Source organism: Juglans microcarpa x Juglans regia, chromosome 7D (assembly GCF_004785595.1).
Source record: "Juglans microcarpa x Juglans regia isolate MS1-56 chromosome 7D, Jm3101_v1.0, whole genome shotgun sequence".
NCBI classification, from domain to species: Eukaryota; Viridiplantae; Streptophyta; class Magnoliopsida; order Fagales; family Juglandaceae; genus Juglans; species Juglans microcarpa x Juglans regia.
In genome coordinates, this window is record NC_054606.1 from 26,469,943 (window position 1) to 26,531,669 (window position 61,727).

General features: G+C 37.5%; 5 protein-coding genes and 2 non-coding genes across 9 annotated transcripts in view; 3 read left to right on the forward strand and 4 right to left on the reverse strand.

The window, feature by feature from the left end:
• LOC121239263 (YTH domain-containing protein ECT4-like) overlaps positions 1 to 565 on the forward strand; it is a 5,145-nt gene extending 4,580 nt beyond the window's left edge. The window contains exons 9-10 of the mRNA XM_041136474.1: positions 1 to 104; positions 138 to 565. The exon at positions 1 to 104 is cut by the window's left edge and continues 203 nt beyond it. Of these exons, the coding sequence (XP_040992408.1) occupies positions 1 to 43 (43 nt within the window). The 3' untranslated portion in view covers positions 44 to 104; positions 138 to 565. The remainder of the gene's footprint in view (positions 105 to 137) is intronic.
• A 2,678-nt stretch (positions 566 to 3,243) lies between these two features.
• Positions 3,244 to 10,973, forward strand: LOC121239264 (2-oxoisovalerate dehydrogenase subunit beta 1, mitochondrial). Of its 2 annotated transcripts, XM_041136475.1 has the most exons (13): positions 3,244 to 3,436; positions 4,866 to 4,977; positions 5,283 to 5,318; positions 5,435 to 5,494; positions 5,568 to 5,625; positions 5,697 to 5,794; positions 8,874 to 8,963; positions 9,058 to 9,126; positions 9,235 to 9,321; positions 9,855 to 9,950; positions 10,035 to 10,112; positions 10,431 to 10,517; positions 10,621 to 10,973. In XM_041136475.1, exons 1-13 carry the CDS (start codon positions 3,270 to 3,272, stop codon positions 10,654 to 10,656), a joined length of 1,074 nt encoding a protein of 357 aa, XP_040992409.1. In that variant the 5' UTR covers positions 3,244 to 3,269; the 3' UTR covers positions 10,657 to 10,973. The 2 variants fall into 2 exon arrangements, 1 of the variants encoding a protein (XP_040992409.1); XR_005935267.1 differs by lacking the exon at positions 10,621 to 10,973 and having other exon boundaries at positions 10,040 to 10,112; positions 10,431 to 10,505.
• Positions 10,974 to 11,843: 870 nt separating this feature from the next.
• On the reverse strand, positions 11,844 to 22,195 carry LOC121239265 (TATA-box-binding protein). Its single transcript, XM_041136476.1, has 10 exons — positions 21,911 to 22,195; positions 21,256 to 21,355; positions 19,285 to 19,372; positions 18,845 to 18,916; positions 14,122 to 14,172; positions 13,699 to 13,743; positions 13,464 to 13,556; positions 12,886 to 12,987; positions 12,715 to 12,788; positions 11,844 to 12,057 (listed from the first exon to the last, which is right to left on the reverse strand). Coding segments are annotated over exons 2-10 (606 nt in total). The 5' UTR covers positions 21,336 to 21,355; positions 21,911 to 22,195; the 3' UTR covers positions 11,844 to 12,056.
• Positions 22,196 to 27,235: 5,040 nt separating this feature from the next.
• On the reverse strand, positions 27,236 to 27,330 carry LOC121240116. Its single transcript, XR_005935448.1, has one exon. It is a non-coding gene; the product is annotated as a small nucleolar RNA SNORD24 (small nucleolar RNA).
• Positions 27,331 to 27,457: 127 nt separating this feature from the next.
• Positions 27,458 to 27,536, reverse strand: LOC121240146. Its single transcript, XR_005935473.1, has one exon. It is a non-coding gene; the product is annotated as a small nucleolar RNA R12 (small nucleolar RNA).
• A 1,184-nt stretch (positions 27,537 to 28,720) lies between these two features.
• On the reverse strand, positions 28,721 to 32,736 carry LOC121239940. 2 transcript variants are annotated; one of them, XM_041137347.1, is made up of 7 exons: positions 32,269 to 32,736; positions 32,026 to 32,102; positions 31,818 to 31,952; positions 30,789 to 30,843; positions 30,509 to 30,596; positions 29,265 to 29,363; positions 28,721 to 29,160 (listed from the first exon to the last, which is right to left on the reverse strand). In XM_041137347.1, the coding sequence occupies exons 1-7, from the start codon at positions 32,631 to 32,633 to the stop codon at positions 29,023 to 29,025; spliced, it is 957 nt and encodes a 318-aa protein (XP_040993281.1). In that variant the 5' UTR covers positions 32,634 to 32,736; the 3' UTR covers positions 28,721 to 29,022. The 2 variants fall into 2 exon arrangements, with proteins under 2 accessions (XP_040993281.1, XP_040993280.1); XM_041137346.1 differs by having other exon boundaries at positions 30,500 to 30,596.
• Positions 32,737 to 52,207: 19,471 nt separating this feature from the next.
• On the forward strand, positions 52,208 to 60,535 carry LOC121238801 (glucosidase 2 subunit beta). Its single transcript, XM_041135833.1, has 16 exons — positions 52,208 to 52,482; positions 52,599 to 52,718; positions 53,197 to 53,292; positions 53,789 to 54,028; positions 54,384 to 54,616; positions 55,222 to 55,314; positions 55,482 to 55,535; positions 57,647 to 57,968; positions 58,079 to 58,183; positions 58,275 to 58,376; positions 58,488 to 58,545; positions 58,667 to 58,735; positions 59,278 to 59,365; positions 59,802 to 59,863; positions 59,945 to 59,996; positions 60,081 to 60,535. Exons 1-16 carry the CDS (start codon positions 52,350 to 52,352, stop codon positions 60,141 to 60,143), a joined length of 1,890 nt encoding a protein of 629 aa, XP_040991767.1. The 5' UTR covers positions 52,208 to 52,349; the 3' UTR covers positions 60,144 to 60,535.
• Positions 60,536 to 61,727: the final 1,192 nt, after the last annotated feature.

Here is a 61,727-nt window from a genome sequence, read left to right on the forward strand (position 1 = left end):
AGAGAATAGAATTCTAGCCAATGGTGTTGCAAATGGTTGCTAGCCTCTGCCTTGCACAACGGTGGTCCATGTGCACTGGGATTTCTAACAAGGAATTTTGCCGGAGGTTGTTGATTTTATGTGATGTTGAACTAGCTACTGGCTAATTCTACCTATCTGTTGGACCGCCGTGTTGGATGCGTCTTGCTCATGCTTGAAAGAGTATCTTCTGTCGACGGATGGAATGTCATCTTTAGATTTTTCAAGCATGGCAAAGGCAGGGTAGGTTTAATTTAATGGATGTGTGAACCCGGGTCTTTCTTTGGGTCTATTCTAAAAGTGGCTAGCTCCAAACAGGTTCTGATTCTCTAGGATTTTGGGTTTAGGGTTCCTTGTTTCAGTGGCTTTTATATTCATATTTTGGTGTTTTTTTTAATTTTATTTTTGTGTTTTCTTTTTTCTTCTTTGGCTATTTCCTGTCTTGTAAAATCTAGAGCTACTTTGCTGCAGAGCAACTTTGCTTTTGTATTTGTAAGAGAGCTAGAATCAAGGTGGGAAAATATTGCAATATATAGTTGGGAGTTCAAGAAGTTTTTTCGTTTTTGTTTTTAACTTCCAAGTGTAGTAGTAATTGTTGCTTTCTCTTTATCTGAAGAAAAATGAGAACCGCTTTGGGCCGGTGTCTCCTACAAGTGCTTTTTATCGGAGTCAAATGGGAACGTGCCACGTAAAAGGTTGATGAAAAATCCAAGTCTTGATCTCCCCCCCCCCCCCCCCCCCCCCCCCCCCCCCCCCCCCCCCCCCCCCCCCCCCCTCCCCTCCTCTCTCTCTCTACCTCTCCTTTACAAAATCCTTAACCCCTCTCTCTCTCTCTCTCTCTCTCTCTCTCCCCTTCAACTTCTGGGCTGCACTTAACTAAGTCACCATTCGTATTTGTCTCAATCGAACAATAAATCTATGCAAATGCTTTGTAGTGCTGTTATGGCTCTTCCCCTCTTCATTTTCTTGCAAATGAACAAATGTAAAACCAAATAATTTTTTTCTTCATAGCCGCCATTGATGGATCTAGAAGAGGTCATAGAGCTCTTTGATTTTTACTGGCCTCTAAATCTTCGAGAAACAACTTTCAAATGTACAGAAATTTGTCGGACTTCAAAGCAAACATAGATCATCAAATTCAAGAAAACTCACAAAAATTAGATATTTCTCGCATCCACAATTAGGAGACGAAAAACAAACGAAATGAAAGAGGGGAAATATCTGGTTTGCCTCTATTCATTTGCAGAAAAATCTGGTTTTACCTCTGTTAATTGTTGATGTGTGGGGACCCTTAAGTTCAATCTTAATCCTGTTTGGTTGCTGAGAAAACCTGGAAACATTTCGTGATTTTTCTTCCGAATGTTTTTGGTAAACATTCAAGATATAGAAATGAAAAAACATAAAGGGCATTCAAGGGTCTAAAATAACAAATGTAAGTGTATAGGAATATTTTGATGAGAAATTGAAATTAAATCTTCAAAGTTAACGGCGAATCAATGGTGGGAGTAAGAGACCAACGATAAATCAATGGTTAAAGGTAAAAACTGTTTCAGAGAGGGAGAGAGGAATAGGTGATTTCGGGTTTAGGAATTTTGTGAAGGAGAGAGAAGGAGAGGGAAGGAAGGAGAGAGAGAGAGAGGGGGGTTGGGAGGGGGGTTATGCTCTGAAATGGGGAGAATTGGATTTTTCATCGACCCCTTATGTGACACGTTTCTATTTGTATTCGATAAAAAGTACTTGTAAAAGACACCGGCTATAAGTTATTCTCAAGAAAAATTCTATTCGTCATCTCTACACATCACATATTTTGTAATTTTTTTTAATTTTTTTTTTTACCAAATGTGTGGTATATGGATAATGATAACAATAATTTAATTAGTTAAAGAAAAAAATCAAAAGCAATTTAAAAAAAAAAAAGAAGTGTGATGTGTAGAGTTGATGAATAACAAAACTCTTCTATAGTGATGAACCATCGCATAAGGAAAATAATATCTATATTTTCAATTAAGGGTATTTTCTTGTTTCCGAAATCCTGAAACTAGAAATTCATTATTCATTACTATGGTAAACTATAAAGACTGACCTTATATTTATCTATTTTTTCAATAAACTATCTGACGTGGACATTTTATCCAGCTAAAAAAAAATAGATAATCTGAAACTATAAATACATTTTAAAAAATAAACAAATCAAAAGTATTGAACATAAAAAACTAAGCAACCTAGGTAGATGAAGAGGCTTGGTTGCGTGAATATCTTTCTAATGTTAGATGGTTTGTTATGATATATTATATCTATTTTACAGTAAAAATAATTTTATAATCTAACGTATTGCATTAAATTACGTTAACTTATGAGTTTATTTTTATAAAAAAAAATTTATAGTTAAAACATTTCTTTTTAAATTTTAGATAAAGATTAACACCATTCATCTCTATCGTCGACAGTACAACATTTTTAGGGTTGGATTTGGATAGTGAGTTGAGATAAGATAAGTTAAGATGCAAGTTAAATAAAATATTATTAGAATATTATTATTATTTTATGATTTGAAAAAATTGAATTGTTTATTATATTTTATATGAAAATTTATAAAAATTATAATAATAAAATGAGATAGATTGATAATATTTCTCAATCATAACGGAACCAACATATAGATTGTTTTTAAGATAACATTTGTTGGTGAAATACACAATAATATAATATAAATTACAATTAAAATAAAATTAAAACAAAGCCAGTTTGGATTGAAGCACGGAAATATTACTCTCTTTAAAAAGATTCAAGCCCTCTACGATATACAAAGTCTCAAATTAATCGGTACAACAGAACTTTTTTTGACTTGACTCTTCTAAGATACAACAGTCTAATTGATCGTCGTATAATCCGAACCAACTCTGCACAAATGGTTCCACTCAAAACTTCACCAAAAGAATACTTTTTTTTTTTAATCTAAAAATACTTTAAAAAATATATACTCACTAAACTTATTTTTCTTATCTCACTTATTTTAAAATATATTCCTCAATTGTATTTAACCGCAAGACTACACACTTTTCTCTTTCCAAAATGCTAACTTCGAACGTACCGAAAAGAAAGGGTACTACCCTTGAATTACAACCACACACTGAATGCCAACCTCCATTCAATTTAAAACAATTCAAATACACTCGGTAACTATTGTGCAATGAATAAAAGAACACATTAATGAAAGTTGACGTTTTTCTCTTCGGGAAACGTAGATAGACATGGCAGCCACCTTTCTCAGCAGATTTGGAAGGTCCCTTTCTTGTATTTCTAGGAGGGGCTTTTCGACTTCTTGCGATGACAAGCTTCTCCTGCCAAACGGTAAATCCATGAACCTCTACTCTGCGATCAACCAAGCGCTTCACACCGCCTTGGAAACCGATCCTCGGTGAGCTCTCTCTTTCTTTTTCTGGTTTCTTAGGATTCAACTGTCGGTTATGATGAATCTCCGCTTTTTTTTAGCCTGTCATAGAAGGCATAAAAAATTAAAAAAAAAAAAAAGATAGCTTGTTTCTTATTAAACCTATAGCTGTTGCCGGTATATTATTTTTTTTAAGCAAAAATTTAGGCGATAAATTCACAAAATTCCCAAATTTAAAGTTTGTGTCATCATTCATGCGTTTAGTAACCGAAAACTGAGAGGTTTATAAGCATCCCACGAATCGCAGCAGTGCGGAAGATGGCTCCCTTTTACCTATTGTGGTGCACTTGTAAGTAAATGAATGTTCGGAATTATGAAGATGTAGAAAGGACAATGGATGAACTTACTCGCCTCTTCTTAGTCCTTTGTTCCTCTGGACACTAGCTATAGGTTCCAATGGACTAAGCTTGTATGATTTTCTTGCATCTACTTCTATTTCTTTTACTCGGATACTTTGGGCTACGCCTAATCTTTATTATAAGTAAAATCTTCAAATAACTATATAATATAGTATATATATATATATATATATATATAGAGAGAGAGAGAGAGAGAGAGAATGTGTTTCTTTCTGGCAATGTCTATAGTATGGTGTTGAAATTCTTAATACTTACACAATTTTTAAGATGCACAGAACGCTATTATTATTCATGAGGAGTAGCTTTAGTTATTGCTCAGGGCATGAAGTTTATTAATTACTGGCAATGTCCTAGTAACAACTTCAAAACTATAGCATTTAATTATTTAGCCTAATGGCATTTTTTTTCTTTTATATTATTGTTACCTAATAATATCAATAAGATCGCCCTATGGTTTCAAAATATTTGTTTACTTCCGTGATAGCTCAATTCTTATTTCGAAATGATTGAATTAAAATTTTGTCAGTTTTTTAACTCCACAAACTTCTGTATATTGTCTTTTTGTCTAGTGGCTATTCTACAGAGTGGTAATGTATGAGGAATTGATTTCTAACTGAACTATCTTTGATGACTTTCCTTCTTCATGACATTAGTTGGTGTCAATTTTAATTACTCATTCGTGTTAAGGAGGAGATATAAAAGTTTACGGTGGCAATCTGCTAGTCTTGCTTTAGTGGAGGATTTTGACTTTGAAATATTAGTTCATGCTACCTTTACTCAAAGAAATTCTTCTTTTTGAATTGGATTAATTCATGAGCTCTGAAGAACATGGCAGACATTGCTCACTTCTGTGGTTGTCTGAAATCATTTGTTGTAGCTCACTAGATTATTGGATCTTTATGCGAAGATATAAACTCTTTCTGATCATATCTAATTAATGGTTGTTTTTCTTTTTTCTAATATAACTTACCTCATTGTGCTTATGTTTTTAAATATAATCATGTATATTTCCCCTCATTAGTTGCATTTCTTTTTAGTGCATTTGTATTTGGTGAAGATGTGAGCTTTGGTGGCGTCTTCCGTTGCACAACAGGTTTAGCTGATCGATTTGGTAAAAGTAGGGTTTTCAATACCCCTCTGTGTGAACAGGTAGTTTTGTTTTCAGACTTTTACTACACTGCCCTTGTTATTCTATCTATATACCTGATGGTGGTATGTGAACAAGAGTATGTCTTCTTGAGACGAAATTACTGCTTTTTTATATCAAGGCCCCAACAAAATTAGTATTATAGAAAGCTGTACCCGACCATTTGACGATGCATGATACATTTTTTTCATGTTTTTATTCCATTTCTATTATTAGGTTCTATTTCTTTTCGTTATTTAATATATAATTAATATGTTTGAATTAAGGTGCATTTGATGGTGTTATTCTAACACTGCCTTATAATCAGGGCATCGTTGGGTTTGCTATTGGCCTAGCTGCGATGGTGAGTTTGAATTTAGGGTATTTCTGGCTGAGATTAAAAATCAAAACCTCATTACAATTTGCTTTTATTTGGTTGCATCCTAGAGCGGTAAATTTTTGTTTCATCTGACATGATAGGGCAATCGAGCCATAGCAGAAATCCAATTTGCAGACTATATTTTTCCTGCCTTTGATCAGGCATGCCTCCTGCCCACTGAAGTGTTTAATAATTGACTCGCAAATGACTCGAGTAACAGAAAGTTTCTTGTAGATTGTCAATGAAGCTGCAAAGTTCAGATACCGGAGTGGGAATCAGTTCAATTGTGGAGGTAATTTCTCGCTATCATTTTCCTCTCTCTTTTTCTTTCCCCACATATTGAGCTTCAGCATTTCTCCCTAGGTTTAACAATAAGAGCCCCTTATGGAGCTGTAGGCCACGGTGGACATTATCACTCGCAGTCCCCTGAAGCTTTCTTCTGTCATGTTCCTGGTATCAAAGTATGTTTTTAATTCTTCTTAGGCACCTGGTCTGTTTTCAAGGATTTCTTTTTATTTTTCAATTAGTCCTTTTCTTAAAGGATCAGTGGCGCACTTACTAACTGTATGGGATTATTCTGAAGAAACACTTCCATTGTAAGGCTGTCCAATCTGTTAAGAATCGTATGAAGTATCCCCCTGCATGGTATGTGCATTTCAGTGATGTGGTCTTCGTGAAAAGGGAGCTCCATTGGTAGACCATATCTAAAGCAAATGTCAACCACACCAACAGTGAAAACTTGTTTATAAAGTTCTTTTATTTTGAAATTTTGTCTTCACTTTTGTCTTTTCCAGTGGAAAAATGAGAAACCATTTATATCCACAACCATCACATCAGACAATTATGATATTCACGGTAACTTGTAGGACTCTTCTATTCAAATTTGGATTGTCGGATATCTGAAGACATGCATTTTTCTGCTGATGTCCAATACTCACTTTGAGACTTGGACCTGTCCAGAATTTTAGTGATGTTCTGTTTTCTGTCAAATAGCTAAAAAAAAAAAAAAAAAAAAAAAACCTTTAGAAGTGTTTTATTATCTGTATATTAGCTTGCAAATTTTTAAAGCTTAAACATTTATTTGTTGACTTATAAAAGAAAAAAAATTATTAGCTTGCAAATTAATGCTTAAAACTTGTGTGTGCATGTGTCTATCTATCATTATAATTTCAAAAACAGTTATACATTGTCTGCAAGGTTGTTGCTACTACACTGCAAGGTAGCAAGGACCTTATGCAATGATTTCTTTGATAGAGTGGGTTTGGAATGGGTGATGCCTAAAAGGTTGGTTGACATTCTAGCTATCTTGAGGGGCTTACAAGACAATCTACAAATTGCTTCATTATGGAAGATGGCTTCCATTTGCCTATTGCGGTGCATTTGAAGGGTAACAAACGGTAGAAATGTTGTAAGATTGGTGCTCTTGTATATGTCCCGTGTACTTGGCTTTGCCTATATTAATAAATTCTTATTTACTGATAAAAAAAAATTGTAAGATCATGAGCGGGTATTGGACGAACTTAAAGCCTTCTTTTTTAGTATTTTGTTCCCCTGGGAAATTGCAATAGATTTTAATGGACCAAGTTTTCACGATTTTCTTGTATCAGTGGTTAATCCTGCTTTGTTGTGGCTTCTCTATATGTATTGTGTACATGGGCTATGCCTAATGCTTTTATTAATAAAGTTCTCGATTACTTATAGAAATAAAGTATATCGCTTGGTATTGCAGTATTTTTGCTAATTGGTTTCTCTTAAGTCCATTGTCTTCAAAATGCACCATTCATGTCCAAAATGTGCACATAAAAGAAATGTCCAAAGTGTTGCCTCATGGATTTTGAAGCTCCAACAAGATATTTTGTGGAGTGGGCTAGGCGAGGAGTTAAAGCTTCATTTAGTTGGTTGGCATGACATGCTGTAACACCCCAATGGAAGGCCCAAGCCACATGGCTTGTACTCCAAAAGGACTAGTCGATGATACAATTGGAGTTCCATTGAAACCTTATAAAGAGAAAGAACTTCTCTCTCCCAAGCAATCTAGGATCTCATACACCACCTACCCTTATCCTTATCATATGGGGTATCACAATCTCCGCCCCTTAAATTCCAGCGTCCTCGTCGGGCAGTCCATCATAAGTGGTATGACTCAAGTTTCACATTTCTGGTTGGGATGAGCTCTGATACCATTTGTAACGCCCCAATGGAAGGCCCAAGTTACATGACCTATAATCCAAAAGGGCTAGTCAATGATACAATTGGAGCCCCATTGAAACCTTATAAAGAGCAAGAACTTCTCATTCCCAAGCAATATGGGATCCCATACACCACCTACCCTTATCCTTATCATATGGGGTATCACACGTGTACTTTCCAATGAGGGGTGGTGGGTTGGGGGTTCGTAATTTGAGGGTCTTCAACAAGGCCTTCTTAGGGAAATGGATGTGGAGATATAATTATGAGAGGGAAGCATTATTGAAGGTGGTGATCGATACCACGTATGGGAGTACTGCAGGGTGTTGGTGTTTTGACGAAATTAGGGGGGCATATGGAGTGGGGTTATGGAAAAATATCCAGAAAGGTTGGGGGTCCTTCTCTAGACACACTATATTGATGATGGGGGATGGTAATAGAATTAGTTTTTGGCATGATGTTTGTGTTGGAGAAACGGCTCTTAAGGATGCTTATCCCTTTATTTTCAGAATTGCATGGGAACGTGATGCTTTGGTGGCTGATTTGAGGGAAATTACTAATGGCTCACACCAGTGGAATGTCAGCTTCAGCTGGTGTCTTTTGCTGAATTTTCTAACTTGCTGGTATTGGTGATACAGTGGTGGATAAGTTTGTTTGGACTCCTAGCAAAGGAAACTTTTCTGAACGTTCGTTCTATGAGGTCCTTTCTACTCAGGCTAGTAATCACTTTCCTTGGAAGAGCATTTGGAGGAGTAAAGCGCCTTTTAAAGGCTGCTTTTTTTGTTTGGACTGCATCCTTAGGGAAGATCCTGACCATTGACAACCTAAGGAAACGTGGGTTTATCCTTATTGGCTGGTGTTGTATGTGCAAAAATAGTAGCGAAACAATGGATCATTTACTTCTACATTGTGAGTTTGCTAGGGCCTCATGGAATTACTTTTTCAGCAAAGTGGGATTAGCATAGGTTATGCTTGGGAGGGTGGTTGATCTACTAGCTAGTTGGAGAGGGATTCAGGGGATACCCCATATTGCAGCTGTGTGGAAGATGGCTCCCTTTGTCTACTTTGGTTCATTTGAAGGGAAAGGAATGACCAGAATTTTGAGGATCAGGAGCGCTCTTTGGAAGAATCTAAGAGTTTTTTCTTGAAGACTTATTTATGTGGGCCATTGTTATAAATTTTAATGGTCTCAACTTTCATGATTTCCTTGTATCCGTTTCTAGTTCCCAACTAGGTGTAATCTCTTATATACTTCCTGTGTGCTTAGGCTATGCCTATTTCAACATCAATAAAATATCTTCTTTCTTGTAAAAAAAAATTATTACATTTCTCACAAAGTAAGTTCTTATAAAGGTGGTCATCCCTCGAAGCCCACGGCAAGCAAAAGGGTTGTTGCTGTCCTGCATACGTGATCCAAACCCTGTCGTGTTTTTTGAACCAAAGGTATTGCATATTTCTGGTAACTTAATGTATCATTAGCCCATCATTATTTACATCACAATTTGACATTATTCACTGTAAATGTCTTGTGTTTCAGTGGCTTTACCGATTGGCGGTAGAAGAGGTTCCTGAGCATGATTTTATGTTGCCTCTATCAGAGGCAGAGGTATGTTGCTTCTTAATTCAACATTGCTGAATAATTCTAACATAATACTCACTATTAATGTATTTTGGGAACTTTGATAGTAAAGAAATTTGAAAATGTGATGCTAAGGTGATTCGAGAAGGCAGTGATATTACGCTTGTTGGGTGGGGATCTCAGTTATCTGTAATGGAACAGGCCTGTCTTGATGCTGAAAAGGCAAGTGATTCTTATTTCTGGAAAAGTATTCGTCAATGTTTCAAGAAAAAAAGTTCCCTTCAATGTTTCCTGACTGGTGCTATTTTCACAAAGACATTGCTTTTCGATAACTTAAAAGTAAACTTTTCAGGAAATCAATTTTTTTCTAGTCCAGAGATATTCTGAAGTTTAAGGTGCAGTTTGGATAGTGAGTTGAGATAAGATGAGTTGAGATGAAAGTTAAATAAAATACTGTTAGAATATTATTTTTTAATATTATTGTTGTTTTAGGATTTAAAAAAGTTGAATGGTTTATTATATTTTATGTGGAAATTTGAAAAAGTTGTAATGATGAGATGAGATGAGTTGAAACACTTTCACTATCTAAACGGGGCCTAAATGTTTCCTGATTTAAATAAATACAAAATGGCTAATATGTAACTAAGTTTGATTTGTTTGTTATAACCTATGGGGTCGTATCATGAAACATAAAAGATTCTGAATACCATCCACCTTACTTTCATAAACTCCATTCAAACCATGCGGCTTTGCAGGAAGGAATTTCTTGTGAACTGATAGACCTGAAAACTCTAATACCTTGGGATAAGGAAACAGTAGAATCCTCTGTCAGAAAAACTGGAAGACTTCTTGTAAGCATAATTTCTCCATACAAAATATGCTTTATGAGATCTAGTTGGTACCATTATAGATGACCTGTAAAATTTCCTGTGTAGATTAGTCATGAAGCTCCAGTGACAGGAGGCTTTGGGGCTGAAATTTCCGCTTCTATTGTTGAACGTTGTTTCTTAAGGGTAAGCGTATTTTCTCCGTCATCTAAGTGACTGAAGTTACTGAAAAAAGAAAAATCTCAACTTGTAAGAAGTTTCCAATGGCCCGCCCCTTTTCTTTTATTTTTTTCAATACTTGTGAAGTTTTTACTTGGATGGATTCTTTGTGATAATAATGGGATCCTGAATTGAGTCAAGCTGAAATTACATTAAGTTATAGGGAATATCATAACATGACGTAAAAGATATTTTCTTGCGCTTGCTTCCTCAGTCAGCTTGGGTCATTATGGACTTCAGCCGATACCTAGAACTGAGTCACTGAATAGTTTTCGTCTTTTGCAGTTAGAAGCCCCTGTAGCCAGGGTATGTGGTCTGGACACCCCCTTCCCTCTTGTTTTTGAACCTTTCTATATGCCTACAAAGAGCAAGGTAAGTTGGGTGGATCTTTTTCCTGCATATCACCCTTGTTATAATATTTGGGCATACTTCTTGTTGTTGATATGGTATCTGCTCTGCCTTTTTATATGCACAGATGTTGGATGCAATCAAATCAACTGTAAATTACTAGGCGCATTAGTAGCTGTGCTGCTCTATGCTACAGACATTATTGTGTCGTCTTTGTCATCATCATGCATGTCAATAAGGTAATTCGTGCCTCTAGGCTCTCCAATGACGATGAGTACAGGAATAAGAAATTCAAAGGGTGCTCCTCTGTCAATGTATTTTATTGTGAAAAACAAGACTGATAATTTGAGTTTTATACTCAGTCATCCTAACCTGGAATAGATGGAAACGAACGTACGAGGTGTGGTACATTTGGGTGCCCAAATTTGTCCAATACCCCAAAGTGATGGCTGGGTTTATCGAAATTATCATTACCTGATATTCAAATTCCCCCATTGAAATAATAGTGAGTGTAAAAAGAATCGAAGAGGCCTTGCACCTAGACTGACTCTATATGCCTCTATCTACCCATTTTGTTTATTTATCGCATTTGAATGGCTGTGGTTATCATGTTGGGGTTGAAAAACTAGACAGACAAAAATATAAAGGTGGCTGGAATGAAATCCGTAATGGGTTGGGTTTCGACTTCAAACTTTAAAAAAAGGAAAGTAGGGAGCATTTCGCGAGTGTTTATACTTCTTCTCAGTTGTTTGAATCCAACCATATTTCTTTTGCTTTTTTCGACTTCCTAAGCAATCTCTCCGATAAGATTAGGAAAACTTGCCAACCTCAATCGTTCGTAAATAATAATAAACTGCTAACAGTTTCTCACATCATTCGTAGATAATAATAAAATAATTTGTGAATATTTGTAAATAATAAATTGTTTATTAATAATAGTGAATTAATTTGAAAACAGTTGTATTTCCAAATATACCCTTCATCTTCATTTAGGCACAATTCCAAACCGCTACAGTGGTCGTCTTTGAGTTACATATTCACTGGTAGCATAATTGATTTATCTGTAAAATGTGACCATCCTTTGCGTACGTTTGTGGTGAAAGATTCTTTTATTTCTCTGTAGTTTTGGCATTCAAATGCAGACTAATGTCTGCAGCTTACCATTCATTAAATCACCAATTTTACCTTGCATATAAAGACGAGAATAAAACAGCTTTTTTCATTTGATTGGTCCGAAACTGCTGCATTTTTATACATAAACAAATGAGTTTAAATTTAGTATGCATGCCCCCAAAAGTCAAAAGCAGAAAGTTAGAAGATTCTTTTTTTTTTTTCCCCTCGTTTTTTTACTTTTTCACGTTAACTCTGTAAATATAAAGGTTCTTCTCCACTACTTGATCTGAACTAAAAATAAAATGCAGATGCCAAACATATTTTTTTAACTTAACCATTTGAGAACCCAATGCACAATTTGCTTCCATATTTACAACTCAATACAAGCTCGGCAGTTATAGTGCCAGGTTTTCCACCTTAGAAACTTCCCGCAGGCTTCTTCCGATAAAATCTGCATCGAATCCAATACAATGGAGATGAGTTCACCTTGCTATCATGACACAAGAAAACATACATACCAACATGTTCTGTACATTCAAAGGTATTGACCTAATCCTGTTGTACTAAGAGAGAGAGAGAGAGAGTGAGAGACCCAAGGGCAGGTTGTTAGAAATGATATGTACTTTTTTAAAACCCATCACACCAAACAGGGCCGGATAGGAACCTCAACTTGTTTCAGTAATAAAGTTGAAAATCTGACAGGATCAAAACTATAAAGCAATCCAACCTGCTCCATTTGATAGCTCAGGAATTCGTGGGACAAGAAAAATACTTGTTCTATAAAGTCATGATATGATGGCAACCCCAACCAATCATAATATTCCAAACTTTACTTCATGCCTTTTCCTGGCAATCAAACAACAGACTGAAAAAACAACTCTAACGCCAAATCTATAGGAGCAACAAAAGACCCAGGCAGAGAAGCCAAGGAATATCAAGAACACTTCATGGGGCATTAAATTGGGGACTCAATCCCATCACCAAAAATCAGGAATATTGAAAATAAAGGTCTTATCAAAATATAAAATACACCTTGTCGAAACATTCAGAATCAACTCCATAATAATAATCAAATATGAACAAAAGCAATTATAATCAAGTGTCATACCATTGCTGGTTTTTCCTGAACTCTGTAAGAACAGGGTATATGTTCTCGAAGGCTGTATAGGTCTCATCTCTCACCTGAATGATTGAAAATGAAATAGTGCTCATCAGATCACAAGCCAGAATGGAATACAATATCTGGGAGGACAGAACAAAGCAAGTCTAGTGATCTCACCTTAGCTCCTGTAAGAACAATCTTTCCTGACACAAAAATAAGCAGCACAATTTTCGGTTGTTTCATCCGATAGATCAACCCTGGGAACAGCTCTGGTTCATACTGACCATTAGAATGAAAAGAGAAGTCAATAAGGGCTCACCATTCTCTAAATTTTGCATGCTCCAAATAACATTGAAATTTTGCCAAAGAAAAATGATACCTACACAAACTCATTTAGGGATCATTTATTCAATATCAACTGGCCTTTTTGAAGTCAAGATAATAATTTTCTGAACGGTTCAATTTACATACTATCCATTTTGTCAAGTCAACACATGAGAAATATCAATTTATATATAAAAATGTACACACGTGTGTGTATGCTCATACATATGTATATTTGTATGAATGTATGAATGCATACATGTTCATATGTATTGACTGCATGTATACACATACAAGACAACAAAAGAATTCAAAGAAAGAGCTCAATTTCAAAATGGCTTTATAGGACAACCTCCTCTCCAATCACAGACACATAACTCAAACAAAAATACCAAATAATGGACACGGATGAACATACTCTCATCACTTACACTTGAAAAGGCACCATGGGAATATGCAAGGCCTTCAAGCCTGATGGGGAATTTAACATCACAAGAGCCGACAATGTTCTGAATCTTGAAATCCTGCAATAGTGAAAACCATGTGTCAGACAAACAATAAACCTTTTGTAGTGTAACAAGCTGCATATGTAAAAATCTCTATTTTTATGTACATACATATTTATGAGAGAGAGTGAGAGAGAGAGAGTTGCATCAAAATAAATACCTTGAACTTAGCTGGAAAACCAAGCTTCTGAATAATACGAGCATACTGAAAAGCAGAGAGATCATGTAAGGATTGATAAAAAGGCACTTCAATATTAAAACAACAGTATTAGCTCCTTCTGAAGCCATAAACTATTTGCATTTTATGGACACAAAATGATGGATGGGCAATTATTATCATTTCTCCTTTCCTTCTCATAAAAGATGGAACTGTAGTTCAGATAGGTTATGGGATTGCATAGTTCAACATTTATTCCTGTTAAGATGTCAAGTTTTGGATGCTAGTTTAAAGATCTTAGCCATTTGCAAAGGAAACCAGAACTACAAATTTTCAAACCGCTTGCCAGTCATCTACATCTCCCATATAGGCCTATATCTAAATCCTTGTATATGCAGCCAGATATAATCTGCAAGGCATCATTACCTTTCGTGCAGCCAACTTTGACTGTTGTTCACTCTTAGCTCCAGTACAAACCTAAACATCATGAAGCGTGTCAGTACAGAGTGTAACTATTAAAAATGAAAAAGAAATTAAAGACATAAATGATGTATAGGTTATAAGAAAACATGGTAAGGTTTAAAAAAAAGACCCTGAATTCGCAATTCCAAATGAAGAACAGCTAAAGCAGCAGATTCATTTCACTACAGCAGCAAATCCTCACCTTTCCATTCAATTCTGTGACCAAAATTTTACCTCATTACAAATTTCTATTTGATAAGTAAAGAAATTTTATTAAGGTGCAAAGCAGCAACCCAATCTAATCAGGAGGTATATCGTAGAAGGCACCTACTTAGGGAGAAGTAAAGCAACCAGACATATATCATAGATAATTGGAAAAGCTAGGACCACTATAAACTCACATCTAGGCATAGTGATTTTTAGCACAATGGCTCTTAGCTCTAGCATCTTCTATTCACAATCCTAAAAGGATCAAGAATTGAGTTCCTTCTAATTACACCACATTTAAGGACAAAAGAACTGCCCACCAAGCTTCTGCGCTACACTGGATAACATTTTTTACCTCTCCAACCAGCCAAATCTATCATCCACTGTAACATGACCCATGCTACAACAAAAGATGGAAAACTGAGACCCACACATAGAGGTCCATTGGTACGGTATGCGCAAGAAATGTCCCTTTCACAGAATATCCAAAGGTAGCATCTCAACTGCTGCTGTCCAAATGACCTCAAAATTTATTTTGCTGAAAGGGATCCAATGGGTCCTCCCCACACCCCTACCTACAAGCCTGAAAGAGTACAAGAGTTGAAAGAATGATGAAATCAACTCACTTTCCACTACTACACTGATCTTGCAAAGACAATATTTCATTGTCTAGAACCATGAGAAAGCACTTAAAATCTAATAATGCTAGGTGATGTTCTCCACCCCCCTCCCCCCCCAAAAAAAAAAGACCCCGTCCTCTCCACATGTTGTCATGCATAACTTCCTTTTTTATTTTTATTTTTTATCATGCATAACTTCCACAACAGTTCTCCACAAAGCCTGCCTCCATTTCTGTGGCATAGTGATATAACCATTTTCCCAAAAGAGTTCAATTGAATGATAGGTATCTGACACTGAGACAATCCAACTAAATGGATTTTAAGCTCATCACCGACTCCCATGCCACAAGAAATTTCTCTAAAGCTTCTCAATGTAATTAGCCACACCAAGTATAAGGAACACTAAAAAAGTGACAAATAATAAGTAGGCAGATTGGATAGCATGCTTTTGATCAATCAATAAGCTTCTGCTTATCTGAAGATTTGGATTCATCTATTTCAACTTAATTGAGCTCATTGTCCACAAACTCCTTTTCCATCCATGTGGCCTCCTATTACCGATAGCATGTGCAAAAAGTATGGGGAGTTCGTCAATCACCTTCACTATGAGATTTCCATGACCCCATGGAACAAATTTTTTGCAAGGGTGGGGACCACCTTGGGTGATGCCAAGAAAGGTGGTGGATCTCTTAGCATCCTGGAGAGGCTTTCAGGGTAACTTACAGATTGTAGCAATTTGGAAGGGGTTCCATTATGCCTATGGTGGTGTCTTTAGCGGGAGAGGAACAAAAGAAGCTTTGAAGATTGTGAGCGATCAATGCCAGAGCTAGAAACCTTCTTTTTAATACTTTACTCCATTGGTCGATAGTAATTGATTTTAACAGCAAAAACTTTCATGAATTTCATTGAATCACTAGATCATCATGCGTAGGTGATGCTAGTATATGTCCCATGTACTTAGGCACTTGCCTATTCTGATTATCAATAAAAACTTTGTTTACCGACAAAAAAAAATAACCGATAAAATCAAAGGCGAGACCATCCAACTTAGCGCCAACTAAATTGTTAAGAGAAATGATGTCATTACGATAACACAATATCCTCTCTAATGTTGGATTTGAATAAACAAAATAATTATCCAATGATTCAATGGTGGTCTTCAATTTGATTTAGCCACTTAGTGGCAAAACTTGGGATTCCTACCCCTTAGGCAAACAAAGTGCCATTGACTTTTGTCTCCAACCTAAAAGATTCATCAAGGGGATATTACATTGAATCCTATTCTAAACTCTAGAGAGAGAAGCTCCAACTTCTCTCTAAAAACTTTCTCACTTCCGAATTTAGCTTGAGGGGGCTGAGGGGAGAAGCCAACGCTCCCAACCCCCTCCCCGTTTGTGTTTCTTTGGTTTTGTTTTCATTTCTGTGCTTTAGTAGATCTAATATAAGCGGAACACGTTCCGGTCTTCCCCGTCTCAGCTTATTTTTTTCTTTTTTCGATCTCTTTTCTTTTCGTTTTAGATCTGTTTCTTCTTCAGCACCATCTGTCTCTTTCATTTCTGTGTGTCCTCGCTTGGTGCCGCCAGTGCTGGGGCTGAGCTCTTGAGCCGCAAGGACCAAGAAACCCGCATGAGATGGTTCCGGGATGGTGCTCACACGATGGTGTCATGCGTTGCCGTGCGATGGTCCGGTGCGATGCGATGGTCCTGTGCCGTGCGATGGAGCGATTTGTGCCGTGTGTGGTGCGATGGTCCTGTGTTGTGCAAAGGTCCGTCTGTGCCACGTGAAGGTGTGAGGATGTCGTGCGTTTCATGCTTGTGTGATGGGTGGTTGTTTTGTCAGATGGGTGCTTGTATGGCCGTTATTCGTGCGATGGGTCGGCCAAGCCAGGGCTAGGTGAGAGAGACAGTGGAGGAAGCTATTTTCGAAGCCTAGGTGGAGGGTGTCGAACCTCACGCAGAGGATGGGCGGCGGATGAAGATCGGGTGTAGGAGAAGAAGAAAAGAAAAGAGAAGAAAGAAAGAAGAAAAAAGGAAAGCGAAAATTGAAAAATTGAAGGGGGTGGCGGCAATTAAAACCCTTAGGCTGCCCTCCCACTTGCAAATAGGCTGGATCTTTTTAAGCTGGGCCATGTGTTTTGTTTATTGTGTAGAGTATCTCTGCTCTTTGCAAGGTTTTATTTGGTGTTTGTATTTTGTTTATCTCATTTTAATAAAAGAAATAGGCTATTGGACTTATGTCCATAGTTGGGTGGTTGAATACCCCTCCCCTTTTGGAGGATGCGGTTGGTTGGGATACCTCTCCTCCTTTGAAGGATGGGGTTTGGTTGGGATACCCTTTCCTCCTTTGGAGGTAGGGATGTGTTTTATCTCTGTTTTATACATAGAGTGATACTCTTTTATGAGAGTTTCTAGAAGTTTAGATAATATCCGTCGCAAAGCAATTTGTGTGCAGGGAGGCGTATAACAGATACGTAATTTGGCTTGTATTCAGAGTTTTCTCTGTATTGACTAGTCACAGCTGTAACTTCCTTTATGGATGAAATGAAGTCTATTTTCTATTAAAAAAAAAAGATTGATTAGGGGAACTTTCATAACTATAGGACTACCAAAGCCTCCACTGAGAAACACATGCAGGCTGAGCTTCCCACACATAGGAAATGAGAAATCTAAAAGGCCCTATTCAAAGATAAAATTCAAAAGCCTTTGAAATAGCAAAGGAAAATTGAGTTTCTTGTTCATTCAGAAACGAAATAATATTAAAAATTAAATCACCCCCAATGTACCATAGTATAGTCCACTTGCTTAATACTCCAACCAATACATCCAACAACTACCTTCTATCGCCATCTAAGTTTGGTTCCAACAAAAGCCAATTGGAAGTTGTCCTAAACATTTCTTAAGGTACAAGCCACAGTATAATCCACCACTCTTCAATTTTTCTACCACCATTCTATCCCACATTAATAACACAACAACAACCCCTACCATGTTCGAATAACACCAATCCACATGTTGAAAAGACAATAAACTGCACACACTAGCCCTTGACAGCATCTCAATTTTTCAGTTTCTTGAAGGCAAACAATCTCCGCCTTCTAGCCTAACCCTCATCCATTTATTACACTCATTCAACTGTTTCACATTTCACATCAGTAACCTAGGCTTCATCACTAACAAATTAAACCTTGTATTCTTTGAAGTTACTCTTCTGCTGATGACTGAACCTCCCCTTTAGTCTTCTTGAGGAGTCTTTTTTTGGGCATTTCAGCACAAAGTGACTATAAAACATCGACCATCTTGCAAAGCATACTGCTAAAACCACACCTCTTTGCCTTCACTTATGACCATGAAACCTCTCTAACCACCTCCTCGATACTCTATAAGAGCCAAGAATCTGCAATGACTATCGGAACATCTTTGGGCCACATATGCTCCATTTCCAACTACGGGACTTCTCACAAATGCCATCAACCCCACCACCTGCTTAACAATAGCCAACAAACAACCAACACTAATCTTCCCCAATGATAACAATCGACTAACCCCTCACTTCTTTTAGTATTCCATTAAACCAAGACACCTTCCTCTACCAAGCTTGGCTGGAGAGATTAGGGTTTCATTTTTTTATTTTGAATCAAAGAATCTTTTTGTGATCAAGCAAATGACATAAGTTTCATTTACAAGTATCACTCAAGTACAAATCAAGGAACCATACTTGTCAATTTTCATGATAGAGAAAGAGGCCAAACTATTGATCACGACAACAGTAACAACTAAAGCGAACCAAGATGGCATTCTAAAGCTATAAAAATCAGCATATTTGCAATTATAAAAGGTACCGGATGCTTTGGCAAAACCTACCATCTTTCCAGAAGCAAAAATTAAGGCTGTGGTTTTTGGCTCCCTTATCCTCATAATTACAGCAGCAAACCGCTACAAGAACAAAACAGAAGCAAATTTAAATGTTACATGTTGTATGAAGCAAGAAACATGATTGTATATAAAAACCCAACAATCTTAACCATCTTCATCAAATCATGTCAAATTTCATCGAGAAAAAAGGAGGTACAGTGGAAAACGGGTAATCAAGTACATATAAAATCAATGAGGAGGCAAACTCATTGCATCATTCAGCATATTTACTAAACTGCATATACGTACGGAATGCTAAGCATTGTGATTATTAATTAACCCCCCCAAAAAAGAAGGAAAAACCGTATGAAAGATCACAATTTTAGTCAATAACTATTCAATCATTGTATTAAAGGATAAGAGAGACAGAAATCCCCACAATCACATACCTTGGGATTGTATTCTGCATTACGAGCTTGAAGTGCAATGGCCTTAAGATCCAACTTGCAATCCAAATTGACCGTTGACACAATATTCCTAAAGAGCAAACCATACTTTGTTAGCCTATAATGACTTAGCCAAAGAAGGACATCATCTCCCATGGTATCCCGAATATTGTGAAGGTGTTGAATGTAGATGCATCCCATACCGAGTGTATACAAGGTCGAAATCTCTTTTTTTTTATTAGCACTGGGTGTCCGAGAACAGTGTTCCGACTAATCCCGATGGTGCACAAGCTCTCGGCAAGGAGTTTCCCGCAAATGCACCTCGGGTAATTCAATGGAAAAATCTCTCAATCCAATAACCCCTAGAGATTGTTTGCACCCAATGGAATTTGAACCTTGGACCTTGGAGGGAGCATACCACCAAGACCAAGGCATTTACCACTTGACTAACATATCCCTAGATAGCGAAAAATACTATGAGAACTACCCTAGCAACACATTACTCAAAATCACAACACCACAATGACTCCTGATAAAAACATTTGGGTTTGAGCGTAGGAAATTATGGTACCTTGGTTATCATGAAAGTGTGACATAGACATGCACTAAAACTAGGAAATGTGGTAACACATCCTGAATCGTGAGATTCCCATTTTGACACTAATTACAGTTTTTAAGTTCACAACCTAAATATATCAATTAATATGCTCAACTCAGAACCCACCACGCAAAGACAATCAACCCAACCACATGAAACCAAGTGTGTGGGCAGAAACAACTAAAAAGTTCTATTATTGAGAAACAGTCCAAAATCGTATAATGCAAACAATTTATAAGGTAAATGTTTGCCTCCGGTCCAGTGACTTGACACATTCTTAAAACAAGTTAAACAATAAGGTTATTTCCCACTAACCCAAAACAGCTATTCACAATGAATGCAGGAAAGCTTCCTTTTGTTATAGTAGGTTTCACAAATTATGGTAAGTGATAGCAAGCCACTTGCAATACTTAAAAGGAATCAATGAAAAAAAATGATCAAGCCAATTAACACACTTAATATGGCAAACTAGGAAGAATAAAAGACCCACCTGTGTGCTTTGGAGTGCAGCCTATGCACCTTGTAATGAAGTTTTATTACTTAAAAATAGATTATACAGAAAACATTGCACAAAATACTATAACAGGGACATGGCACATAAGACGTCAAAACTGTCAACGCAAAGCTCTAGCATATCAAAACCTCAATACAGCTACTGTGAGTTTGTGCAGATGTGTCAGGACCATGATAAAGATATGCTCACCGCACCATTCTCACTGGATGCAAGACGTGATGCTTGGGTTCAGCGGATTGTGAAAGTTTTGCATTGAAATGTCTTAAATGTCACATTGGGGGTGCACTAGTTAGAATAAAGTACATAAGCAATTACAGGAATCATAATTATGTCAAAAAAAAAAACACGTTCTCTCTTTTCGAGGTCCAAAAGTGAAGAACGTAAAACAAATAGGATCAAATGTAAAGCAGCAGTTTCTTGGCAGAATTTTGGGCGGCAAGATACTTTAGTAGCTAGTCTTTTTTTATACGTAGACTTTAGTAACTAGTCCTTTTAGATAAATGTGGCTTACGTGTCCCCCGTCGGTTCAAAGGATGTCAATCACAAAAAAAATATACATTCAGACTATACATGGCTGTAAAAAAAGGTGGCCCACATTAGAACGACATAGCATTTCATTGTTGAATACACTACCAATTACATCACTCAAACGTCCATACATCAACCTGACAAAGTACACTAGCCCATTGTAACATCCTCAAACTCATGGTTCATATCATCGTAAAGAAAGCATCATCCTCTTCGGCATCTTACAACAATTGACGCGAATCTGGATTTTATGTTTTCATGATTTAACGCGAAGGCTAGCTAAACTAGCAAGCGGTAGGTTTAATCAAAGAGTACAAAGAAAATAGGAACTCACTGAAGGGTAGGGACGATCCCAGAAGGATGCTTCTTAAGATCTACGGGCTGGCTTCCTTCCGAGCCTCCTTGATCCGCCATTCCTTACAGGTTCTTTTGCTCTGTAAAACCAACAAGAGGAAGAAAACGAAATGAAAATTATTTACCACTAAAACCCGTTTCTACCAACACCCAGATAGAGTTAATACATATAATGAATAGGATAGATACGAAAACCTTACAATCATCCCTAAATAAAATTATATTAGAAATGAACTTCTATGTCCTCAGATCCGCTCAGACAATAATAAAACACGGACTCTGTAATAACTAACAGAAAAGTTCACAAAAAAATTTAGAAAGAAAAAGAAAAATAAGTTTCGAGCGTCAATAAAAAATAAAAAATAAACTTAAAAAGTATAGAGGTGAAAGACCCACTAAGATAAGAAAAAGAAAAAGACAATTTTGCAGGGTCAGGGAACAAAGGAGTCAAGGAAATCGGGTTCAGCTGGGTTTTTCGTTCTTAAACAAATAATAAAATAAAATAAAATCGTTCGTTAGGAGTGTAATAATGGAATAATCAGGTTGTAAGAGCTAAAAAATAAAGTAAAGAGATGAAATTTGGAAAGGATCTGAGGATCGGCAGCAAATAGGAGGGAGAACAAGAGGAATTGGACCTTTTTTCTTGTATTGGTAGGATTAGGGATCCGCGATTTTAAAGAAATGGACTTGAGAATCGGAGATGGATAAAGAAAACTGGAAGAGGGAGCGGGAAGAATTCGAAAAGAGGGTGATTTTATAGGTTTTTGTTTTCAAGGTGGCTTTTATAAGAGATTTATAAGATCTGAGAGAGTCGAAGGGAGAGGGTGTTTGTTCTGTTCTGACAGAGGGTGGGCGAGAGGATTTTGAGAGAGATTGTGCTGCTGCTGTGGAAGGATCTCGGGGAGTTTCTTGGTATGGAGGGCCAAGATCGCGTTGCGGGTTTATCTTAGCCCCTTATTTCTTACTTCCCTAAATTAGCCTTGTCTCTATTCCCATTGTCTATCATCATGAAGGGGGTATTTTCGGAATCTTAAAGAGGAATTTGTAGCCTCCAATCCTTGTGGGTTTCTTTATATCAAGTCCAATCGCACACCGCCACGTTCTTATTAACCAGCAAATGCAACTGTTTTTCATTTTTTGAAGCAAAATATAGCCATTATAGCATTGGGGAGTGATAAACTTACTATTCTATTACTATCTATTTGTTATTTAAGTGTATTTTAAATTTTTTTTATTTTTTTTATCATTTTTAACTATTTTTTAATCATTAAAAAAATATATAACTTTATTGATACTCACTTTCTTAATTATTAAGTAAAAAAAAATCAAATATAAAAAAAATAATAGATAAATAGTAATAGGATAGTAACTCTATCATTATTCTATAGTATTCTCAGTGAAAATTAGTAATAGAGATGAAAAAATGAATTAGATAAACTGATCTAAACCAAGTTTTAGCTACACTATATCCAAAATTAAAGTTAAATTTATTTGTAACAGTAGATGGAACAAATGTTTAGTTTATTATTTCTTTGGTACACTCTCTCTCTCCTCTGGGTAAATTAGTAATGGAGGATGCTGCTTGCGCTAGAAGTTGACAGTTTAGTGACCTACTGCTTCCCAATGCCATGCCTTTTGGTATAGGAAAAATCTTACCGCAAGTAATTTTGTGCATTAATTCATGTACTAATATTAATATATAATACATATATTTAATAAAATGATGTGAATTAAAAATAAAAATAATTTTTATGATATAAGAGATTTTCTTCTTCTCTCAAAAAAAATTTTTTTATTTTTTTTTTAAATTAAAAAAATTATCGATACGCGATATAGTGCACGAACTCACTTGTACCTAACGAAACTCGTTGGTACAAAGGGCCCATACCCTTTGGGCTGTGATTAAATGGCTGTTGTGCGAGGAAAGCATACCAAAACCACACCTCAAATGACCATTAAAAATTAGCATTGATTACTAATTTAACCAATAATTAGCATTGAAAATATGATTTTTTTAACCAATAGTTTAATTAGAATTTGATTACTAATTAACATATAATTGGTAGAATGGTAAAATATAATAAAATTAAAAAAATTAAATTAATATTATTTTATTATTATATAATGAATAAATAGATAATCTAATGTAGAGATTTGATATGAATAGAATCGGCAAAAGTAAATTCATTTCATATTAACCAAAACTTGTATTTGGCTTTGGCTTTGGCTTTGGCTATACAGTTATCAAATCAGAATCATAAATACCCATAAGTCACAAAGTCTCAAAATTAACCAAAGTCAATTACACCTTACCATGAGTTCATCAAAAGTTTCTTAAAACAAGACAACAAATATATCTACATAATCTTGTCCAAACGAGGACAGGCCCACGCCTCATTCCCTATGCTGTGAAGGGTCACCCTACTAATGATCACCCCTTTGTTGTTTAGATTATAATAAAAATCTACAGCTTCGAAGAACGTAACCGTAGTGAAATTATCACAGTGAGATTTTATGAAATCTCAGCAAGTAAATACATATTGATAGTTATATAATATGAGATGACAATAAATATGTTGAAAGTGATAAACCAAGAATTTCCAGGAAATGAGATCTACTTATCGAGGAAAGGAAACCAAACAACTAATACTCACATGAGCAATAAGAATGAAAACAATAATAATAATATGCATACCTTTAGATTTAAACATGACGAAGAAATCGAGTAATACTATTCATAGCTTTAAAACTTTAAGGAATCGGAAAACAAAACATTGTATTTAGTCCAACCATAAAAATCCAAGGCAATCACAATAATACAGCTTTAACTCAATAAATGCCTTCCAAGCATTCCATGCTTAACATAAACCCAAACCTCCTACATCAAAGAACCTCAAAGCTCCTACATCCAAGAACCTCAAGTTCTCCATTAACTACAAGTTCAATTAAGGATCCCAGGCTCTCTTATAAACCAAATCACACGAGGACCTTCATTAGTCATCTCTAAAACGTTTCTTTTTAATTAACTTATGCACCACGACGTCCCTATAAGGATCGTGTACACACACTAGCTCATTTTGTTACATCGAGGGTAACGACTACAGTATCTGCCCTTCGTTACAAGTAGCGCCTCGCTTTGCATACCCATCCTTGACCATAATGTTCTCTAGCCTCAACCAGTAGAGAAGCAACGAGTATAGTACAATAGTGTTATTGTTCTGTTTGAGCCTGTCACGCCGAGGGTTAACTCAAGAGATGTCAATCCATCATTATGTGATCCTAAGTGACTAGGGAGCTCCACTAAGATAATGTCTCATCTCGACTTGTGGTCGTGAGACACACACACACTCCCCCTAGTAAAACAGTCAATCATCCCTTTTGCAAAACCAGCGTCAACCCAAGAGATGTCAACCCATCATTTTGCGCTCGTTTGAACTCCATTGCATGAACAATGCATGAGCTGGAGAGCAAGCAGATCCAAAGTAATGACACGAGGAAATGCTAGATAAAACATGCATACTTCATAGTCACTCACTTATGGTAAGATATGCATAAAACACGCATACTTCACAGCCTCTCGGAACGAGCCTTAGCCCTTCCAACTTTCATGCAACTTTAACCAATTCCATACCTCCAACTTCCACTTGCCCATTCTTATTCATACACTAAGTTCTAAATCGTCAGTATTATGACTCTACATCAACCATATACAACACATATAACATAGTCCATTTACTTACTCAACATATATACAACCGGTCCAAGAATATAGCAAACACTTAGAGGCCATGCGTTAGATAATGAGATGAGATGAGTATTAATAAATAGTAATGAAATGATTTGTGAATAATAGTAAAATTTTTTGAGTTAAGATCTTTTATTATTTTTTGAGAAATAAGAGAAAAATTGAATAAAAATATTATAAATTTAAAAATTTGTTTGAATATAAATTTTTAATATTGTTTTTGTTTTAAAATTTGAAAAAGATGTATTATTTTTTGTGTTTTGTTAGGAAGTTTAAAAAATATTGTATTATGTTTTGTATTCTGATAATAATTAAGGAATGATTTGATTAAAAAAGTTGAAAAATTGAAATAAAAAAACGTTTTGTATTTGAGTAACTCAGTGTCCAAGACTCCAAACTAACCTCAATCATCCAACATTCAATTACTTTATGTCATACTATTCAAGTTTAAGGTCTCAGACTCTCATACTTACATTGATGAAATGAAAATTGAAAATTAAATAAATATTATTAAAATATAATTTTTATTTTGAGATTTAAAAAAATAAAACTGTTTATTATATTTTTATATGAGTTTAAAAAAATTATAATCATTAGATAAGATAAGATGAGTTAAAATAGTTCGTAACAATTCAAGCATACTTGCTTCAAGTTATACTCTTGTCATAATATGGTTTGCCGCTCCATACAAACATATAACACCTTAATCCATCCATATATTTCTATGATCACAATCACTAACAACTTAATTTGTGCAAGGAAAATAAAGGTCTGCCCAAGAGAAGTGGTTGTTCAGTGCTTCTTTGTTTTCTTGTAAGATCTCACGTCTATTTCATATACAGTTATACAGTTGTTGGGCGGCACAATGGTCAAAATACCACGAAAATGCTGCCTTAGAACATTAGTATTAGTCTATACATATGCAAAATCATCTCTTTTACATATCCATTTTACCATTCAACCAAAATTCACATTGACTTATGCATATTTGAGATAAAATAATAATAAAATATTATTATTTTATTATTATTATTTTTTTGCTAAAATCAAATTTTTTATATAGATTTTACAATTAGCATTCATTACATATATTTGACATTAATAATACAAATGCAATAATAAAGAATATAATTTTTTTATATATTATATTAAAAATATAATAAAATGAAAAAATATATATAATATATTATAATAATAAAATAAATGTGCAAGTGAAGATTTGTTGTATAACTTGTGTTGTTGAAAGAAGGAGAAAAGAAAAGTATTGTGAGAGAGAGAGAGTGAAAGGAGAGATAAATAATGATTAAAATATGATTTATATGGTGAATAATGGTTATCCAAATTTAGAGAAGCACAGTTCATAAATAGCTAAATATTTAGATATATATAAACTAATATAGAGAATTTTAAAGTCATTGACTTTGCATATACATATGCATAGATCAATACTAATACTCTTACAAGTTCCAAGATCCACAATATCACGATAATGCTGCCTCCCAAGAAACGGAAGTATATCAAGCTATGTTTAAGGGACTCGTATTTCCTTCTTCTTGAAAATTACTTCCGTTCCTACGTTTGCTTTTAGATTCAGGTTACACATATTTAAATTCTCTATTTCTATTGACACTTATTTTAGATTTTATAAGAAAAAGAAGACTAAATCACTGCCATTTTAAAATCAACAAGAGCGGTGCTAATCTGCTCCCGGCTACAAATTATGCTAAAATCAGTTTTTTTTATTTTTTTATTTATATTTATTTATTATTTTAAAATATTTTAAAAAATATAAAAAAAAATATCATTATACTAATACTCACTTTTTTAATTATTTAAAAAACGTTAAAATACATGAAGAAGTATAAAAAGTAGCGTCATTCTATCAAGAAATCTCCTGTTCATCACGTCCGATGCCACTTTTCCTCTGAAGGTTTATCGTTATATTTCCCCACAAGTTCTTTAATTTTAAAATACCATGTTCCGTATGGACAGGACAGCATTGAAGAGGAATTGCAATTTGCACTGTTGCATCTGTGATTTAAGATCTTCCTATTCTCTATTTTTCTACTACCACCCTTCGTTAAAGTTCGGATTGAGATTCTCGTTAAAATGACCGAGTAAAAGCTAAAAAAAACAAAAACAAAAACAAATCTAAAAGTATCAAAACATCACCAAAAAAAGAGAGTTCGAGAAAAAGATGAGAAGGGATGAAGGAGGCCTCAGAGATCTTGGTGGATAGGAATCATCAGATGGAGGATTATTTATGTCCCCTATCAAGAGTAGCAAATATCGTTTCTCACATCAACGGCCTCCCACTCAAATCTCTATCCATCAATCGTAACCCTTAAAAAAATGTATTCCAATTTATAAAACTGAAACTCGATTTCTACTTTCATTTAAAAAGAACTAAAGGAACGAAAAATCATTTATATGAAGATGTTGTCAGAAGTAGCTGGTTGTGAAATCATATACCAAATATCAGTGGGAATCCGTCTGATTTTTCTCATCATTCAACATCATTCATATTCAAACCTTGACCATCCAAATAATCTTTAGAAATTAAAAACAAGAACACTAAAATAAATAAATGAAATTAAAAATTAAGTTTCATAGTTGTGAGTTTAGTTGAAATAAAAAACTCATCACTCCCTATTTCTTTCCATCCCATCTGGGAGGCCAGCCGCTTACCTTTATCCATAGAGATCCAGATTTTAAAAAACACAAAAAGCGAAAAGAAAAGATGAAAACACAACCTTTGATTGAATGCATAGCCGGCCGCAATGGGATGGGTGGGAGATGATCTCAAAACCAACCAAAAGCCATTAATTCATCAAAGCAAGCCGAACCAGCGAAGAGAGACTGGGTTTTATGCTCCTTTTATAGAAGAAAAGATTGAGAAACCCTAGGCTACAAATTACAAAAGAACGAGTAACCCTAGGAAAAGAGGGCTGGCGGCGGCGTTAGGGTAACTCTAAAGTTGTGACTACTGGTATGGGTTGTATTTGGGCTTTCTAGACCGATCCAGTTCTGAAAAAGCCTTTTGCTTGATAATTTGATTTATAGTTTTGGTTGCAGTTGGGCCCCCCAGGCCCATTTGGATAGATTTTGGGCAATCTTATTCTGAAACAACATGCTCCATTTCTACGAGAGTAATGCTACTCATCATTTATTTTTTATTATTCTTTCATCATCTTATGATGTAGTATTAGATAATTAGAGAAGATTTATCATGTTTTACTTGTAAATCTATCATTTAATGACACATCATAGAATGATGAAATGATAATGAGAAAAAAGATGATAAATAGATTTTTCCTTTCTACAATGCCCAATTAAACAACTTGTTTTGACGTAAGTTTCACAAGAGATATCACTAATTTTTAGAGCATATTAGTGCATTTTTACACACTTTTTCTATGAATTTATTAGGAAAAATTAGATATAGTCATGAGTTGTGTAAATACTGAACACTCATTTTAAAAAAAAGTAGAGTCTACTATTAAAAAATTAATTTTTTATACGTAAATTCTATATTTACTTACTTTTTAAAAAAAGAATGCACAACACTTATTCACTCTATGACTACAAATATTATTTCTCATTAAAAAAACAGATGGGAAACATATCGCTTGTTTTTGTTCAACATAGATCCGACAAAAATGCAGAGAAAAATTGTAAAAAAAATATACGAGCATCTATATCCATATATCAAAAATGTATTATCATGAAAGATCAGAAATCATCTTACACCTTACAAGTTCAATGCTCATACATGATCCTGCCACTCCCTCCCACTCATTCACAACACTCTTAAGCCTCTAAATTTAGAATGTAGTAATAGACTTGAAGAGACAAGTTACTTTTCCCTTGAGGTTTATAAGCATCTATACAATAAGCCATAAATCCTGAATGACATTCTTCGCTCCACTATTAATGGTGGCTGTGGCAGTCTTGACACCGCTAAACCACATAGCAGTAATTGAAACTGCTAAAATTCATACATTAACTGATCACCTTCTGTTTATCTTTCAAGGCCTGAGCTAAACCGGTTTCTTCTTCATCCTTCAAAAAGGTCCTCAGACACCCATTGATGATACGCGGTGCCGCTCCATCACAGAACCTTTTAGCAAGATCGACAGCCTTCACAAATACTCATATATGATTAGGTATATACATAGAAATTGGCAGGAAAGTACACCAAAGCAAAGACACAGCTCAAAAGGAAATCAAATTGACTATATTACCTCATTAATGACAATCTGGTGCCGCGTCCCTATAACTGTAATTTCGGACATTGCCAAATGAAGGATACACAGCTCCAAAATTCTGCCCGCTGGCTCACTCTGCAGCATATAAGTAAATAAGATGCACAACATATCTCAGTAAATTTTAAGAGACAAAAAAAATGACAACCCTGTAATTTATTTCTTCCTCAGCCAAATTAAAGACAAAAAGAAAGGTGGGGGGGAGAACTCTGTACTCTTATTGAAATGTCAAAGCTTAGAAGAATTAAAAGGGGAACCATTATGAAAATTGCCAACATTTCCAAAATAAAAAATAAAAGGTTATGAAAATGGACTTGACAAGAAACTAAAAAGTAATTATCTCTTGGGCTCGGCTAGGTCTCTCTCTCTCTCTCTCTCTCTCTCTCTCTCTCTCACACACACACACACACACCCAGCTGGTTCTGTAGCTATTATATTGCTGCTACCTGCCAGTTCTTTTAGCGATCCCCTATTTTTTATCAGTAGTTCTTTTAGCTATCCCTTCCAAAGAAAGAATATAACCAGCTATCCAGCCTATGCCCACGCACAAGTACCATAAAAAGTAAAGCGTAAAAAATAAAAATAAAAGGTAAAACTGGCATGAAGAAAAGGCTATGCATGTATCAAAATTGGAAAATGATAGGATTACTACTCACTTACTACTCACTTACTATTCTTTTTATATTTATTTATTTTTTAATTTTTCATTTTACTTAATGGTTAAGGAAGTGACTAGTAGTAAGTTTATATATTTTTTTAATTTTTTCTTAATGATTAAGAATGTTAAAAAAATACTTAAAATAAAATGATAAAAATATAAAAACACTATAAGTAGTAAATGGGTAGTAGATAGGTTGTAAGCCTATCACTACCCATCAAAATTTAAGTGAGAACCTCAATGTTTTTTTTTTTTTTCCTGAAAGAGTAGTTATTTATAGACATCTTTACCCTGTCCAAGTCATAGAGTTCAACAAAATGCTAAATAAGCACACGTGTTCACCTCAGTGATTTGAAAGTGGCCCCTAGAAGTGCATAAAAAGCTAGCATGCTAGGGTCAGGACACAATAGAACAGGGAAATCAACAAAAATTACAGATGATGGTTGGCAAATAATTTTAGGTATGAATTTTACCTAACAAGAAACAACACCTACAATTTTTAACAAAGAGGACTGCATTAGCAGGAAATTGGAAACCAAGAATCTATAACACTAACTGTTTCAACCTTCCAATTAGGAGGGGCAACTTTATCAATGACAAGCACATGACTGTCCCATCTATCCACGACTGCAACCAAAATTTTCCTTGTAAATCTGCAACATGTCATGAAGGCATAGTAAGCTCTCTCTCTCTCTCTCTCTCTCACACACACACACACACACACGCGCACACACACACACACACACACACGCACACACACAAACATATATGCATGCACACATGAAATATTTCAAAAAGACATGCTCCACTTGCTGTAGATAGAAAATGTAGTTCAGAGGGCTTACCGCAAAATCAATTTGCTGTATACCAACTTTGGAGGAGCTGCAAGGACTTCTGCTTCTAAGATACAAAAGGAAAAAAAAAAAAAAAGAAGTCATGCCACTAAAAAGAAAATGACAAGGGAAAATAGAATCATGAGCAGACATAATAAAAATTGTAACTAAATCTAAATGCTAAGAACAATTGCACATACAAAGCCATCGCTTACTCAACATGCACAAAACTATTGAAGTAGATTTGTCTTTCTAGTACCAGAAAAGGTCATTCCAGCACAGAAGTAGAGCAACATAGAGGCGTCTTATAACTTCATGAGACATGAGAAGTGATAACTTTTATGTGCAAGCCCTGATAACTAAAACAAATACAATATTCTTCAATAACAGCAGTGGAAAATGCATACATTCCCAAAACTCCAGAACTCCCACACACATTGACTGAAAACCATCACTACACGATAACTAAGCTTACGATCAATTCTAATTACAATGGGAATTCGAATTATAGTCTTTGGAACATGGGGATATTTAGTTACAGTCAGTAATGTCTACTTAGAAAGCTAGTATGATGGCGCATGACTGTACATGTAACTTAACTTGCGTGTAAAGTTACTTGTTGTTTCCAACTGAATTGAAAGACTTTTGGTAATTTAGAAACCATCGTACCAGTCCCGAGGACCTATGGCCTCTAATTCCAATCTAGAATGATAATGGAACCAACACATCTGAACACAAACGATTCAAACTTACACAAAGATACATAACATTTTTTTTTTTTTTTTGTATGGGGGGAGAAAAACCATTCTATCTAGGGAAGCAGTCATCGCTGTCTCTAGAACCTCCATCAATTAATTTGGAAGCAAATTAGCCAAGCAGACACAGAGATACAAACAGTTCTAAAATTCACTAGCAGTCTGAAAGGGAACTCTAAAATTTATGCCTCGGGCCCAAGACGAAGAGATTACATGGTTTTTTAAACCTTTTAAGCTAGATAGCATTAACCAAGGTCGTGAAAAATTAAATTTGTGACATGCTTACCGATTGTAGATTCTTTATCATTGTTGCGTAGAAGTTCGTCTGCTTCTTCAATTGTTTGTACCGTGACAGGTGGGCCTCCAAAGCTCATGTGGTTGTATGCCAACAAGGAAGCGTTGTCGAATTCATATCCGGGTTCTGAGAAAACCATAGAAGATTTTGAAAAAAAAAAACTTTTTTGTATGGGAAAGATTGGTAAAATAGTTAGTACCTCGCCGGGCATTCATTCGCTTCTCAAAAAGCCGAACGGGGTCCGATCCTTCTAAACATGCCGCATAAACTATTGACCTGAGATTCATTCAACCCCACCAAAATAATATTAAATTTGACTTCATCAATAGAGTTTGAAAATGGAGTAATATCACAAGCATTCTCCCCTGCAGTTCCTTATTTTCCAGAGAAACAAACACGCGAAAACGATAAAAGGGAAGAGGAAATTCAGAAAGGACTTTACAGAGCGAGCTCTCTGGCGGCCCTTGGACTGCAAAACCTGCCACTCTTGTCAATCTTTGGTAACATATCTCTGGAATAAGAAGATGTTGTTGAGGTTGAGAAATGATCGTTGGGTTTCTCCAGAGCTTCTTGTTCGACAGCGAAAGCAGCTGAATTGCGGAGAATAGAGGTTCTTCGGGGGCACGGAAAAACTAGAGCCGTGTTCTTGGCCCACAAATTGCATTTGAGAATGGAGGTGAGCAAAGGGTATTTTCCAACAGAAGAAGGAGAAGAAAGCTGGGAACTGAGCCCAAATTGGGGTTTTAGAATTGGAGGAAGAGGAGAAGAAGAACAAGTATGGCTAAGAAGAAGGGAGCTTCCTTCCATGGCTGCTTCGGCTAAAATGCCTCTTGTTGGTGGTGGTGTTCTTTTCTCAGAGCGCGCTGTGGAAAAGAATTGAAGATAAAACTCTATTCTCTGGTGTACATTTGTCGCATGTCAGGGTCTTAAAGAGGGTTTTAGCCTTGAGGGATATTTTTGTCCCCCATCCCTGAAAAAATGTCTATGTACGTCGTCGTTTCGACCCGACGTCATAACGGGCGAAACTGAAACAAAAAGTGAATTGAAATAAAATCAGATAAAAGGAAAGTTAAATAAAATATTGTTAAAATATTAATTTTTAATATTATTTTTGTAAAGTTAAATTATTTATTATATTTTATTTAAAAATTTAAAAAAATTATAATGAATAGATGAAATAAAATGATTTGAGATAATTAGACAAAAAAAAGTGATTTTTTAGTACAATTTATAATTTTTTTCCCCTAAACTAGAAACTGGAATGATTGTTAAAAAGTTATATATAGCAGTGAGCGCGTAGGCATCGAAATTTATATATAGCTGTGTTCAATTGACTGGGCTTGATGTTTAAATCGAAGGAAGTAAAGTGTAAGGTGATTATGCTTGAGTTCTGTTTGTCTGATTGTGTTTGCATGCTTGAGCATTGTTTTTAATTTCGTATTGTATTGGTTGGTACGGTTAAAATTTTTTATACCAGCCGTTGGGCCGGTACAAGTATCACACAAGTTTCATACCGGCCTAAATACCAGCCGCACCAGTCGGTACCGGACGTTTTGGCCAATATTTCGATATTTAGTTTTCTTTTTTTCATTTTTTTAAACTACAAACTTATTTTTTAACCCCTAATTCAGACTAAATTATTTATAATTTATATATATATATTTATATATAATTTATTTATACATAAACTATTATTTTAGAATATAATTTATATATATAATTTATTTATATATTGACTATCCCGAAACGTTATTTCGAAACGGTATACGAAACAGTATTGATATTGAAATATTTCATTCCAATATCTTGATTAGTACGGCGTCCGAAACGATATTCAAAATATTATACTTGAGTCCATGCCAGATTGATCGAATGCTGATAGTCTTTGAAGTGGGATTTTCTGGCTTTGATCTTTAGATGGAGGCTTACAGCGTAAGAGATTGGTAGAAAGTTTGCAGATAAAATTAAAAATAGTGCATTAATGGAGATGAAAAGGTTGCGACCCAACGAAAATGCAACAATCAAACTAGCATGCTTGCTACATTTATAAAAAGTGTTTTAGGTACTTAAAAAAAATTTGAAAATTCACCTTTTAATAAAAGAACCAAATTGAAGTTTTTGTTAAAAAATTATTGTACATAATGCTACATTTTTTAAAAACCATCGTAACTTATTTTGAAAACGCTATAGGTGTAGCTTTATCAAATAGTAAACAATTTTTTAATAGTAAATATTTTTAGTGCATATTTGAGATTATGATGAAAACTATAATATATAATTTTAGAGCTTATAACTTAAGCTCGATTTGGATAGACAGTTCTGATGAGATGAAATGAGATATTTTAAATAATAGTAAAATTTTTTGAGTTAAGATGAGATAAGATAGTTTGTAAAAAAATGTATATTTGGATAGTGAGATGAGATGAGATAGTTTGGACTTTTTGGAATTTAAAAAAAGTGGGGGTCCCGCGGTATTTATAGAGTACCCGAATCCTTGAAATTTTAGACTATTCATGTACTAGTACTGTTCACGTACTGTTCATGTCAAGTTGTACTGTTCATTACTGTTTTAAACTTGCACTATTTATTTACAATGTTTGGATAGGCAAAACTTTGAGACTGTACAACTTAGATGAGATACAGATGAGATGCTTTGCCTATCTAAACTGGACATTATAGTTTAAGTAATAAGTTCTATTATTAAAAAGTTATTTACTATTTGGTAATGATATGTTTAAAACACTTTTAAACAAGTTAAATTTGTTTGGAAACAAATTAAAAAGTGATTTTTGAGTTAGAAATGAAGATTATTTGATTTTTTAAAGATTATGACTATATTTTTGAAAATTTGAAAATTGTAGTTATCTGAAAGTTGTATGAGTATTTTTGCTCATTGACAGTTCTTTTAAAATTTGAATTACGTTTTGAATTATCCGAAAAATTACGTTTCAAGAAAAACATAAAAAATACTTTAATATATAACACAAACAATCTAATTTTTCTATTAAAGAAATCTTAAGGCTATTTAAGCACTTTTATGACTCTTAAAGCAACTCCAATCAGGCTCTTAGTAAAGCTCTACGATTAAAAGCACTACTATAAAAAACTCTATTTCCTACCACAAAACAAAGAATCAGTAATTTCATCATAGTTATATTTGTTTTCTTTGTAATTTTCTTTATTTCTCTTTCTATTATCTAGTTCTTTTTATTTTCTTGTTAGCCCTTGTGGTAACATTTTGAATTTTTGAGATTTCTAATTTAGAAAGTTAGAGTTTGCAATATAATTAGGGTTTCTATTTACGGTGAGTGAATTAGGGTTAGATCTAAAACTAGGCCCTTGAGCTTGCATTAATCTCTTAAGGTTAATTATTAAGAACCTAGTGAACCTGCTGACGGCCACCATGTTGACCGCTGGCGTAGTCTGTCCACTTCGTGACAACCGTCACCTATGGAGGTAGCCAACGTGTGCATTGTGCTTGTGTTGTGCATACTGAAGGTGCACGGCAGCCAGCCACTCAACATGCGGGAGACAGGCGGCCACCACGAAGGACGCTGGAGTCTTTTGCTGCCGCCAAGGTGGTCCCCCCTAGGGGTGGGGTGGGACCGTATGTGGTTCGTGTGATGGGTGATTGCTCCCTTGCTGCCCATGGGTTGCAGAGGTGATGGTTGAACTTATTGTCATTTTATATTGTCGAAAAGGTGGGCCACGGAATAGAAAGTGCCGGTGGGCCTTTCTCCATGGACCACACAGCCAGGGATAGCTCTTCGGGCATATGTGGCAGGTACCTCCTTGCCCAGCAATAGACGTTCCTTGGCCACCTATGGCAAGCATCACCTTGCCCAGCCAAGCCTTGCCCGACTAGAAGTTCCCCGATTTCAAGTTGCCTAGCCACATTGCTTTACACGATCGCAATGAACAACTCGGTCACCCTTATCGGTCAAGACCCTAACTCCATGGCCAGCTCTTCGCCAACTCTGCCCTGCCACAAACATCTCAGTTCAAACTGGAAGTTGCTCAGCCATGCACGTGGGCAAACCTGCATCACGACCCCTATGCTCGGGTTCATGCATCACAGCCTCACTCCCTAGGCCCAACAACAGAGTTTCTTAGCCATGACCATCCCGACACGCACATGGGCAGGCTCTTGCCATGCACAAAGTTCCTTGGCCTCAGCCTGAGCTTGCCCGTGAACTTCACTCAATCACGAAGCTTAGGTTGGGCACAAGTCCCAGGACTTACCCAGATGGCGTGTCGAACACAAGTCCCTTGACTTACTGACTTTCATGCTACAAGTCGGGTCCCTTGACTCGTCACGAAGTCAGTCCGGGCACAAGTCCTTGGACTTGTCCAAACGGCTAGTCAGACACAAGTCCCTTGACTTGGTGACCTTCGTGCTACAAACTGAGTCCCTTGACTCGCCATTAAGTTTAGACCAGACACCAATCCCCAGGCTTGCCTAGACGGTAAGTTGGACACAACTTCCTTGACTTGCCGACCTTTGTACCACCAAGTCGAGTCCTTGACTCACCCCTGGATAGCAACACCAACACATCATCTTCCCCAACAAATGCCGAGCGTTACACTCATGCCACGACAACCGCCTCAGACCTTCACCACACTTTAGCAAGATAATTCAGGTTCGCAAATCTAACACTTGTGATTGGAGATTATTTACAATAACTGATTTGACTTTTGCAGCATTGTCAAACATCTTCTACTTACCTTCTAGTCGAAGGTCAACAGGCGAGTTGAGCCTCATGGCAGCCTGGCATACCTCAAGGCGAAATGTGGATCTAGTCTTTCCGCTGCCTGACATTACTCCTGAGACTGCATCTCCTTCAGCAAACATCGAGTGTTACACTCATGCTACAACAGCCTATCCCAAGTTATGTTCGGCAACGAGTCAACAAACAGGAAAGGCTAGGGACCACCTGGCCTCCCAAGTAACCAACAGTCCAACAAGTCACTTGATTGCCCAACCCTTGCACCTTAGGAGGTTGATCGGGCCTGATCCCATCTCTTGCCAAAGATGAGCTTCACACTCTCCCTTTATGCGGTCAAGGTCATCTCTCACCTAAGTTGAGCTTCGCGCTCACACCTTACGCAGTCAAGCACATCTCCCACCATAATTGAGCTTCGTGCTTACTCCTTACGAGATCGAGCACATCTCCCGCTGAAGCTAAGCTCAGCGTTGGCACTTTATGCGGTCAAGCACATCTCCTATAGAAGCTGAGCTCTGCACTCTCACCTTATCTAGTCGAGTCCATCCCCTACCAAAGTCGAGCTCCGCGCTAGCACCTTACGCGGTCGAGCCCACACCAAAGTCTAGCTTCACACTCGCCCCTTAAGCGATCAAGGCCATCTCCCGCCTAAGCCAAGCTCCGCGCTCACACCTTACACGGTCGAGCACATCTCCCACCATAGCCGAGCTCTGCGCTCACACCTTACGTGGTGAGCACATCTCCCGTTGAAACTGAGCTTCGCGCTTGCACTTTACGCGATTGAGCACATCTCCCGCCGAAGTTGAGCTCTGTGCTCACACCTTACGAGGTCGAACACATCTCTCATCGAAGTCGAGCTTCGCACTCGCACCTTATGCGGCTGAGCACATCTTCCACTGAAGCTAAGCTCCGCGCTCGCACCTTACGTGATTGAGCACATCTCCTGCCGAAGCTAAGCTCCATGCTCGCACCTTACGAGGTTGAGCACATCTCTCACCGAAGCCAAGCTCTGCACTCGCACCTTATGTGATCGAGCACATCTCGCACCAAAGCAAAGCTTCGCAAATAGATCTCCAACTTCTATTGTATATTAAGAAAGGAGTGTCTATGAGAGACTGTAAACAATTATATTATAGTAGATTTATCATCCCCTAACCCCCGTGGACGTAGGGATTACGTCGAACCACGTAAATTTGTGTATCCCACTCTCTTTATTTTTCCTGCATTTACTTCTTATCCACCATCATGGATGTACGTACTAAGTCAGTACAACTGCACCAAACTACTGCCGGGGCTCTAGACCACACCGATCGAGACCCAAATCATCATAGCAGGCCGAGAATGACTATTTCTTCCCTTTCGACCTGTTGTGCGATTTTTTCTGTATTAATAAGATGTTTAAGCTGATAGTTCCTTTTTCTTCTTGTAGTATGGAGATTGTTGAAAAGATTTTGAAAAGGCTTGGAGTAGCTATATTTTTGGAGTTTGTTAAGATGAACAATGTTTAGATTATTCCTGATCAAAATGAAGTAAATAATGTCAATGTTGAAATTTCTAAAAAAGTACAGATGCAGAAAGATAATTAATTGCCTGATACACATATATTAAAGAGTCTGTTAAGAAAATGGGAAATGTATTACAAGAATTATGAGTGGCTCCTTTGACCAAAGCACCAATCATCACCATGGTACCAAAAATGGACTATCCAATTGTTCTGTTTGATATTAGGTTGATAAGTTTGTGCCAAGCATCCTATAAAAAAATATTGGCACAAGGCTTGCTTCATTAATGCCTAAGATGGTTTGATTGTAACAAAGTACTTTCACTTAAAGAGATTATTAATGCCTAAATTTGCACAACAGGTCGGAAGGGAGGAACGAATTATCTCCAGCCCACGATGGTGATTCGGGCTTCGATATGGTGTTTTTTGCGTTTATTTATGAAATAAATAACAAATAAGCAGATAAAAATAAATAAAGAGAGACAAAGAGATTTACGTGGTTCGACATAAAAGCATACGCCCACGGGTTGTTTGGGAGGCAAAATCCACTATGATTGGTGATTTTATAATCTCTCATAGCCTCACATGTCGCTCAATATAATAGAAGAATTTAGTCTAGGCTTAGAGGAGTCATCCCCAAGCCCCTGGAGAGTCTGTCCTTCATCTATAGAGATCTTCTCCTTTTATAGAGATTTGTTTTCTTTCTTTGAGTGATAGAGTCCAACTTGCCTTGTGAAACATTTTCCTTTTAGAACTCTGAGCCAACTTCCTTGCCTTATCTCTTCCTTACCTTATCTCTTCCCTACCTTATCTCTTAGCTTTATTTCTTCCTTTGTTATTAGTGATAGGTTTTCAAAGGGCTGGACCCAGTCAATTTAGTCCCTAACAAATACCCACAATCATTAACGTCAACTTGTTTATCAAGAAGGCATTGAGAATCGTCAAGTCAATCTTGATGGGGGTAACCTATAAGAAACTGCAGAAAAAGTATTCTGGGAACTGGTCCATAGTTTATCACTGTTATGCAATGCAATGGTGATCCCCATGAGTGGTTCTCAAGAAGAATTTTTGGAATTTGTAGTAAAGGCCTTCGAGGATGGACTTCTATGACGTTTGTTTGTAAGAACATTTGTGTGATAATTAAGTGTACTTATGATTGTATGTGATGGCTAGTGAAGTGCGCATATTTTCGTGCTCGGTGATTATTTTTGGTTTTCGGTGGCATAATGGATTTTGCCTCGTGCTGCGATTTTTTGTCGGTGTTTAATGGTTTCGTTTTGATGTAGATGTAAGAGTTGTTTGTAGTAACCTGCGCTTAAGTAGTTAGGGAGCCCGTCGACCCCCTAGATCCATCTTAGGCGATTGCTAAGCCCATCAACTGATTCCTGAAGGACACCAGTGTGAGGCGGTTGTAGAGCTCAGATGCTCTACCGTGTAACTCTGGCAATGGGTGTAGCGGGAGGATGACTCGACCGCGTAATCTTGACAATAGGAGTGTAGCGGGGGATGCCTCGACTGAGTAACTCTGCGATGGGTGTAGCGGGAGGATGCCTCGACCGCATAACCTCGACAATAATAATGTAGCGAGAGGATTTCTCGACTACGTAACTCCAGCGATAGGTGTAGTGGGAGGATGTTTTGACTGCATAACCTCGGCAATAGGAGTGTAGCGGGAGGATGCCTCGACCATGTAACTCTGGCGATGGGTGTAGCAGGAGGATGCTTCAACCGCGTAACCTCAACGATAGGAGTGTAGCGGGAAGATGTCTCGACCGCGTAACTCTGGCGATGGGTGTTGCTGGAGGATGCCTCGATTGCCTAACCTCGACGATAGGAGTGTAGTGAGAGGATGTCTCAACCGCGTAACTCTGGCGATGAAAGCGTGGCGGGAGGATGCCTCGATCGCATTGATGTTAAAGTTGAGTTCAAATGCTTCGTTGTAGTGGGAGACAAAATGGACCGCACTTTGTAGCAGGAGCTAGAGCTCGCCTTGTACCAAAATAGAAACCAAACAAATTAGATTAAATAATCCAAATCACAAGTTTGAGGATTGAAAACCTTGGCTATCTCACTTGAGTGAGGTGAAGGTTGGCGATGCATGAGCGATCCCGTTGGCAACCATGCTTTGGCAATGATAAGGACACAGGATGCTCACAATACTGAATGGTCTATTCTGAGGACAACAAATTAAGATGGCAAGTGATGCTTGAGAGGGGCTTCGTAGCCTGTGTTTCGTGCCACGTAGGTGATTCCCAACGAATTATATTCTTGGGGTGTACAACCACTAGGTTTCTCGTGGAACATCGAGGCGATTTGCTAGTAAAATCTTTCAAAAATCAAATCGTTAGTAAAAATAAAATGGCAAGTTTGAAAGAGGCAAACCAAAGTAATTTGGTTGCATGCTTTCAATTCCTATGTGACTGAGATCGTTTACTTCTGGATAATTTTTGTATAGGAAAATTGTTTATCCTTGAGTGCTCTTGAAAATTATTATGCCTCCAAATATTTTTGTTCGTTCACTGATCTCTTGGAAGCGAGGCGAGTTCAACTCTGAGTCAAGTAGCTCGACTCTTTCTTCTTCTTCTTCAACTTTCTTTTTTATCGGACTATATCACAGAGCAAAATTCATGGGTATGCTGCGTAAATACTGTGTATGGCAAGAGACACCCTAGGTGGTGAGCAGCTGGCGAGGGACACTTAGTGTGGTGGGAAACTAGCAAGGAACTAGCCTACTGTGGCGAGTAAATTATTGTGGGTGACCAAATCCAACCAAACCGAAAGGTGGCGAGCAAATCCAATGGAACAAGTGTGGTGAGCAAATCATATATAGAAGTCACAAAGAAGCCCGTTGTGGCGAGGAAACACATTGGAAAACCCCGCGGCGAGCAAACTCACTGGGCGACTAATCTGTCTTGGGCAACGTGGTGGAGCAACTGATATAGTGCAACTGTGTAACCGTGAATGGCATTTCGAGCTAGTTGCATGTGGGAATTTCACGTGGATGCTCAACTGGACAACGACGATGGGCACTTGAGGACCTCTCACGGTATTCTTTCGATGGAGGTAGGCAGAGGGTTGTGGCAGTTTCACAATAGCACGATCATGGTGGTTTCTTCCGAACCATGGTTGTGGAGGTGCTGGAGAGGCGATGCCACGATAGCACATCGTCACGAATTATTGCAACTTGCATGGCTCATTGAATAGCGATGGTGGTGAGGAATGAAATCCTAGTCGGCGACCATCACGATGGTGATAGAAGAAGCGGGTGAGCTAGATGATAACTCATGTTGGTCTCATCAGCTCACGGTAGCCACGGGAGCTAGTACAAAACCGTGCTTGACGATAGGGAACGATGAGGAACATTGTGATGCTGGGCGACGAGGGGATTGCAAGGAACACTGTGACGGCTACGAAAAAGGTTGGAGGTACATGGCGTGGCCGTGGGCTGGTGAGCACATTGTGGTGTTGGCGTTGGACATCTCTTACCACAAGCTTTAGTGACGGGGGTGAGAGCTGACAGTGAGGGGAGTCACCGTGGTCGGGAGCCACCATGCCGGCGATAGAAGAAACTGGTGGGCTGGGTGGTGGTCGAGTTGTTTCCCTTAGGGTGCTCAGCAACATGCTCCTAATGTTCGCACGGTGCGCTACAATGGAGAGGATCAGTGGCGGGAGGCGCTGTTGTCGTTGGGAACTACTCCACTAGTGACAGAAGATGTCGGTAAGCAACTTGGTGGCTAGACCAGTATTTCAAATTTCGTATTGTACCGGCTGATACGGTCGAAATTTTTGGTACTGGCCGTCCGGCCAGTACAGATACTATACATGTTTCGTACTGGCCTTACCGGCCTCAATTTCGGCCTGTACCGGCCTATATTTCGGCTTTTTTTTTTTTTCATTTTTTTCATTTTTTCAAACTACAAGCTTATTTTTTAATCCCCAATTCAGACTAGACGATTTATAATTTATATATATGTATTTATATATAATTTATTTATATATAGACTATTATTTTAGAATATAATTTTTATATATATTTTGGAATATAATTTATTTATATATCGATTATCCCGAAACGGTACCAGTACCGGTACCGAAATATTTCGTTCCAGTGCCTTAACCGGTATGGCGTTCAGTACGGTATTCAAAACATTGGGCTGGACTTCTGGGGTGCATCGTAACATGCTCACAGTGCTCGCATGGTGCACAATGTGAACGGTGTAGTGCTGCGGTGAAGGGCTAGTGGAAGGCATTGCCGTCCTAGTATAAACATTCGGTGGGGTAGCCAACCCTGACTTGCACCAGGCAAAGGAAAGGGGGGCAGACTCTCATGCCTGCCAGCGTGTGTTGCTGGGTGCACGACTACATGCCATGCCACGCCCATTGTGCATGGCATGCACAGTGGGCACCTTACGTGCATGCATCTTCCCCTCACGTGCACAATGCACGCCATGTATCTCAAAATTTTCTTGCTGCAACAATGTTATCCAAAATAATAATGAAAAATAATTATGTATGAAAAGTTAAGAGGAGTCTTATCTGTTAATTCAGAAATGAGCTCAATGGCCGAAGATTCATCCTTCTCCCTATTCTAGTGCAGAAGATTAGTCGATCCCACAGTCGGCGCCAACTACCTATCGTCGAGATTACGCGATTGAGCCATTCTCCCACTACACCCATCACCAGAGTTATGTGGTCGATGCATCCTCCCGCTACACTCTTATCACTGAGGTTACGAGGTCGAGGCATGCTCCTGCTACACCCATCTCCAGAGTTATGCAGTCGAGGCATCCTCCCGCTACACTCTTATCGCCGAGGTTACGCAGTCGAGGAATCTTCCTGCTACACTCCTATCGTCGAGGTTGTGCGGTTGAGGCATCCTCCCGCTACACCCATCGCAAGAGTCAAACGGTTGAGGCATCCTCTCGCTACACTCCTATCGTAGAGGTTACAAGATCGAGGCATTCTCTCGCTACACCCATCACCAGAGTTACGCGATCAAAGCATCCTTCCGCTACACTCCTATCGCCAAGGTTACTCGGTCGAGGCATTCTCCAGCCACACCTATCGCCAGAGTTATGCGGTCGAGACATCATGCCGCTACACTTCTATTGTCGAGGTTACGCGATCAAGCCATCCTCCCTCTACATCCATTGTTAGAGTTATGCGGTCGAGCTTCTGAGCTTTACAACCGCCTCATGCAGGTGTCCTTCAAGAACGAGTTGACGTGCTCAGAAACCTCCAAAGATGGATGTAGGGGGTCGACGGGCTCCCTAACCAATTAAGCGCGGGTTACTATAAACAAACTCTTACGTCTACATCAAAATGGAAACATTAAACATTGATAGAAATTCATAGCACAGGGCAAATTCCATTATGCCACCAAAAACCAAAAATGATTATCAAGCACGAAAATATGCACACTTCACTAACCATCACGTACAATCATAAGTACACTTAATTATTATGTAAATGTTCTTACAAACAAACTTCACAAAAGCCCATCCTCGAAGGCCCTTACTACAAATTCTACAAATTCTTCTTGAGAACTACTCATGGAGATCACCATTGCATTGCATAACAATGATAAACTATGGACCAGTTCCCATAATTGTTTTTTCTGTTGTTTCTTATAGGTTACCCCATCACGATCGACTTGAAGATTCTCAACCCTTTCTTGATGAATAAGTTGACCTTAAGAATCGCAGGCATCTGTTAGGGACTAAATTGACTGGGTCCAGCCCTTTGAAAACGTATCACTAATAATAAAGGAAAAGATAAAACTAAGAGATAAGGCAAGAAAGAGATAAGGCAAGGAAGATATAAAACAAGGAAGTTGGTTTAGACTCCCAAAAGGAAAATGCTTCACAAGGTAAATTGGATTCTATCACTCCAAGGAAGAAAACAAATCTCTATAAAAGGAAGAGATCTCTACAGATGAAGGACGGACTCTCCACAAGCTAGGGGATGACTTTTCTATGCCTAGACTAAATTTCTCTATTGTATTGAGCGACATGTGAGGCCATGACGATTGTAAAATCACCAATCATAGTGGATTTTACTCCTAAACAATGCGTGGACATATGCATTTGTGCCGAATTACGTAAATTTCTGTGTCTATCTTTATTTATTTATATTTGCTTATTTGCTATTTATTTCATGGATAAACGCGAAGAGTACCGTATTGAAGCCTGAATCACCATCGTGGGTGGGGATAATTTTTTCCTCCGTTCCAGCCTGTTGTACGAATTAAGGCATTAACAGAGAATTTTATGAGAGTATATATTTAGCACAAAAACTTACTCATAGTTTAGAAATGAAATATTAAGGGGGTAATGTCATCTTGGAGGTGGATATGGCCAAACTTTTGACTGGGTTGTTGGTTTTATTTGGCTAATGTTCTTTCATACGTTGGTTTTAACAACTCCGTTATTTCTTTGTTGCAAATATGCTTTTTGGGTCCAAAAGTTTCGGTGTGTTTAAATGACATTCATAAATTTACTTTTCTTTGAGTATAAGATTAGGGCAATGGGATATCTTAGTGGGGATGCTAAGCTTGGCGACTTATACTTCTGTTACCCAATATGCTATTTTGAGAGGCTATTCTTCTATCTCCCGTATTTTATTTGCGGGTTATCTCCTTGTTATGGATGTGTTTCACTGCCACCATCACACATTTACCTGCAACCAAAGAGTAGAGGGCTTGGAGGTTCGAGGGAACGCCTCTGATGCCTAAGTCAGTGATTGAAGATCATAATAATAATAATAATACCAATGAATTCGATCCCTTTTACGTACCTTGGTCTCCTCTTATATAGGGCCTTTGAACTATTCTTTTACTTAAGTGATAATAGATATATCTATTATTCAAATTCAGACTTGAGGATGAGGGTTCTTACTCTAATGGATTGTTATAATAAATGTCCTTCCTTTATTGCTGCTTGGTGGTTACTTAGTCGACAACGGGAAGTAGGTTGGGCCACTCTCGGCTTTAATGGGCCCTTTCAGTATTGGGGTTCAAATCATGAATAAGGTGAAGGCTCGGGCCTGTACTGTATGGGCGAGAGGAATAATGGGTTTGAAAAACCCTGCTTGAGTGACTCCTACAAATTCCTTCATGTACTTACTTCATCACGTACTCTGCTTCCTCCTTTGTTATACATCGCAATAATGGGTTTGAAAAACCCCGCTTGTAAAGGACTCAGTCAACTATAGTAAAGCTGGTTGCATTACTTTTCAACTTTCTTGCCTCTTCCTGAGATGGGAAGATCACCTGTCTCCAAATACTTTTTTATATCATTAGCCTACCCTGGCGTACTTTCTCCGATCTACAAACTTTTCTCTCCTACCACTAGACTAGCCATCTTTCATAAATCAACTTTCCATGGCAGCGCTTCTTCTTACTTTGCTGAGGCCGCCTTCGCCAATCAATTAGCTTTGAAATTGTCTCCTCGATGTATTTTCTTGATTCAAAAGTATTTGAGGCTTTTGCACTGTTCTTGGACTTGGTGAAGGTATCTTATTAGCTTGGTTCCCCTCGCCAAATACTCCCCGGTGATTTGCCTGACTACTACCTGTGAATCGGCTTTCATCTCGACTTCCTCGCCTCCTAATACCCTCGTTATTGCTATACCGACGAGTACTGCTTCATATTCAGCTTCGTTATTTGTTACTTTGAACTCCAATCGTATTGCATGGTACGATTCTTCTCCTTCACGTGTTACTACGTGCACACCAACTCCTCCCCCTACTCGATAGGCTGATCCATCCACTAATACTTGCCACAGATTCTTCTTAGGTGGTTTATGGACTTATTCTCTAAAATTTGAAAATTCTGCTACAAAATCTGCCAAGATCTGTCCCTTCACGATGCTTTTTGGTATGTAACTGATGTCATACTCACTCAGCTCAATTGACCATTTGACCACCAGTCCTGAGGTGTCTGGTTTCTGTAACACCTTCTGTAGAGGTGATGAGGAGATCACCTTTATCGGATGACCTTGGAAATAAGGCCAGAATTACCTTACAACTACCACCATGGCGAAAACGACTAACTCAATCTTCTGCGGATATCTGGCCTCAGCTCCTCTTAAGGCCCTGCTTTCGTAATTCACTGACTTTTGTTCCTTCCCCTCCTCTCATACCAATGTAGAAGACACTACGTTTGGAGTCACTGCTAGGTATAGTGATAATGGCTCCCTTGGCTTGGTGTGACTGAGCAATGTCAGCTTAACCAAATATTCCTTTAATTGAGTAAATTGTTCCTCGCACTTGGCATCCCCATCTTGTACTTTCTTAAGCACCTGAAAGAAGGGAAGACATTTATCTGTTGAACGGAATTTGTTAAGAGCTGCTATCTTGCCTGCCAGCTTTTGTACCTCATTTAAGTTTTTTGGCAACTTCATCTCTATTATTGCTTTGAGTTTTACGGGACTTACTTCGATTCCTCTTTCTGACACCATAAAATCAAGGAATTTTCCGATTGCACTCCAAATGCACACTTTGTTGGGTTGAACTTCATTTGGTACTGATGCAAAACCTGAAAACCCTCCCTAAGATCTTCCTCATGTTGGTCAAACTCCATACTTTTCACTAGGAGATTATCGACATACACTTCCATATTTCTTTCGATTTGATATTTAAACATTTTGTTCACCAACCTCTGGTAAGTTGCCTCAGTGTTCTTCAAGTCGAAAGGCATCACCTTATAGCAGGATAATCATCGGTCGGTTATAAAAGCAGTTTTCTCTTGATTAGCCTCCTCCATCCTGATTTGGTTGTATCCTGAATAAGCATCCATAAAACTTAACATTTTATGTCTTGTTGTTGCGTCTACTATCATATCTATCCATGGTAATGGAAAGTTGTCTTTTGGGCAAGACGTATTGAGATCGGTGAAATCCACACACATTTGCCACTTCACTTTAGGTTTTTTTACCAATACCACGTTGGACAACCACTCTGGATACTGTGCTTCTTTCATGAATCCAGCTACTAATAACCGATCCACCTCCTTCGCAATTGCTTCATACTTCTCGGTGTTGAAATTTCTTCTTTTTTTGTTTTTTGTTTTACTAGACATACCTTTGGGTCTACGTTCAGCTTGTGTTCGATGACCTCCTTGCCTATCCCGGGCATATCTTTATGACTTCATGCAATAAGTCTTTATGGTTTAGAATGAAATCTATTAGCTGCTGTCTCTCTTCCTATGCTAATTTAGTCCCGATCTTCACATGGTTATCGGGATGATTCTGCTCAAGAGTGACCAACTCCAAGGGCTCATTTGCCTCCCTATGCTTCAAAGCATCTTCATCTTTAGTCTCTAGCTCCGTCATCATTACTTGGGGTCCCAGTGGGAGGATCGCATGTTCTTCAATATCCACAATACTGACCTCTCTTTGCCCCTGTCTGAGTTCCTACATATAACATTCTCTTGCTAAGACCTGCTCGCCGTGCACCACGCCTGTTGGGAACTTCATCTTTAGATGATAGGTAGAGGTGATAACCTTTAAAGCATTCAACGTGGGTCGCCCAATGATCGCATTATATGCTGACCGAGTTCTCACTATGATGATAGGTAGAGTCATCGTCGTGGCGACATAAGGGTCTGTACCTACAGATATTGGCAATGTAATGGACCCCATTGATTGTACCGCATCTCTAGTGAATCCTTTCAACTTAGTTGGTGCTAGTTTCAACTGACCTTTGCTTATTCCCATCTTGCTGAAAGCATCCCATAATAGGATGTCCACTGAACGTCATCAATTAATATCTTTCTTGTGGTAAAATTTGCCACCAGGATTGTTATCACCAAGGCATCATCATGTGTATACATGACCCCTCAACAATTTTCGTCGTCAAAGGATATTGTGGGGGATATATGCACGCGGGGTTGCTTGATGGGTCTCTCCACATTAAAAACTTCCTATTATCTCGCCCACCTAGCATACGCCTTTCTTCCTGAAGAAGTTCGGCCACCTCTTGCATATCCACCGATGATCATATGTATTTCGCTTAGGGGTGGGTTTCTACGGGCATCATCTGTTCTCGGTTTCTGGTCACGAGGTTCATGTGACCTCCTCCCTCTTCTTGGTGATTCCCGTCGCCTAGGGCCTTCACTTCCTTCTCTTATACTTGAGTTTTCGATCATTCGTGCGTCATTGGGGGGGGGGGGGGTAATGTTCTAGACGATCAAGCATTCCAACTTGCAACTACCCTTCATTTCTTCTACCTTTCGCTTCAAGTTGTAACAATCCTCAGTTCTGTGCCCTTTTGTTTTGTGATAAGTGTAGTACTTCTCGGTCTATTGCTCATTGTTTGTTTCACTTCCTTTGTTTTGTCCCAGTTTTGTGTACTGGAGTAGTGCACATAACCTCCTGTTGGTCTTTCTTTGCCTTCTGACTCCCATCTCGGTTTTTCCTCTGTTCTCCTTTATGTTTCCTTACACTCATTCTTTCCAGTTGGGTGGTCAAGGTAATAAGGGTGTCTTCAGTGTTGACAAAGTCGTCGGCCCTATCCATAAATTCTCGTAACGTGGAAAGAGTTTTTCTGACCAGTTCGGCCATAAAGGGGCTTCTTGGCCAAATACTACCCAGCAATGTTGCTAGCATGATTCTTTCGTCTTGATCGTCGGCGGTCTTCTTTTCTTTATTGAAATGTGTTAAATACGCTTTCAAACTTTCATCCTCTCTCTATTTAACTGTTAGCAAGTATGTGGTTGGTCTCCTACACCTTTTACTAGCCATGAACTAGATCAAGAACTGCCGGCCCAATTTTTCAAAACTTTCTATGGAATTTGGTTGTAGTGCTCCGAACCATCCTCTCGTCGATCCCTTTAGAGTCAAAGGAAAAGCCCTACACACAATTTCCCATGGGAAACAGTGCAACGTCATATGGGCTTTGAAAGTCTTCAGATGCTCCACGGGATCTCTTGAGCCGTCATATAGGTCTATCGACGAGACTTTAAGTTTTGGAGGCAGAGGCATTGTCATAATTTTTGTAGATAATGGTAGATTTGTGCTGGACAATAACTGATCGACCATGGAGGACGTTCCTATCTTTTTGGCCATCTCTTCATATTTATCCATCACGCTGCATACGTCATGGTGCAACTTCTTTGCCTCCTCGTTTTCCTGATGGCCTTTGCCAACGCCCGCGCTATTTGTCTCCATCTCTACCCTGTCAGCCTGACTAGGTGTCGCGTCTTCTCCTGACTGCCCGTTTTGTGACTTGAGAGTCTCATTCTCCTTACGCAGTGAGTCCACCTCTGTGGAAAGTTTCTTTATGATCTCCTCCATATCCGCAAGTTTTTCCTCCATGTTTTGTAAAGTTTCTCCTTGATCCCTAGTTACCTAAGACCGAGTGATGATGAGCATGTGAAAAGTATGTTAAGTGTGAGACTAAACAAATCCCACAAACGACACCAACTGTTATGGACGTGTTTCACTGTCACCATCTCATGTTTACCTACAACCAAAGAGTAGAGGGCCTAGGGGTTCGAGAGATCGCCTCCGATGCCTAAGTCAGTGATTGAAGATCATAATAATAATACCAATGAATTCGATCCCTTTTACGTACCTAGGTTCTCCTCTTATATAGAGTCTCAGAACCATTCTATTGCTTAAGTGATAATAGATATATCTATTATTCAAATTCAAACTTGGGGATGAGGGTTCTTGCTCTAATGGATTGTTATAGTAACTGTCATTTCTTTATCATCGTTGGGTGGTTACTTAGTCGGCAACGGGAAGTGGGTTAGGCCCTTCTCGACTTTAATGGGCTCTTCGACATTGGGGCTCAAATCATGAATAAGGTGAAGGCCCAGACTCGTACTATATGGGTGAGAGGAATGTCCTATTTACTCCTTCATTTCACTGGCTTCTGGACAAAAGATAAATGCTTAGAAAAATGTGTTCTTATTTCTAAATGCCAGAGTCAACTTCTAAAGCTCAAAGGAATAATGTGCTTGCTACTACTGGTCCCATGGAGAGTTCATATCCTTAACCCTACCTCGGAGTTCGCTCCCTTTCACTATGGTAAGTTTATAGTTGCCATGTTTGAGCTTATTTAGAGGAAACTGGTTTGATTACATGGATTTGAATATAATTTTTATTTTGAAATTTGAAAAAGTTAAATTATTTATTATATTTTATATAAGAATTTAAAAAAATTATAATAATTAGATGAAATGAGATTAAATAATTTATTTTGTATAACTAAACAAGACTTAAGAAGAAAGTAATCAAACGAAAGGGAAAGTTACAATCTAAAGGAGGTAAGCTTATTCTTTTCAAATCTATTCTCTCTTTTCAGAAAAGCATAAAGGATTGTACAAGAGCGTTGGGCTTAGGTGCTGTAGTTGAGAGATGAGTGGATAAATTTTGAAAAATTGAGGTTGAAGAATCTATTGAAATTAGGGCTAAAAATAAAAATCCTTAAATCAGTTCGAACCGGAACGGATTGGTATATTTGGTCCGGTACAAAATCAGTTTGATCCAGTATCGATTTCATTTCTTTAAAACTGGTTTCAAATCGATCCGATTTAGATTTGAATTCTTTTTTTTTTTTTTTACATCGAATTGAACCAGACCAGACCGGTTCATATATATATATATATTTTATTTTTATTATATATAAATAATTTTTTATATGATTTATTTATATTATATACTAAATTTCTAATTAATATAACATAAAAAATTAAAATCTTAAAATTCATGTATAATAATCTAATAACATAAAATTAATATAACACAAAATAAAAATTATTCTTATAAATCTTATTATAACATTTGATATAATATATAAATTTTAATTTTATAACAGAAAAGTAATATAACATAAAATCTTATAAATAACATAAAATTAATATAACATTAAATCCTTTAATTTTAATTTTTGGTAACCATCATATTATCACTAACATATATGATAATATGATTTTTATGACTAATGTATATATAGTATAATAGTTTTACCATAATTCTTATTTTTTGTTACATATCATTTTTATATTTAAACAATTTTTTTTAATTTATTAGTTTGTTATTTCAAGCTCGACTTTTTAAGATCCTAACCTTGCTAGTTTATTGGAAAAATCGGTAAAATTGGACTGAACTGGATCAAAACCAGTAAAACTATAAGTATCGGTTTCGGAAGTAAATTGGTTCGGTATCGGTTCTTCAATTCTCAATCGGTGTATACCGATTCGGTTCTAAAATACGCTTAAAGTCAGACTGCTTACACCAATGTTTTGAATACTGTACCAAATGTCGTATCGGTTAAGGTACTGGAACAAAATATTTCGGTACTGGTACCGTTTCATGTACCGTTTCGAGATAGTTGATATATAAATAAATTATATATATAAATATATATAAAAACTATATTCCAAAATAATAGTATATATATGAATAAATTATATATAAATACATATATATAAATTATAAATAGACTAGTCTGAATTGAGGGTAAAAAAAAAATGCTTGTAATTTATAATTATATATAAATTATAAAAAACAAGCTTGTAGTTTGAAAAAAAAAATTAAAAACCGATACAGGCTAAAATACAGGTCGGTATTTAGGCTGGTATGAAATATATATGATACTTGTACCGATCACTGGGCCGGTATGGCAAATACGGTACGGTATGAGATTAAAAACAATGGCTTACACCCCTAATTGAAATAATGTGTATTGTAGTGTGGCGTTGGGAGCTCCAATAATGAGCGTGTTGTGGCCTCAAGTTGATTATGCCTAGTACCCTTTTATATGCCCATTGATTAGGCCTCGAGTTTTAGAGGTGTGGCACATGTTGTTGAAAAATGGTTGGAAGGTCGTAGATCTATCATTTTCCAGTATAGGAGAAAAAATAATGAAAACTCAACAAAACGACTTTAAAGCCTTTTGAGGGGAGGGGGAAGCAGCTGGAACTACTCTCTTCACTTGGATTATGTGGTGGGTTTAGAAAGAAAAGGAGGGGAGAAAAATAACACATCAATTAATTGCGAAAAAATTATTATTATTTTGTTTATTTCCTTTTGAAAAAAAAAAAAAAAAAAAAAGGATAGAAAGAGACCAAATACTTGATTTGAGACAATCGGGCCGAACTCGTATCAATCAGCTCTTGGGTTAAGCTGCAAGAAGCAGCCTCCCATTAAAAGGTATTGGGCGGGCCTGTTTCTGGTCGTTCCCTCCTCTCAGCAGCGTTCGTCGCCAACTCCCCGCAGTCTCTCGCTCTTCAGTGGCGAGCAAGGAAAATCGAAGTTCGACGCGGAGTGATATCGGTGCATTGGGTAAAAGATGAAGCCGAGCTTCCTCGTTCTCCGTTCTCTTGTGCCCTACCTGTGCCTGTTATTTATGGTCTCTCCAATCGTGATTAGATCAGTGTCGGCAGCTCCTCTCGAAGACCCCTTTCTCGGAATTGCTCCCGAAGGTCCACCCCCTTTTATTCTTTTATTACTAATCTAGCTATTCCTTCTTTGCTTTTCTCCATTTTCAATTCAAGTACCCTGACTTTATTGTAATTATATTGATAAATCCATACCACAGATGAGAAATATTACAAAACCTCGGCGGATTTAATAAACTGTAAAGATGGATCCAAGAAATTCAACAAATCTCAACTCAACGATGACTTCTGCGATTGCCCTGATGGCACTGACGAGCCTGGTTCCTCTCTATTCTTTCCTTGCCCATATTTCACACTCACTCACAATCTGTCAATGACTCTCTTAATTTTAACCAAGTGAATATATTTTGACTCGTCTATTTCGTTGAAGGGGTTTTTTTTTTTTTTTCGAACAATATTGTAACGTTTTAGAAGATGGTTCATTTTTGCGGTGTTTTTTGTTCATAAGTCAGCGATAAAACGATCTTTGGTTATCATCCTATAACCAAAAGAAGATGGAGACTCATTTCATTTTTTTTTCTAGGGGTATTACATTACCATATCTCTCTGTGTGGGGTTTGCTCTATTGCTTGTTCGTTTATTTGTACTGTACGAACGGTCTGTCTTCATCCTAGATGGAATTAGGGTCCTCGATAATTTCTTTGATCATTGCACTTGGAATAGGAATCCTTATAGTTTCTTTCAATGGTTGATATCTATCATTTATTTTCTGTTAAAATTCTCTTTTGTGGGTTCTAGGTACATCTGCATGCCCTGCTGGAAAATTCTATTGTCGCAATGTAGGACATGTTTCACTTTTCTTATTTTCTTCTAGAGTGAATGATGGTATCTGTGGTGAGTACCTCTCTCTCTCTTCCTCTCTCCCTCTCTCTCTCTCAATTCATGGCATGCCGCTTCACTTTTTCGATTTTGACTTCATGGGCTTGCATTTTTTACTTTGATTAGTCTCGAAAACATTGCGCTTTTTTAATTACTCAGTAAAGAAACTGGATATTATTTTCCCTATTTCCCAAGGCAACACTAGAAGGATGTGATGTATCATAATAAATGGATAACAGCCAGGACAATTTAAGAGGCTAGTAGAAACGGAGAATGCATGGTCCTACTTGAAACTAAAATAAATGATCTTGCATTTCAAGGATAATGCTCCCTGCATTATAAAAAGAGAACTGGTTTCCTGTGCTGGTGTTCTACCTCCAATTCTAGGGGCTGCTAACCTAGATTGTTTAAATCTTGCATCAAATGTTGTTTGTTGCTAGATCTCTGCTGTACTCTCTCCTGTTTACTTAATTCTCTTTGTGATCTGAGTTTACTTGTCACCAATCTGTAGATTGTTGCGATGGGAGTGATGAATATGATGGTAAGGTAAAGTGCCCAAATACATGCTGGGAGGTTGGCAAAGTGGCCAGAGATAAGCTGAAGAAAAAAATCGCTACATATCAAGAAGGGGTTGCTTTACGAGAGCATGAAATTGAACAAGCAAAACTAGCTCTGACTAAAGATGAGGCAGAGCTGACAAAGTTGAAGGATGAGGAGAAAATACTGAAAGGGCTTGTTCAACAGCTTAAAGGTATGGTTCTAGCCATGTGATTAGTTGAACCTCCCCGTCCATGAGCAAGAAATTATTACTGGAAGATGTTCTACTTATCATGCAACTTCAGTAGAGTTACCATATGGAGGATGCGGTGATGTTACATTCAAGAATAACCATTCCAATTTGGAATGGAGAGGACTAAAAATGAAAATAATGAGCCATGTGCTGTTCATCCTGCAATAACATAAAATTTATCACATTCTCTAGGTACCTTGGTCCCTCTTTTTCAGTAATGGGTATAGGTATGACAATTATGGTATACTCTAGGAGGTTGTTTAGCTATAAGAAGTTTACCATCAAATAACTGTTTTGTGGTTTGACTTATTTGCAGAGCATAAAGAAGAAATTGAAAAGGCTGAGGAGAAAGAACGTTTACAGAAAGAAAAAGAAGAGAAGGAAAGAAAGGAAGCCGAAGAGAAGCTTAATAAGAAGGAAAACAAAGCTGAGCAGGAAGTTGATCAGGAGATCAGAGAAGATGTGGATAAAACTGACAGTGAAGAGAAACCAACCGAAAGTTTACATTATAATGGAGTTGGACCTTTGGAGGACTCTTCTTTAGTTCAGGTTATTTATGCATGCTTGGCAATCCGTGGTAGAGCTTATTTATAATTTCATGCCGAACCTGGTAACCACAAGCTCAACATGTGGTTGTCAGATCCTGTAACCAATGGGCACTTCTTTTGTGGTTCTTGGGTTGTATACCCCATATGCCACAACCAATTATGATGCCAATTCCCTAAATTTCACCAGACCCGCTCACCAACTACTAAAGGGTACATTACTTCTAAAAATGACCCGGGTTATGAAACAATGCCAGAGTTCCAAGATTTCTTTCTCAAGAACGTTCAAGATTTTAACTAGTTAAGCTGAAAGACATAGAGAATGCATGATACACTTGGAAACTTGCATTTACGAGGATTACTCTTCCATCAACAGCCACATTCAAGATGTCTGCCTTCACTTATTAAACTTTGTCAAATTTGGCATAAACATGGTGTATGTACCTGTTGGTGCCTGTTCCTGCATCCGAGAACAAACAAATGCATATAATATAGTGTATGTATAGCTGAGATTTACCTATGATTGGCCTGTGATCATTGTCATTAATCCCCAATATTGCAAAAAATAAGTTTGTTTCTACTAGCTTCTCATTCACAGCCTTTTAATAGGATGTGGTAGAGGACAATGATGAGTCAGCAGCTGAAGTTGAAAATGGTGATTCTTCAGAGAATGAAGGATCTATGGTTAATGGAGTAGAACAGGTAAATCAAGATTCCCTGCTGTTGTATTTCTTTACCGAAATGGATAGAAGTAAGGGTAGCTCTTCAAGACTTCATCGAACCTCCATTCTCAGTAATGGACTTAAATTCTTACTTGGTCAACTCCAATCTCTAATCTATTATGTCCTGATGTTTTTATCTCGATATAGAATGCAGCGGAAGCAAAGAAAGAGTCTGCAGTTATGCCTGATTCTGGAAACAAGGTGCCTCTTCTTGAAGCCACTATATACTTTAAATTCATTTGTGTGTTTAAATTCAATTATATCAAATATTGTTTTGTTCTTTCCTGCCCTCTCTCCATATCTTACTTGCTATACCGCTTGGTTTGCATTGGTTGCTTGTTTGTTAATAATCAACTGTTCTCTACATTGTTATTTTGTTTCCAACTTAGTAGTGGGTAAAATTGGATATAAATAAACGAAATGGAAAATTCTATATACCACACCACCATCCCACTTTCATCCCACTATGTAAGATGTGGCATATTTATCTCCATTGGATGATCCTTTATTGGATGATTCTTTATTATTCAATGGTGATAAATGTGCCACATCTTACTTATAAAAAAAAAATAAATGTGCCACATCTTACATAGTGGGATGGTGGTGTGGTGTATAGCATTACTCTTTTTTTATAGGTAAAATTCAAATTTTACCCTTTGGATGAAACTTTAAAGGAGGTTCCACATGAGACTTCAGCTAGCAATTAAGGGTATGTTTTGTGTATGAGATGAGATGAGAAATTCTCAAAACTTCTCACATTTTCTTCTCAAACATCACTCAAACACAAAACAATTTTCAATTTCAAATCTTCAACTTTTTCGTTTCATCATCACAATTTTTACAAACTTTAAAACAAAACACAAAAATCAATACAACTTTTTCAAACTTCAAAACAAAAATAATTTTAAAAAATCATATTCAAACAATTTTTAACTTTATAATATTTTTATTCAACCTTTTATCTCTCTTTTCCCCCAACCCAATAAAACATCTTAACTCAAACTATTTCACAACTATTCACAGAATTCTGAGATACTCCAAGTGTCCAAAGGAGCCCTAAAACTATTTTCTGATGGCACGTGAATATATTGCATATAAGCTTTGTTTATTTATTAGTTCTAACTGATACTCAGCAAATTGATCTTCTTGCATACATACTATATATACACACACACACACATATTGATTAGTTCGATTAAAGTTTTATCAATATGAAAGAAGAGTGTTACCCCAGTACATAGGAAGTATACAAGAGATCCCCATAGTTTGGAGAAGGGAAATGTGCAAGTAAATCTTGAAAAGACAAAATAGAAAAGGGTTCACTTTTTTGGACCACTATCCAATGAAAGAATATTAAGGAATGATGACTTGAGTTCTGGCACTGTCTTAAACATTCCTCAAAGGTTTTTTGATAAGTAAAACATTCCTCAAAGTTATGCTCATTTCTTTCATGCCAAACACTCCACAATTAACAAGAATGGAATCTTCCACAATACAGCACATTGATGGATGCCCTTTCCAGCATGGTGGAAGATCCACCACTCGAGCAGGCATAACCCACTCAATCCCACATAGGTCAAAAACCATATTCTATTAGGGTTTTTTTTATAGGTATTCCACAAGGCATTGGTGACCTCACAATGCAATAGAAATGATCCATAGGTTCCTTGTTCTTGTGCAGACAGCATTTGTCAATTGCAATGATGCCTTACTTCCTCACGTTGTCTACGGTGAGAATCATCCCTAAAGCCACAGGCCAAGTGAAGAAAATCACTTTAAAGGGACCTTATTCCTCCAAATAAGGTTCCACAAAAAATTGTCCCTAGCATGGGCACACAATACATTGTAAAATGACTTGACCTTGAAGACTCATTTCGTGGATGGGTCAAACCATTTTTTATCTTCACCATAGCTTTCCATCCTCCTCGGAATACAACCGGTCAAAGAAAGTTGAAAAGAGATCCACCTTGTCATTAGCCTTCTTGACAAAACTGACACACCACCAAAAAGATTCAGATGATAGTTGATAATGCACCCACATAAGCATCCTTAGAGCAAGCGATTCGGAATAACTCTGGGAAAGCATATTTCAAAGATTGGTCACCACACCAGACTCTCACGTGTGTGTGTGTAACCATCTCTGAATTAAGGGATGTTATGTCACCACAGAAGTTTTCTTTCTTCTGTTGGTTGCCTGGGGGCAGTTGCAAGGCTGAAATTGATACGTAAAACTTTACGTTTTTATTTCTCTCTCATTCCTGGGTCCTTTGAATTTGAGTTTATTGATGTTTGCCTTTGTGTGGTTTCCTTAGGGGATTGAAAATACTGAGGGATTATCAAAGGAAGAGTTGGGTCGCCTTGTTGCTTCTCGCTGGACAGGAGAGAATACTGCAAAGCAAGCCGAACAAGTTGATGCTGCAAAAGGTGATGATCATGAAGAGCATGAAGAGATGCCTAGGGGGACACATGATGAGGAAGATGATGGCTATGCTTCAGAAACTGATAATGACAACCAAAAATATGATGAGGACAATGATGATATGGAAGACGAAGTAGATGAAGATTTTAGAGAGGATCATGATGACTCTAGTTCTTCGTACAAATCTGACTCAGACACTGAATTAGACTTGTCAGGTTTGCAACACTTGTTCTCTGTGAATAAGTTGTTTATCTTTTTTTTTTTTTTCCCTTCAGTAAAGTTGTTTCAAAATAATTCTTGTTTTAATAACTTAACTGCATTCTAGATACAACAACCCTGAGTAACCCATCTTGGTTGGAGAAGATTCAAAACACAGTGCATAACATTCTACGTGCTGTCAATTTATTTCAAACTCCAGTAAACCGGTCAGGTACAAACTGAAGTTTTATGTTATGCAGTGGTTCACAATGGCAATAAATGCAATGCAATGACTTTTATCTGTTCCCTTTTAAATTCTTTAGAGGCTGCTCAGGTGCGCAAGGAATTTGATGAGTCCAGTGCCAAATTGTCCAAAATTCAGTCAAGAATATCAAGTTTGTCGCAGAAGCTGAAACATGATTTTGGTTGGTACATAATGGGCTGTATCATTTTAACACTTTACTGATGTAGTCATTGTGTTGAAGTTGGCTGTTTGCTTGGCTGCCATAGGCTGAACTCAAGTTTTGACATTACAGGGCCTGAGAAGGAGTTCTATTCATTCTACGGTCGCTGCTTTGAGAGCAAGCAGAACAAGTTACAAATTTTACATTACTCAACTATTATTGTCTGCATATGATGTTTTGGGTTTTCAAGGAAATTGCAATCACATTCATGTTAATTTTCTTACCTTTGGTCAATCAAAATCTTGGTTCAGGTATATTTACAAAGTCTGCCCATATAAGCAAGCTTCCCAGGAGGAGGGCCATACTACAACACGTTTAGGGTACGTGTATATCTCCGATCTTTGGTCCTTTGCATCTACTTTCCCATTGAGTTGTATATTCTGAGGTATAATTGTCGGAGATCTTTTTCCAGAGATGTTGCACTTGAGTATCTTAGTTGTCCAACCAATGAACTTGTTTCTAGATTGATGTCCTGGTATCAAGACAAATACTACATTGAATAATGAAATTGGAATAATTGTGCCATCTCTCCGATGGTTAGATCTCCTGGTATGGACTACAAAAAAAAAAAAAAAATGGTATCACCGTATGCATATGCATCACCTTATCCTGTTGGTTGACCCTCAGTAGAGTCATGGTCAGTTCCTGTAGGTATTCTTATATTCCTTCTGGCAATTTGTTCTGCTCCTCTGGATATATCGAAGGAAGTATCGTTTCCTGTAGCTGATGTGTACCTCATTTGTACACAGATACACAATATGGTTCTCCTTGCTTTGAAATTTTTGTCATAGATTTACATATTTCCTTATGTTCAATCAGCTCATATGGTATTTGCGTACTCCATTTTTCTTCTGGTAAACAGGCAATGGGACAAATTTGAGGATTCATACAGACTCATGATGTTTTCAAATGGTGACAAATGTTGGAATGGGCCTGATAGAAGTTTGAAGGTACTTATTGCCATGCTAATAAGTAGGATCGTGATATTGTTTTCTTTTAACAAGGATGATGCTTTGTGTTTTTTTTTTCTCTTTTTGCAAATGATTTAGGCTGCTTGGCAGAAATGGTTTAATTGGTCGCATTTAAATATGCACATGAATGGGCTATTTATAAGATTATTTTTTTAATGCCCCATGGGATAAGGATCTACAATAATAAACAAAAATATATAAATATTTTGTTTGAAGGACTAGGTATAAAGGTCATTTTTTGAAAAGGTAGGGCCAAGTCATGAGTTTGAGTAGTTGCAGTGGATGGCAGCCGTATTCACTAGAAAAAAGGTTGTCTAGAAACGACTAAGTAAAAAACTAGTTGAGAGTTTAAAGTAAAACTAAACGTGATGCTCTATTTGGTACCTTCTACAACTTTCTGTTGTTTGTTTTACAGGTCAAGCTAAGATGTGGGTTGAAAAATGAGGTTGCAGACATAGATGAACCAAGTCGTTGCGAGTAGGAATTGCTTTCTTCTTTTTCCCACCAACCCTTCCTCACTCACTATAGGTCGCTCACTGTTATTTTTACTTGTGGCAGATACATGGCATTGTTATCTACCCCAGCTCTTTGCCTTGACGAAAAGCTTAAGGTACTTTTATTGGTCCCAAGTAATTTGAAGCTCTGGTTGCTTGTATTATGCACTGAATCCTAATGGAAGTGTGAACTGTGATAGGAACTACAACATAAACTAGACTTGATGAATAAAGAACAACCACAGAGTCATGATGAGCTTTGAACCGTCTGGTTGGCTTTGGCTGCGACTGCTCTTTCGTAAGCTGACTGGTTGAAGTGATCCCTTGTGTTGATGAGAGACTAATCTGCTCAAACTTGATGATACAGGGATGCATAATTTGATTGATAGTTTGAAGGAATTTGAAGCAACACCTGAAGTGGTGCACTGAACTCACTTTTTTTTTCCCTCTTTTCTTCCCCCCCTCCCCCGGGGTTTTGGAGCACACTTAAATCTGACAGTTGTTTTTTGTTTTTGGGGGAATATGAACTGAGGCTTGGGAGTCCACATCGCACGTTTGGCTCAGCTAAATTGATTTTGATATTCATCCTCTAAAACATTCTGTTCCCAGAGCAGCGGTTCTCATTCCTACATCTGCGACTGCCAGAGTTTGCATATATACCAAGAGCATGTCTTTGAAAGCCCTTTCCTTCAGACTGCATTATTTTTTTTTTATATTTTTTGGGGGGAGTTTATTGACTGGTCGATTTTTTTTTTTTTTTTTAAAGGGACGTAGTTGTATCCGTTCAAGGCAAAGCCAAAGGTTTACTCGAGTGTATGGGAAAAGCTTTTATTTTTTTAATGGTCAAGATAAGAAGATTTCTTTAGCAAGGAAAAACTGATACATAAAGGGGGTGACGGACTGACAGTCCCAACAAGCACTCAAAAATAATAGATACAGTGAAAAAACTTAAAAGAGAGAATCTTCAAGTAGGATGTGATGTTAAATTCCAAGTAACACTCTCCAATAGGGGGGTGATACCTCGTCCTTCCATTTGTCTAAGAATGGACTGCACAAGGCTTCATACACACTCTCTCCCAAAACGTGACCTCTTCCTGCCATGGCCCTCTCTCCCAAGACCTTCGAAGCTGACGACATCTCCGTTGCCCTAACCCTTGAAGCCAATGACATCTCTGTTGCCCTGACTCTCGAAGCCGGTCAACACAAGTGTAACCCCCAAACATAACAATGGAAAGGGGACAAGTTCAGGACAAACAGGTGGTCCGACGACATCGCTCACTCCCTCTCTCTCCTCAAGCCCAAAGCTTTCTCTTCCCTCAAGCTACCACTAAACTTGAAAATATAAAACTACACATAGGAAGCCCAACTAGGACATGGAACTAAAAGGGACAGTTCCAAGGACAACAAAGACAATGCCTATGGAAGCAATCAATGATACAAAGATAAGCTTTACCAATAGCTGCTTTTGGCATTCTTGTCAAGGAGAGATGGATATGGGTGACAAAGATAAATATGGGTTAGAAAATAGGAATGAGGATCCTGTGAACTATGCCTGGCAAATACTTCCATCGGAATGGTGCCCACGGGAAATCTAATGGCTGTCAACAAAGAAGACCTTATTGGATCTTCTTCTTGTTCATCTATTTCAATGGTGCACTGGTTTGGCCCAATCCTTTGGGAACACCACACCAATTCAGAAAACTTGACAATTTGTGAAATTAGTGTCCAGCTTTTGAAAAATGGACAAGTACACCGTCATTGGTGCATGTTCCCCACGCGTTGGTTGGTAAAGGTAGCAAAAGGGGTAGTTGGGGGTGGCGAGAATGAAGGGAGAAGAGCTTGCAAGC

What these genes read in the sequence shown, in the direction of transcription:
- LOC121239265 (XM_041136476.1), bottom strand. Translation starts at nt 21,335, where the DNA reads ATGGCGGATCAAGGAGGCTCGGAAGGAAGCCAGCCCGTAGATCTTAAG. An exon ending in CAAAGTTGGCTGCACGAAAG is followed by an intron (nt 13,744 to 14,121) that starts GTAATGATGCCT and finishes TCTGCTTTTCAG; the next exon opens with TATGCTCGTATTATTCAGAA. An exon ending in GTTTTCCAGCTAAGTTCAAG is followed by an intron (nt 13,557 to 13,698) that starts GTATTTATTTTG and finishes TCACTATTGCAG; the next exon opens with GATTTCAAGATTCAGAACAT.
- LOC121238801 (XM_041135833.1), top strand. Translation starts at nt 52,350, where the DNA reads ATGAAGCCGAGCTTCCTCGTTCTCCGTTCTCTTGTGCCCTACCTGTGC. An exon ending in TGATGGCACTGACGAGCCTG is followed by an intron (nt 52,719 to 53,196) that starts GTTCCTCTCTAT and finishes TGTGGGTTCTAG; the next exon opens with GTACATCTGCATGCCCTGCT. An exon ending in AGGACTCTTCTTTAGTTCAG is followed by an intron (nt 54,617 to 55,221) that starts GTTATTTATGCA and finishes GCCTTTTAATAG; the next exon opens with GATGTGGTAGAGGACAATGA.
- LOC121239940 (XM_041137346.1), bottom strand. Translation starts at nt 32,633, where the DNA reads ATGGAAGGAAGCTCCCTTCTTCTTAGCCATACTTGTTCTTCTTCTCCT. An exon ending in TACAGCAAATTGATTTTGCG is followed by an intron (nt 30,597 to 30,788) that starts GTAAGCCCTCTG and finishes GACATGTTGCAG; the next exon opens with ATTTACAAGGAAAATTTTGG. An exon ending in CTAATTGGAAGGTTGAAACA is followed by an intron (nt 29,364 to 30,499) that starts GTTAGTGTTATA and finishes TATATGCTGCAG; the next exon opens with AGTGAGCCAGCGGGCAGAAT.
- LOC121239264 (XM_041136475.1), top strand. Translation starts at nt 3,270, where the DNA reads ATGGCAGCCACCTTTCTCAGCAGATTTGGAAGGTCCCTTTCTTGTATT. An exon ending in CCTGTCTTGATGCTGAAAAG is followed by an intron (nt 9,322 to 9,854) that starts GCAAGTGATTCT and finishes GCGGCTTTGCAG; the next exon opens with GAAGGAATTTCTTGTGAACT. An exon ending in ATATGCCTACAAAGAGCAAG is followed by an intron (nt 10,518 to 10,620) that starts GTAAGTTGGGTG and finishes TTATATGCACAG; the next exon opens with ATGTTGGATGCAATCAAATC.